Source organism: Trichosurus vulpecula, chromosome 4 (assembly GCF_011100635.1).
Source record: "Trichosurus vulpecula isolate mTriVul1 chromosome 4, mTriVul1.pri, whole genome shotgun sequence".
Classification (NCBI taxonomy): Eukaryota; Metazoa; Chordata; class Mammalia; order Diprotodontia; family Phalangeridae; genus Trichosurus; species Trichosurus vulpecula.
The window spans coordinates 258576955-258649043 of NC_050576.1; the positions used below are offsets into that span (position 1 = coordinate 258576955).

Sequence of the window (72089 nt, forward strand, 5' to 3'; positions counted from 1 at the left end):
CAGGGTGCTGTCTACAACTGCTCTCTTTGCTATGGACAATGATGCAAAGAGAAATGACATATGGATGATGAACGAACAGTAAATTCAATATTCGTAGAACAAATAATCCAGCCCCTGGAGGAATTTCATGTGAATGTGGTGGGTGAGTCCCTTCTGTTTAAGTAGCACCCATAGCTGGGCAACTGATCTGGCTTTTTAAAGCTTTAGTGAAGCAAGCCTGCTTCCCTGGAGACCAAGACCTCATCTGGAACACCTCTGCCTCAATCACGCTAAAGTATCTACCCGAAGAGGACAGAATTCAAACTAAATGAAGAAACCCAGATACACATTTCATACAGAATTTTTAATCTTCACAAATTCATTCTGAGAATAGGATTTAAGGGTAGAGGGTAAAAGATTCATTAAGGAGGAAAGAAAGAATCATTTATTAAAGCATAATTAGGATTAAAAAAGGGAGAAGCACTTATCACAGATAATAAGGTCCAAGGGCACATCCCAACCCACACTTCACACAAATGACCCATCACATCTGTTCCCACCTCTTCAAAGACTTTTATAAAGTCTGAAAAAAAAATGAATGAAACAAAATCCTTTGATCTCTGGGATTCAGAACTGGAATGGAACTAAGGGGTCACCTCAGATGGGGAGTGACATACCCAAGTTTGAGTCACCTGCCCAAAGTCACATGTATGAAGTGTAGAGCTATAATCTGAACCCAGGTCCTCTCATTCCAGGTCCAATATTCCCTCCTCTGTACAATGCTGTCTCCTTTCTGCTTAAGCAAAGTAAGTCATCTACTTTCTCTTACAAATAGCTAAAGATAACTTCTTGTATCCTACCCAAACCTTCTCCTTTCCAGGCTAAGCTTCCCCAGCTCTTTTAACTTCTCATCTAACAAGGTTTCTATGCCCTGATTATGCTGATTGTCCACCCATTGCTAGGATGGAGAAATGACTACAGCCTCAACTTGGAGGGAGGAAGATTGAGGTTCAAATCATCACTTAGCTGTGCGACCCTGGAGGAGCCATCTAACTTCTCTAAGCCTCAGTTTCCTCATCTGTAAAATGAAGATAATAACATTTATGTCACAGAGTTGTTGTAAAGCTCAAATAAAATAATGCATGTAAAATGCTTTATAATAATTAAAGCATTATGTAAATGCAAGCAATTTTTAGAACCAGTGTCTCTCTTAAAATATGGCACCCCAAATTTAACATGTACTAAACATCTCCAGGTGTTGGTATTAGTGTTGGTTTTTTTCCACAGGGTCTGGTGTCCACAAGTCCTTGACTTCTCGCCTTGATTAGACTGATGACACACGATGTCCCTTATAGAGAGGTGATGGAGTGAGGGTGAGGAGTGAGACATCTTCATTTTTTTGCATACAATGAAGGGATTTGTTTTGCTTTACTATGCATATTCGCTATAAGAAATCTGTTTCTCTCTCTTTTTTTAATGGAGTTGGTGGGGAGGAGGATAAAATATATTTCTACTTTTTTAAAAATAGGGAAGGTGCTCCAGATATGAAAAGTTCTATGCACTGTATTATTAATTTTATTAAACTTCGTTACTTTGCCACAAGAGACTTCTCAGGAAGTGTGACTAATCTATAACCGTCTGTAATATGGAAACAAAACATACGGATAAAACTTCTTTTAAAATTTTATTTTAAAACCTAAATGGTGGACTTCACATTTATTCCTTTGGTCCATATTTTCCTAGCATGAGACCATCATTAAAGTCTGTCAAGATTATTTTGAATTATTGGCATCCACTTAATTAGCCACCTATCTCTGCTTTGTCATCTATAAAATTTGATTAGTGTGTCTTTATCACAGAATATTTTTCACATGGAGAAAATTAGATCCAACAAAGTTAAAGTGACTTGCCCAAGGTCACACAGAGAGTGGCATTAATTCAACAAGTATCTATTAAGTGCCTACTACACGTCAGATGTTCTGCTAGGAGTTGGAGACACAAAGACCAAAGTCAAATATTCCATGTCCTCAAGAAGGTTACATACTAAGATACCAATATTTTATAAAAATGTTGAGCAAAAGCAGTTTTAATATAGTCCTTGTTATCACAGCTCACTGAGGATCAGATTTCTGCACTTAAGTTCACCCCCACCCCCACCGCCACCAAGAATTCATTAATAAGCACTTCCTGAGTATGGTTGTTGAAAGTCATGAACTGTTCAACCCATGTTCCCATCTTAACCCCAAAGATTTGGTGTAGTAGACAAGAGTATGAGAACATTGAATCTGGGGTTAAGAGAACTTGACTTCAAATCCTCTCCTCCTCCTCTTCTTCATTTCCCATTGTGTTGCTCTCCTGTGGACTTCTCCATCAAGCCCCAGAAATCTCTTCTTCCTGAAAGATCACTTTGGCCCTGGAACTCATGCTTCAGATGTATCCTCTGCCCCTGATCAGAGGGCAGAAGGATTCTCCCAGAACCTGTATTTAAGGAGTTCTAAGTCTATGATCTTTGACCCTGGACATTTCTGGTCCTAAATTCCCTCATCTGTAAAGTGAGGGGATGGAATTAGTCAGTCAATAAACATTTATTAAGCACCTACTATGTGCCAGGCACTGTGCTAAGTTCTGGGAATACAAAAAGAGGCACCAGATAGTCCTTACCCTCAAGGAGTTTACAATCTAGTAAGAGATACAACAAGAAAACAAATATATGCAAAAAAAGCCATATATAGGATAAATAGGATGCAATCAATAGGGGGAAGGCACTAGAATTAAGTGGGGTTGGAAAGAGCTTCTTGCAGAAAGTGGTATTTTAGTCGGGACTTAAAGGAAGCCAGGGAAGCTAGTAAGCAGAGATGAGGAGGGAAAATGTTCTAGGCATGTGGAGCAGCCAGAGAAAACGCCCAGAGCTGAGAGGTAGAACGTCTTGTTCATGGAAGAGCAAGTCAGTGTCCCTGGATCAAAGAGTACATGGAGGGAAGTAAAGTGTAAGACGACTGGAAAGGTAGGAGGCGGCTAGGCTATAAAAGGCTTTGAATGCCCAACAGAGGATTTTCTATAATAGGGAGCCACTGGAGTTTTTTGAGTAGGATAGTGATCTGCGCAGACCTGGGCTCTAGGAAAATCATTTTGGTGGCTGAATGGAGGCTGGATAGGAGTGGGGAGAGACTTGAGGCAGGCAGACCCCCCAGGTGTCTCCTGTAATCATCCAGGTGGGAGGGATAAGGATCTTCATTAGAGTAGGGGCAATGTCCCAGGAGAGAAGGGGGCATATTAGAGAGATGTGGCAAAGGTGAAATCTGCAGGTCTTGGCAACAGATTGGAGATGTATATGAGAAATAGTGAGACATTGAGGATGACACTAAGGTTGCAAGCTTGAGGGACTGGGAGCATGGTGTTGCCTTCTACAATAATAAAAAGGTAAGAGGGGGGAAGGGGGGAAAGATAATGAGTTTGGTTTGGGATGTGTTGATTTTAAATGTCTACTAGACATCTAATTTGAGATGTCCAAAAGGCAGTTGGAGATCAGTAGAGAGGTTAGGACAGGATAGGCATATCTGAGAATCTTCAGCATATAGATGGTAATTAAATCCATTGGAGTTGATGGGGTCATCGAATGAAGTAGTAAAGAGGGAGAAGAAAAGAAAGTCCAGGACAGAACTCTTTGGGGCAGCTATGGAAGACATGATCTGGATCAGGATCTGGCAGAGGCAGACTAAGAAGAAGCAATCTGAGAGGTAGGAGGACAACCAGGAGAGAGGGGTGTCCTGAAAATGTAGAGAGAAGAGAGCATCCAGGAGGAGAGGGTGAGTATCCAAGTCTGCAGAGAGGTGGAGGAGAATGAGGAACAAGGAAAGGTTGGTGGATTTGTCAACGAAGAGATCATTGATAAATTTGGAGAGAGTGGTTTTGGTGGAATGATGAAGCTGGAAGCCAGATTGTAAGGGGTAAGAAGAGAGTGAGAGGAGAGAAAGTGGAGGCATCTATTATCGATGGTCTTTTCAAAGAATTTAGCCATAAAGGGCTGAAGAGTTCTGGGATGATAGAGGATTTGGAAGGGTCAAGTAAGGGTTTTGGGGGTGTACAGAGACAAGGACATGTTTGTGGGCAATAGGGAAGCAGCCAGTAGAGAGAGATTGAAAATAAGTGATAAAATGGGGGGTACAGAAAGAGGAATCTGTTGAAGGATTAAATGAGATCACTTGGTAAAAAGTAAGTTTCACTGACTGTGCTCTGCAAGGTCTCAGCCTTGAATCATTCCCACCATTTGCCACCTTTACTCCTACACCTGTGTTGCTAAATCCAGGTGGAGAAAATGGCTCAACTACAAATTTATGTTATGCAACCACAAGTGGCCCTCCCGACAGCTAGGCAATCCCATCTCCCTCATCAACTCAGTCTTCCACTCTCCACAATGATTCTTCCAAACCTTTTCATACCTCCTCAGACCTCCTATGGCTCTATAGATCTATGATGCTATGATTTCATGAGAAACTTTGTGAAATGCTTTATTGAAATGTAGAAATAAAATTTCCCAGGTTAACTGGATATCACTCCTCCCTCTCCCCATCTCAAGGGTGGAGTTAGGATCTCATCATGGTGATGGCACATCCTAATAGAAAATACATTGTGATGTGGCTCTCACATGGAAACATTTCCATTTTTCATGTATCATAGACACGTGTGCTCACAGAGATGTTGAGAAAGATATATAATTTGTGGGTACAGCAGAACCACGTCACCCAAAATAAATTTGTTCTTTTGGTTTAGATACAGTAAAACAGGTTTAAACAAAAAGAATAAAAAGAGTTCCAGTGTTTCTACAGCTATTCAGTGAGTGGGGAAGCTAACCCTTGCTCCTTTGATAAGAGGGAAGTTGGTATTCATTATTCCTTTTCTCTCCAAACCCAGAGCAACTACTGTGTTAGCCTCAACTGGACTCGTGAATCCCCAACTTAGCTCTCAGGATGTGGTTGAGTGGGAGGAATCAGGTTCAAAAGAGCCTCAGAATCAAACAACCGCAGAAAACTCTAGACAAGATTGAAATGTTTCATACACAATCTCACTTGAAAGACTGTCTAGGACATGATTCCAGTCCAACTCAATCCCACTGCCCAGTGAGAGGAACCTGGAGCAATTCAATTCGACTGAATTTAAAAAGTATTTATTAAATGCCTGTTATGTACTAGGCTGTTGTTAGCTACATGGTGCGGTGCATAGACATAATTTGGACTGAGCCACGCTCCCTAGCTCGATTCAAGAAGTCTTTATTAATTTATTAACATCTCTGAAAACCAATGAAACAAACAGGTCATATAAACGACCAGATTCACCAGGGTCCCCAGCAAACTTTACTCTCTCCTTCTTTAATCCTTTGGTTCAGACAATTAGCTCTACAAATATTAGCTTCAATCAGGATCCAGCACATGTGGTAATTTCTCCTCCTAATAAATCAATTCATTCTTTCTTGTGGAGTAGAGGGGTTTTTTGTGTATTTTTTTAATCTCCTTTTGTCATTTGAGAATTAGAAAGCTATTTAAGGAATACCAGTGACTTCAATCAGTCAAGAAGCTTCAATCAAATCTGCCAGGAAGCTTTTCTTCAAAGAGGAGGACAATGAACGAGATACAAAAGAGGTCCCTCGTCTTAGGATGGGGAAATTGATCACCTCCCCTCCCAACTTCTTTCTCCCTTTTGATTCTTTCCAAGGGAAGTCTCAGAGTACAGGACTGAGTTGGGGTACAAGGCTATAAGCACAAGTGAGAAATCAGAAGAAACTCAGAAGAAATCATTGTGTGTTTAAAGCGTAGAAATTTTACTGAGTAAACTATCAAGTGGGTCTAGCCCTTTTAGTAGCCTGGAATAGATGACAAAAAAAACCAGATAACCAAAGAAAGGAATTATTTTGTAAGGGGTGGGGGGGGGCACACTTAGGTTATACATCAGTTGAGTACTGAATTCAGTATTTTTTCTTTTGTTTTTCTTTTTAAAGATCTGATTCCTTTTGGAGATGAACTTAATCGATCAAGAACCAGCTTAGTTACTGGAAAACTGGACGCCAGATGAGAATTTTTTTTGTTACAGCAATGTATGATAACCATTTTATAGATGAGGAAACTGAGAGACACAGAGACATAGCGGATAGGGCACTGGGCTTGGATTCAGGAAGGTCTGGGTTCAAATACTAGCTCTTACGGTTACTAGTTATGTGACCCTGGGCAAGTCATTTGTCTCTGTGACTCAATTTTCTTATCTGTAAAATACAGTTGGACTTGATAGACTCCAAAATCCCTTCTAACTCTAAATGATAGTATGATCTGAGGGGCCAAGCCATTGCAATCTATACTGGTAAACAGTGTAACCAAGTAACATTCCTTCGCTCTTCCTTTCCCTCTTCCCTCTTTCTTTCCCTCTTCCCTTCTCTTCCCATTCCCCTTCTTCCCCTTCCCCTCTCCTTCCCTTCCCATTCCTATTTCCCTTCCCTTCCCTCCCCTCCTCTCCCTTCCCTTCCTCTTTCCTCCATCCCCTCTCCTCCCCTCCGCTCCCTTCCCCTCCCCTCTCTTCCCCTTCCTTATATGATCCTTTTGGATTAGAATCTACTTTGTACCACAACATGACAAATGATCCCATAGAACCAAGCCACCATGTCACTTCTTGGCCATTTCCAAGCCATGCTGCTTGTACTCTAGCTGTTGTCCTCAACTTTCTCATTCACCTCCTATCAGAACTTTGGACTTTGTCCCCAGAGCCACCCCGGGCTCTGCTTGGTGAGCTTTGGATTTATCTTGCCCAGAACTAGGCCTCTATGTCATCTCTAAGCCATGCCTCCTCAAGTACACTCTGCTCTTTTCTAGTTCCCCTTTGTTTGCTATCTTCCCCCATTAGAATATAAACAACAAAGGGCTTGATTTCCTATGTTTGTATTTCCCAGAGTTTAGCACAGGGCCTGGCACACAGCAAGCACTCAATAAATGCTGTACCATTCATCATCACTTATGCAAAACCTGATTTTGAGTATTTCTCAGATCAAACTCTATCCAGGGACTTGTATTCCATAACTATATGCTTGCCCACTGTGTTCAGGTCCCCCAAAGAAGACAAAAGTGGATTCTTTACTTGACTCTATACCACTAACAGAAGTAAGCCCAGGCAAGTGTTAAGTAAATGAGCCTGTATCAAGAACTTCCCCAACTTTTTAACATTTGCTGTGAGAGTCAGGAAGACCCGAGTTCAAATTTGGCCTTAGGTACTTATTACCTGTGTGACCCTGGGTAAGTAACTTAACCTCTTTTTACCTCAGTTTCCTCATTTGTAAAATGGGGATAACAATAGAACCTATTTTCCAGGGTTGTAGTGAGGATAAAATAAGATAATAATTATAAAGCACTGAGCATAGTGCCTAGAACATACTAAGTGCTATATAAAAGTGATTATTATTATCTGTAAAGAGAAGATAATAACATTCTCAAGACTGCATCTCACAAAAATTGCAGTTAAAATGCTTCGTAAATTTGAAATCTCAAACCCTACTGTACCCAATGTCTGCCATTCCTTTTGCCCTTCTTTGATCAGCTTTCCATCTTACTCCCTATAGCATCTTCTTCTCTTCAGCCAACTTCATCATCCTGCTTCCCTCCCTCCCCAACAGAAGACCTTTTCTCATAAATTACTGAAAAAACTGAGGCTCTCTGTTATGAGCTCCCTCTTCTCTCCACTACTACACAACAAATCTATTCACCATCATCCCCCATTCTCTCCTCCTTTGCTTCAGTTTCAGAGAATAAAGTGACCCTTCTTCTGGTCAATGATGACTGTTCTCCTTGTTCCCTGATCCCCTGTCCTTCCAGTTCCTCTTCTGAGATCTTGCTCCTCCAATCATCCCTGCTTTCTCCCTAATTTTTACTCTCTCTTTAACATCTGGTTCCTTTCCTATGTATAGACATACCCAGACTCCCCTACCCTTAAAAAACCTTCACTTGATTCTACCCTTTCTTCCAACTAAAATGTTCCACACATCTCTCCATCCTTTCACAGCTGAAACCCTAAAAAGGTTTTCTACTCTTATTGCTTACATTTTCTCTCCTCTCTTTTTTTAACTCCCTGTTGACAGCATTCTGACCTCATACTCAACTGAAACTATTCTCTCCAGAGACGTAAAAGAATGCTTAACAATTAATTTTTATTATTATATTTTGTTTTCATATTGCCTACATTTCCTCCTGTATCCCTCTTCCTAAAGGAAAAGAGGCACAGGGTCATGTTTATTTTTTGTAATTTACAATAATTACTTTCAATTGTTTTGTGGTTGTTCCTTCCATTAACTTGTTGTAGTCCTTGTGTGTGTTGTGTTCTTGGTTCTGCTATTTTATTTTGCATCAGTTCATGTAAGTCTTTCCATGCTTTTCTATATTTATCATAACATTGCATTCATATGCTACAATATCTTTAGCCATTTCCCAATCAAAGGGCATCATTTACTTTGCTTTAAGTTTGTTTTTTTATTTACCACCACAAATTTGTTGCTATAAATATGTGAGGATATATGGGGGCTTTCTTTCCATTGCTGACCTTCTTGGTGGAATCTCTTGGTCAAAGGTAATAGAGATTTTAGTCACCTTATTTGCATAATTCTAAATTGCTTTCCAAAATGATTGTACTAATTTACACCTCTATCAACCATGCATGGAATGAGCCTGTCTTCCCACAGATTTTCCAACATTAATATCAGTCTTTTGTCATCTTTGCCAAATGAAATAAAAGCCAAGAAAACAGTATACCCAACGACTTTAGCAATAGAAAGAGTAACCACCACAAAATAATTAAAAATGGATGTTGCAAAATCTCTGCTAGGTATGAGAGAAAACCTCAGAGTTGTTTTGATTTGTATTTCCCTCATTATTAGAATCCTGGAGCATGATTGGTTCTTTTTTATTTTTTTTTTGGAGGGGGGAAGGCAGGGCAATTGGGGTTAAGTGACTTGCCCAAGGTCACACAGCTAGTGAGTATGTCAAGTGTCTGAGGCTGGATTTGAACGCAGGTACTCCTGATTCCAAGGCTGGTGCTCTACTCACCGCACCACCTATCTGCCCCACGATTGGTTCTTAATAGTTTGCAATTCTTCTTTTGAACAGTGTCCAATGAGCTCATAAATGCCCTTTCCCTGTCCTCCCACTGAATTTCTCTTCTTCAGTGTTCCAATTCTGTCTAAAAAGCATAAGATACAGATTGACCAGGAGGCTGGCATTACAACTAAGTAGAACAAGTCAGTTGTTGGAAAGATACAAGCAACCCCCCTCCCAGCATCATAAGGAATAAAAACAGGATAACAAACAGCTTGGAAGCCAACCGTTGCTAAAATACCATTTAACAGTTATAAGCCTTGTTATCTCTACTGATGACAGCGTTTGCTCGTTGTTAAGTTGAGTTTACATTCCAAGCTTTATCCACAGCATTTGACACTGTTGACCGACCCCTCCTCCTAAATACTTTTTCCTCCCTTGGTTTTCAAGGCATTGCTTTCTCCTGATTCTCCTCCTACATATCTGAATACTTCTCATTCTCCTTTGCAGGATCATCATTCATATCCCTTTGTATCAGTGTACTCCAGGTCTCTGCTGTGGGCCCTTTCCTCTTCTCTCTCAGGTTTTTTTCTCAATGATCTCATCTGCTTCCATGGGTTCCATTCTCATCTCTATGTAGATCCAGGTATGCATATCCAGCCCAGTTCTCTTTAACGAATTCCGAATCCATCTTATCGATTGCTTATTGGATATCTCCAACCAGATAAACCAGAGGCATCTCAGACTCTCAAAACAGAACTCAGTATCCTAACTTCCCTAATTCGGTTATTACCACTTAGCACAATGATTATGATATAGTGAGAAGATAATTAATGCTTATTGATTGACCGTTGAGGAAATCACCATCCTTCCTCTCATCCCGATTCACAGCCTTGGACTCATCCTTGATTCTACCCTCTCCCTCATCCCTCATAGACAATCAATTGCCATGTTCTGTCAATCCTGCCTTCAAAATACCTTTCCCATTTCCTCCCTTCTCTCTACTCATTCATTTGAGGTCCCTATCACCTCTTGCCTGGTCTATCTCGACAGCCTCCTAACTGGCCTCCCTGAATTCAATCTCTTTCCTCTCCTTTCCATCCTTCACACACACAGCCAAATTAAAATTCCTAAAACACAGGTCCTAAAGTACCTTATCACTCTCTTTCTCCCTAAGCTCCAGCAGCTCCCAGAGGCCACTAGGATAAAATAGGAATGCCTTTGTTTGGCATTTAAAACCCTTTACAATCTGGTTTTCCGAGGCTTGGTAAACCATTAATAATTACCTTTATGCACTTGACATTCTAGCAAACTGGACCATGTGGTGTTCCCTGTACTGAGCATTCTATTTCCCACCTCCGTGACTTTACATAGACATGCCTCATGCATGGCATGCTCTCCCTCCCCACCTCTGCCTTTTCAAATCTCTAGATTTCTTCAAGAAGGAGGGAAACAAACATTTATTAGGTTCCAACTATGTGCCAGGAACTGTGCTAGGTACTTTATAAATATAAATATTAACTCATTTGATCTTCACAATAACCTAGGAGGTAGATGCTGTTATTATCCCCGTTTTACAGTTAAGCAAACTGAGACAGGCTGTAGTTAGGTCTCTTTCCTAGGACAACACAAGTAAGTTCCTGGGAATTTATTTGAAGATAGCTCTTCCTGGCTCCAGGCTCGGAGTTCTACCCACTGAGCCACCTGCTTCCCTCAGTTACTATTGATGAACCTTCCCCCAGATACCCCATATTACTTTGTATTCATTTTTCTAGGACATATTCCTACTTCCACCCTTCGACCTTCAAAAGAATCTAAGCTCCTCAAGGACAAAGACTGTTTCCTTTTTTGCATTTGTCTAGTATAGTAGAAGGGTCGCTTAAGAAACAAATGCTTATTGAAGGCATCCTCAGTGTCCATATGGATGGTGTCCGCATGGAGTTCAGACAGAAGGAGGGATTCCCTGTCCTCCAGATGCTCTCCTTGGTGGATGACATGGTACTAATTATCAAATCCCACACTTCACTGATTCTCCTTAATGATCCAAACAGGGAAAAAGATAGGTGATGAATGACAAAGCAACGTGGTATGACAGAAAGAATGATAGATGCAGAATAACCCAATCTGGGTTTAAACCCAGTGGCACATCTGCCACTTGCCACTTGTGTGATTTGGGGGCAAATCACTTAACTTATCCAGGCATCAGTTGCTTCATCCGTAAAAGGAAGGAGATGGACTATGTGTCTTCTTAGATCCCACCCAACTCTAAATCTATGCACTTAGTCTATGCTACAAGATGCCCTTGATAGTCTGTTGAGTTGGTTCAGCCATAAATAGATCTCAGACAGACTCTGAAGGTGGACAGTAAAACAGGTCCAAAATCAGGCAAGAGAATGTCTGCAGACTGGATTGCCTTTAGAAATCCAAGTGCCATTTTTAATGATCCCAAGATTCTTCTGGAAATAAAAATTCAACTTTTTAAAACCATAATCATCCCAGCAGTAGAGTCAATATGGCATGGTGAAAAGAGCTGACCTCAAAACCAGGAAGGTTTCCACCATCCCTGGAAGATTATCATTTTGAAAAGATGAGTTTTCACCATAGTCGTATAGCGGCTGTCTAACTGGACAAGTCACATGATCCTCCTAGTCCTTGAGACAACTCTCTAAGAACATACATTGCAGAAAAGCTACCAACCTACATTTTCAGAGGAGGTAGATGCTATTATTATTTCCGTATTACAAATGAGGAAACTGAGGCAGACAGCTGCTATGAATTGTCCAAGGTCACACCGCTAATAAGTGTCTGAGGCCAAATTTGAATTTGGGACTTCCTGATGCCAAGTTCAATATTTTATCCATTGCGCCAACTAGTTGATTCATAAGCCTGAAGACGCCGTTCCCCTTCTTTTTGATCAGCCTACAACAGGAAAATCCTCCACGTAGCTGGCGATTCTTACTGGAAGTAGAGATCTGAAGCCTGAACTCTGCTCTCTCTGTTCAGCAGAACCTTTTCTTTCTGGCCTAGTCTTTTTTTGTCCACCTTGGTCATGTCCCCTCCTCATACCCAATACCCCCTTCCCTTCTGCCTGACTCTTCTCTGCCAACCTCCTACCCCACCCCCATCCTTGGAACATTCCAGACTAGAAAACCTCAGTAGCTCCATGCCTGTATCCTCAGAATCTGTTTTTTTAAGTTTTTAGTTTTCAACATTCACTTTTATAAGTTTTAAATTTTCTTCCCTTCCCTCCCTTCCCCCTCCCCAAGACTGCATACAATCCAATATAGGCTCTACATATACATTCCTATTAAACATATTTTCACATTAGTCATGTTGTATGGAAGAATTAGAATGAATGGGAGGAACCATGAGAAAGAAAAACATACAACAAAACAAAAAAAGAAAATAGTCTGCTTCAATCTGCATTCAGACTCCGTATTTCTTTCTCTGGATGTGGATAGCATTTTCCATCCTAAGTCCTTTGGAATTGTTTTAGGTCCTTGCATTGCTAAGAAGAGCTAAGTCTGTCAAAGACAGTCCTCGAACACTGTGGCTGTTACTGTGTACAATGTTCTCCTGGCTCTGCTCACTTCACTCAGCATTACTTCATATAAGTCTTTCCAGGTTTCCTTAGACTCTCTTGAGTAGGATTCTTCTCCTCCATACAAAAACAACTGTCTCTCATCCTGGACCAGTTATAACAGCTAGTTAGCTCAGTGGAGTGAGTGCTGGGCCTGGAGTCAGGAAGACTTGAGTTGAGATCCAGCCTCAGACATTTGTGTGAGGCTTTTTGATGGCGGACAAACCCCTTAACCTCTGTTTGCCTCAGTTTCCCCATCTGTAAAATGGGGATAATAATAGTATTTACCTCTCAGGGTTGTTGTAAGAATCAAATTAGATAATATTTGTATAGAGTCTAGCATGGTGCCTCACACATTGTAGGTGCTATGTATAAATGGTAGCCATGCTGTTGCTGCTGCTAATGGTGATAACGCACAAGAAGATCCAAAACTGTACTGACCTCAAAACTGTCCTTAAACATGGGCTGAGGAGTTCCAACCACCACAGACTCCTTCTTTGTATCATAACATGAGGATCATTATGCCCCAGGTTCACTGGTGATGTCTCTGGCTGTGCCATCTTTGTGTCCCTTCTTAGTTCTGCCTTGGAATTGCTAGTCTTCACTCCACTGTGGGGCCGCCCTTGTTTGGAGTTGTTATTCCCGGCCCCAGTATATGGAGGGGCTCCTCGGGCTGCCCTAGCACCTTCTCTTGTTCCTGATCCCCTTCCTCATCTTCCTTGAGTGACTGAAGTTAACCCTCATGATCTTGTCTTTAGGGAATCTTCCTTAAACAGCTCCAACAAAAGAGCCAGTTGCTTTCAGAATGGTCTAGCTTGTCTAATTTTCCCACAAAGCCCTATTAGATCCTGGAAAGAGATCCAGATGACTCCTGTAACTGTCAGGTTTCCCAATGATCCCCTGACTGGTAAGGTGTACTTCACTGGCCTCGCTGCCTCAGGGGATCTGGAACCCTGAAGGAGAAAAATCCCAGTGAAAGGGAATTCAGACATACTCTCATAGAGAAAACTTTGATTTTTGCCTCAAGTAATCATATAACACAGAGGAAAGTGTCTTGTGACAATCCATGGGAAGGAACTATATGCTATGAAAACCTGGTCACTGAACCAAGTGTCCTTTAGTTGTTTCCCTTGGAACTCTAGAAAAGGGAAATTACCAGATCTAGAGATTAGGTTGGGACTCAAAATAATGAATTTCAAACTGGAAGAGACCCTAGAGGTCATATAGTTCAAAGCCCTCCCTTTTATTTACAGAGACCCAGAGATTAAGTCACTTGACAAAGGTCACACAAACAGTAATCAATAAAGCCAGGAATCAATGCTCCATCCTCTAACCCAAATCCAGGCAGCTTTACTCTGCATGTTGCTGATTTTCATAATTATAATAGGTGCCTTAACACAGGTGGCATTTGATCTGCCCTAAAAATTGTGAGACAGGCCTTGCAAGTATTCTTGTCCCCCATTATATGGAGAGAGAAACTGAGGTTCAAATGAGTTGATGGACTCTGAGGCATAACCCTGGGAAGTAGCAGCCATGGTGTGCAAATTTCGTTCTTCCTTCAAGTCCAATTCTCTTGTCATCACTCTGAGCTGCCTCTTACAAATTAAGCTAGTTACCTGATTCATGGTTCCTGCTCTATGTCAACGAAAATCCTCGGGTAGTCTAAATGGGTAAGACTATATCTACAAATAGGAGAGAAAAATATGCGTGTGTTCTATAGCCCCCTTTGCTCTCACCTTTCCCTCAATTAAACCTGCTAAAGAAAAAAAAAACCGAACTTCTCAGGTTGCTGATAACTTAGAAGAGCCAACCCTATTTCTAGAGGTTTCCACTCATCCAATCAGTCAAAGGACTGATGAGAAAAGAGGAGGCATTCATCGAATTACACAGAGGGCTCCATCTGTTATCTTAAACCTTTGTTACCAAGTGACACGGAGGAGGAGGCGAGGAGAAAGAGACTCTTCAAAGTTGTATTTTACGGATGATCCCTCATCCAAAGTTCCCAAACTGAAGGGCAAGAAGAAATCAAGCAGAGGGGAAAAGTCTGAGATGAGCAATGTTCCGAATGCTGGCATTCGAGCAAACTAATCAGGAGAGGATTCCCGTGGACTGGAAAGCTCAGCGATCTGCTGTGCAGATTCAGTGATGGGAATCTGAGGAATTGCACGGTGCCCTTTCTCAAGCCATCTTTTTTCTGAAGCTTTCCCCGGCTCCCAGTCATGCCCAGCCAACAGAAGAAGGTCATCTTTTGCACTGCTGGTATCCTGAGCTTTGCGTGCTCTTTTGGAGTCATAACGGCCTTAGGAACCCAGCTGTGGGTCAAAGCCAAGATCCTCTGCAAAACCGGAGCCCTGCTTGTCAATGCTTCTGGACAAGAACTTGAGAAGTTTACTGGGGAGGTCCAGTATGGGCTTTTCCATGGGGAAGGGGTGAGACAATGTGGCTTGGGAGCGAGGCCTTTCCGGTTCTCATGTAAGTAACAATTATGCCTGAATTATTTAATACCTGTTCACGTGCCTTGGGGCCATTGAAAGACCCGATCTTCGGAGCCTATGTCATCCATGCCAGCCTTTATAAACTGGTGTGAAACGCTCTCAAAATACTGGGATTGCTTCCAGAGCATCCTTTCTCTTTGACAGGCCTTATTTAAACTATCAGGAATTAGAATTAAACTGCATCTTAGACATTAATATTTATTTCAGGCCACAGATCTTGTTAAAGAGAGGAAGTGGAAGGGATAAATATTATTTTTACAAGAACCTCTTCATTTTTGCAATTTCGCTTTGCTCTTTAAAAAAAAACCTCTTTAAATCGATGTAGTTGAATGACTAGTTCCTAGCTTTTATTTCTTCTTCTGAAAGAACATTTAGAAATTAAGACCAATTGCTAACTTGAAATGGGGTAGGAGAGAGGGTGGAATGCCTCTGAAATTCAAGAGTGTAGCAATTAAATGACTTTCAAAAAAATGCGCAAGATTCAGAAAGATGGATCACTTTGCCTCACATTCAGTCTCATAAGTGCTGGCTCAGATGTTTATAACCTATTTTGGCTTCAAAAAGAAGTTCCAAACAATTAGCAAATAAATGTGCAAGATAATAAGTGGAAATTTATAAGGAATATTTTGCTGTGTCTCTTGCAACTTGTCCTCGGAAATGATGATTTTTTTAAAAGAAAGAATGATTTGGGGCAATCTTATGAGAACTCTGCTAGTCCATTATTGGCATAAATCACTCTTCAGGAAAGAAGGCTGCTAATTGAGGCATTTTAAATGAGTTATTATCCTGTCTCTTCCCCCACATCGAAGAACAAAATTAATTGAATTTATTATTAACATTTGCTGTCTCTAATTAAATTTTAGCAATGGTCTATTTATATTTCCAACCCCCTGCTGCCCCCCCCACTTCATTGCTTTCCTGGCTGTCACTGAGTGGTAGCATTCAACTCACCTATGTTACCAGGTGATACAAGTTTTCAGAGTCTCACTCAATCCTCGAAAATTAGTCTTCTGCCCTTCAAGAGATTATTATAAAATACTGTGTGATGAAGTACATAGCAAGCCAAGGTTCTGAATGGATTTCATTCTGGGGCTCATTAAAGTAATGGAATTGGTAAAGGTGCTAAGCTCTCCTGGATCAAGGAACACAAAGCTTAGTAGCACATGATTTGTAACTATATTAAAAACAAAAAGATGAGGGACCTGATTTCACAGCATGTGTGAGTCACCAGCATTTCCAATGAAGTTTGGCAATGAAGTTGGCAGTTGAGTTACTGTGATCCCTGCATTTTGCTTGGATAAAATAGCCCTAGAAAACTTTCCTTCGAAGGATGTAACATGCTTCCAAGGCTACCTGGGCCTCTCCTATGGTAGCTGCCTGCCTAGTCTAGCCTTCAGCTGGTCTCCCTTCTGGTTAGCCAATCCTACTGTTTCTTCTTTTCTTCCTGTCTGTCAGGGTTATTAAGCTCCTGTGATAAGTACTAACTTTTTCTTCTTCCTAGACTAGTAAAGAGAATCTGAAATTTGTTAATTTACTCCTTGTAGAGAACTATCTGTACACACTTGGCTTATTTAATCTGTAACAGGCAAGAAGATGCTAGAGAAGATAAAATTGCCTAAGATTATATAGGTCATATATGCAACAAGTAGTTGAGTGGATATTGTGCTGGGGCTGAAGTCAGGAAGACTCATCTTATTGAGTTCAAATCCGGCCTCAAACACTTACTAGCTGTGTGACCCTGGGCAAGTCACTTAACCTTGTTTGCCTCAGTTTTCTTATCTGTAAAAGGAGTTAGAGAAGAAAATGGCAAACCACTCCAGTGTCTTTGCCAGGGAAACCCCATGACTGAAATGACTGAACAACAGCACACAATAGGCAAGATTTGAATCCAGGTTGTCTGACTCAAGTCTCTTCACTGTTCATTCTTGAGCACTGTTTGAGACCCTGGCCCATATATAATATGGGGCCCCCAGTGTCTCTTACGTTGAGCAGGGAAGAGCTGTTGTGTTTAAACTGAAAGGGCAAAACAGATTCAGAGGACTCTAGAGAGCATGATGTTCATTTAAGTAAATGCTTCCCATGGTTTATGGTCTCTAATCACTGTAGTATTACAGATTATCACCATTGCACCTGGAAGGTTTTCATTATTACCACAATAACATAAGGCTCTTATCTTCCCATTAAAAATGCCATTACTCAGATATTCAAACTCACCGATGGGGGGGGGGGTGGGGGTATTCCTTCCAAAGGCACAAATCTCCACCTAGCCATGCCTTCTCATGCTCTACTACTCTTGTCCATACCCTTCCACAAATTCTATACAAGAGCTCCACTTAGTGTGCTAGGGCCCTCCCTCCATTCTCCTGATGTCATGAGGATACCAATGGAACACATATGCTGCTGAGCGGTGAGCTCTGCTGCTCACCACATGATTATTAAGCCTACCTTCTTTGTCAATCATTTCTTTGAGAACATCTTTCCATCACTAGTCCAATCAAATTCTTTCTTAGTGATGGGCAGCCGCCTGTTCATACCCACTACTCCCCACCTGTCCATTGCCCTCAACTTCAATTCCTTGGCAACTGTGATGTGGTGACATGACATGACACCACACAACATCAATAAAAAATGAGTATGAATTAGAGAGGCCTTTGTTTCAGGGAGTAGTTAGGTGTTCATTAAGAGGACTTTGTAAAGCCATCCAACTCATTCTCCTGTTCAATGCTCAGCCCAACTCAATTTCCTCTTATAGTGTCTGTCAAAGACATATAGATGGATAATCAGATAGAGATAGATAGATATACAACATATGCATATGTACATGCACACATACATGCATATGTATATACATATATACATATATAAAGATATAAGCACATATGTATATATACATATACACACATGTAGAGGTACATACACACATAAAGATACACACATGTATATACACATACATACATATAAAGATATACACACATATGTATATGCAAATACACACATGCATATATACATTATACATACATATACACATACACATATATACACATACATACATACATACATACATACATACATACATACTGATGGATGAGCTTTTTATATTGCCCATTCATCTGGAAATCACAGCCTGGACCCTGGACAGTGGGTGCTCTTCATCCACTTGGTTTTAATCACTACTTGGTCAGTATACCTATCTGGAGCATTGGTGCTGTTGTGGTATCTTTGATGTAACCTAACCAGTATGTATCTGAGTGTATATATGCATATATGTGTCTAGATCTAAGCATGTATATAAATATACATATACATGTGTGCATGCATATGCATAATTTTTTTAACCTCTGTTCAAACCCTTCTGAACTTGGCAGAAATCGGCAGCTCTATGGTTCAGAGAAAAGAGTGCTGTATTTAGAATCATGAGCCCTGGGTTCAAATTTTGGCTCTGCCAATTACTCTCTGGGCAAATCTTCTAAATCTAAATCTGTGATCCTTTGAAAAGATCAGAGCTTGTTCTTTTGAGAACTCGGGGTCCCCTCCACGGTATGATGGGGGATCGAGGGGGGATTTTATGGAATTATTGTTGTTGTGGTGGTGGTATTGTTGTTGTCATTAATATGATAGCTGGAGGTGGAGGAAAGAACTCAGACTAATTAACCCAAATTGACCTTTTTACAGATGAACATTTTAATTTAGTCCAACAGACATTCATCAAGAGCCTACCATGTTCAAAGCAGCTTAGTGTGGGGGACAGAGAGCTGGCCTCAAAATCTGGGAGACCTAGGCTCATGTCCTATCTCTGACTCAGACTACTGGTATTATTTTAAGCAAGTCCTTCAATGTCTCAATGCCCCCAGGCAGCGCTCAAAGATTAAGAAATGTCATTCTGAATTGGAGGGGGTTGCAAACTCAGTTGAGAGGCGGAAGGTTCCCTCATTGAAAGATCATTATTCCAATGCTGAAGGCACTCTACTAAGTTTCAGGGAGATCAAGACCAAAATGATACAATTCCTACCCTCAAGGAGCTCACATTCTGCATACATATAAGTAATTTGTGGGCTGGAGAACAAAATTAGAAACCTCCAGGAACCCTACCTCCTGGCTTCCCTGACTTCCTTCAAGACTCAACTCAAATCCCACCTTCAGCAGAAGGCTTTTCCCAGCCCCCCCTCCTCCTTTAGAGTCTACCACCCAAGATTAGCTTCCATGGAGGAGGGAGTAAATATATATTATAGCATGTAGCTATACCCTTAATAAAAAAATTTGTTCTGTGAAGTTTGGATTCAGTCAAAGGCCTGCACTGAGGACCTAGAGGGCCACATGTGGCCTCGAAGCCACAGGTTCCCTACCCCTGACCTAGTATATGCCAGGCACTGTGCTAAGCATTTCACAAATATTATCTCATCTGATCCATTGTTGGAGCAATATTAATCTGGATGGGAACACAGCTCATTTCCCAGGAAGTCCTTTTTAAATTTGCCCTTTAAAAAATTACAAGGAAAAACTTGTAACATTTTGGTTTTGCAGAAAGTCTCTGCAGGAACACAGAAAAGTTAAATCTTCACCTCCCTCCCTTTGCTCTCCTCCCCCAGCTCCTCTAATTGATCCTTCTCAAGTCAGTTTTCATTATTTGTTGGTAGCAACTATAATGCTATTCCTATTTCCTAAAAAAATTACATTTCAATATAGTTAGATAATCAACTACACCAAGTTTCTACCCAAACTCTTCTTCAGGCAGGAGACATTTCATGAAGAGATAAGACATTGACTTCTGTCCATATCCAAAACCAGATCTGTATTGGTTGCTGCCCTTGCAAATGTTCGAGAATCTTGCACATGTGTGATAGATGTGGCTTGGGTCACACCGTCCAGCAGTGCGGCATAATGTGCCAGTGAAGAAGGGCCGAAGAGATCTGGCCAAAGATTTTGCCTGTTTGTTCCCTTTCCTGTTTTCCACTGACCACGATGTCTCTTTTAATTATAAAAGGAATTTGCATCACCAGCAAACCCTGATGGGCTGGGACAGCCTCCTTTGAGCCATCTTTCTGCCTCGTTTGATCTGGCTGATTCTCATCAGTTTCTGGGTCAGCCTTTCCTTTTCAAAAGGTCACCAGCATTCATACTTAGCACCCAAATCCATTCATTATGATAAAGGAATGTTTCATTTTTTCCAGGCCCAACAACCAACTGTTCCTCCTTAGTTTCTTCACATGTCACCAGAAAACAGCAACAACACAACACAAAACAAAACCAAAACTTGGACATTATATTTAGGTTTTAAATGGAGCCATACAGATCTTTCCGAAGTGTGTGTGTGTGTGTGTGTGTGTGTGTGTGTGTGTGTGTGTGTGTGAAGGAAATGAGGCAGGGGTTGTGTTTTTAATGGATTTTTTAATATGCTATAGAAAATGGTAAAAATGTGATATTCACAAGCACAAGGTTGACTTCTCCTAAACAAACCATAGGGAGCAAGTGGTTTGAAAATCAAGATTGTTTTGCTATATCCCTGAGTTCCCAGGGCCTTTTACATTCTCTGAGGGGGTCCAGATGTGTAATTTAATCTGTGTATAGAGACTGTCTCCACTGATGCACATCAATCAATGCCTTGTCCGCAACTGATAGTCTTAATTGCCAGGGCACGGAGAGTTTAAATGACTTGACTGCCCGTGGTCGCATTTAGTCCAAGTCAGAGACAGGCCTGCACCCCAGGTCTTCCTGCGTAGGAGGCCAGGGCATAGCTTCCCCTTGCACATGGTAGCTGTACTGGAAATGCTTGACTGAATTGACTATTTGTTTTCAGCCAAGCTATTTCAACATTTCAGAAAAAAAACCATATGAATATTTCTGAGTTGGATAAAATAGGTTTTAAATGATCACACTTCAGCTCACAACTTCAGCTATACAGTCAGGTTTGGGGTTTTTTTGGGGGGATGGGAAGCTGTACCTATGAGTTCATCAGGATGGGAAAATTGTATTGTAAAAGTTCTTTGCACCAGTGGGAGAGCAATTTCTCTGCATCCGATAGTCTTACAGAGTCTGGAGTTAGATTGAGTGACTAGCCATGATCACAGTTAGTATAGGTCAAAGGCAGACCTCAAACTCAGGTTTTTCTAACTCCAAAGTGAGTTCTTCATCTACCTCACTGCTCTGCTTCTCAAGCCGAACAGCAAAAATCTCAGGAATTTAAACCTCAGTAATTGAAAGTTTGTGGAAATTTGGCTAAGGAGTTAGGTTGAAATTTACTTTAGTAATGGAAAAAAATTTTGTTGAGTTATTAAATAATAGGGGAAAGCTCATAAAGGAGTATTATAAACATTTCAGGAGAACAAATGCAATCACTTTAGAAATCCCCATTTAAATAGGTCTTGCTCCTTTCATCTCTCACCAATCCACTTTGAGAGTAATTTTCCTAATGTTTCATTCCAATCATGTCACCCGCCTGTTCAGAAATCTTTCATGGTTTTTCATTGGCCCAATTAAGTACCAGCTACTTAGACTGATATTCAAGGCTCTTCATGCTCTAGTTTTATTCAACCTTTCCCATATTATCTCTCATTATTCCACTAAAATTGGACACCTTGATGTTCTTGAAACACTCCCTGGAGTTTCCCACACACTGGGTCACCCAACTGGAAGGCCTGCTCCTTATCCTTGACATTTCGAATCCTGCCCCTCTCAAATACTATCTCCTTCATGATGCTTTCTTATAAAATGAGGTCTCTCCCATTACCAATCCTCAAAGAACTTTATGGAGCTCACACCACTCTATCTTGTTTTTGTATGTGAGCTGTCCTCTACACCTCGCTATGTCTGAAGCAGGATTGAACTTAGATCTTTTTGATTCCTGGCCCAGCATTGTTTAATATCACAGAGTTAGTGTGTATCAAAGGGAGACTTGAACCCAGGGGCTTCTTGACTCTGAGATTAGCTCTTTCTACCTCCAGAACTTCTGCCATGATGCTCCTGAAAAATGATATTCTTTGTTTCTTTAAGCACTTTTTTTGGTCAGCAAGCATTGTGTCTTCTCTGTGTCCAGCTCTGAAGATAATAATTTTTTAAATTAGGTTGAGAATAGGTATGCTATTGACTACATTAGGCATGATGGCTGTACACACTTCATTTATAAATCTGCAAATGTGTCTTTTCTCCCCATGAACATTAACTCGAATTTTGTCTTTGGTCATAACACATATGAAAGGTGTGTTCAGATGTGGTTGATATGACTGGCACGTGACCAGAAGTCTTGTCTACCCTGGAGTCTTTGCCCTTTGTTTACAAATATACCCTTTCCATGTAAAGCCTAAGACTAGTTTTCCTCTGTCTCTTTGCCTCCTGACTGGCTACCTGACACATTGGCCAAAAATGAAAATAAAAAATCAGCCCATGTCTTTGGTACAGACAGAGCCACTGCTCTGCTTTCCCAGAACTCCCAGAACCAAGGAGGTGCCACAAGATTGGAGAAAGACAAATGCCCCATTTATTTAACAAAAGGACAAGAATGGAGTCTAAAGATGAAAAGCCAGGGACATTTGAGAATGTATTAAAGAGGATGTTAGTGAACATCTGGAACAGAATCAGTGATTACCAATAATCAGCCTAGCTTCTTTAATACTGGTTACACCAAACTCACCTCCTTTTCTTTTTCGATCTTTCTCAGACTAGAAGATAAAGGGAATGTTGTAAATATAATTTACATAGATTTCTTTTCGAAAGTATTTAAGTAAGTCTCTCATGTTATTTTTCGGGAATGGATGGAGAGCTCTGGGCTTGATAATAGCCCAAAATTATAGAGATTCAGAACTGATGGAATGCCTGAACCCAAAGAATCATCATTAGTGGTCTGATGTCAGCTTAGAAGGAGGTTTCCAGGGGACTGGCTTGGGAATCTGGCCTTAAGTCTGTGCTGCTTAACAACTTTATCGGTGACTTTGGTTAAAGGCACAGATGGAAAGCTTATCAGATTTACAGATGACACTGTACCTCAACACCCTCTCCCCCATCCCAGATCTTTTTCTCTATTCAGAGATAAAAATAAATAAGTAATTCAAGGGAAGCAGTAGGTTGAGGTGGGAGAAGGGGAAGTTGAAGTAGCTCTCGGCATTTCCTTAGAGGGAGAGAGAGATTTGGTGGAGACAGGACAAGTAAGGTCAGATGACAGCAGAAGTTTGACCTGTCCTAACAAGTACAGAGGCACTCATCTTGTCCTTTCCCTCTCTCACTTTTCTCCTCAGTTGCTGAAGGCATCAGTGTGAGGTGGTGATGTTGGTCTGATGGAAGTACCAAAGGGTTACTGACTAACAGGCTTAGCACCTCTCAGGAGATACATGAAGTCTGGAGAATATTCTAGGCATGAAGGACATGGAGACAGGAGATGGAACATAGCATAGAGAGAGCAGCAAATAAGCCAGTTTGAATAGAACCTAGGAGGAAGAGGGGTTTGTAATTGACCTGGAAACATACATTTGAACAAAATTATGAAGGGCTTTCAATGCCGTATAGAGGAATTTGTATTTTATCCTTGAGGTAAAGGGGAACCACTGAAGCTTCTGGAGTATGGGAGGAACATGACCAGACCAGAGCTTTAGGGATATAAATCTGGCAGCTTTGTGGAGGACAGGCTGGAGAGGAAGGAGGCTTGACACAGGGAGATCAATTAGGAGTCTGTTATTGCACTGGCCTCTGGGAGAAGTGTTGAGGGCCCAGATTAGGGAGGTTGTAGTATGAGACAAGTGGAGAGAGCAGGTGCAAGAGATATTATAGAAACAGAACCAACAGGATTTGGCAATTTATTGGGGATTGTAGGTGAGTGAGAGAAAAATTTTAATGATAACTCAGGCTGTGAATGAGGGCAATGGGAAAAATGGCGGTAACCTTGAAGTTAGCAGCAGGAGAAGAGTTTATGGGGAGAGACGAGGACTATTTTCCAAAACATGTCCCATGTTGACTTTGAGATTCTTAGGGAACAATGGAGGTGGCGATCCCAACAGGCAGCTGGAAATGCAAGGCTAGGGCTCAGGAGAGTGACAACGGCCAAACGTATGGATTGGGGGTCATCTGTATGGAGATGATAGCTGAGCCCATGAGAACTGAGGAGACTGCCACTTCACTAATTAACAAGCATTTACTGAGTGGCAGTGATGAACATGAAGCCTACTGGTCCAGTATAATGGAGGCTAGGAGGGATGGCATGTCTGGAAAAAGCACCACTGTCTCCTGGGATAAGCCAGGTTTTCATGAATGCCAGAAGATGGAATGAGAATGAAAGATTACTTGTTAACAATAGAATAAGGGCTTCATAAGGCACACAATAGAAGAGAAAGGCAGAGAGAGAAAAGGGACAGAGGAGGGATAGCATTGACATGGATGGCAACGGAATTGTGAATGATGGGGGATGGGGGTGAAAATTTTCAGTGAAAATTTCAAAAGACCATGGACTGCGAAGGTATATGTAGAAGCTGTGTCAGATCACATGCCGCCTTGGGGCGAACGGGGGAGGAGAGAGAGGGGGAGAAAATTTGGGACTCAAAAACTTGTGGAACTGAGGGATATAAACTAAAAATAAAAAATAAATTTAGAAAAAGACTATAGACTGTCCCTCCATTCCCAGTAGTAATGAGCTCTAGGCCTATAATAGTAGTAGTAGTAATAATAATAATAACTAAAATTTATATAGTACTTTCTATGTATGAGGCACAATGCTGAGCGCTTGACAATTATTATATCATTTGGCCCTCACGATAACCCTGGGAGGTTATTATTATTATCTCCATTAGTATAATTGTTATTAATTAAATATTGTTAATAATTAAATTATTAATATTGTTACATCCCCATTTTACAGATGAGGAAACTGAATCAAACAGAGGTTAAGTGACGTGCCCAGGGTCACACAGCTAATAAGTTTCTGAGGCTAAATTTGAACTCAGGTCTTCCTGACTCCAGGCCTTCAGCTCTATCCACTGCGCCACCTAGCTGCCTTCATTTCAGAGTTGATTTGATTTTATAAAGCATGGAAGAAGATTGTAGAGATCCCTTTATCCCTTGAATCGCCCACACGAACCTTCTTTCTTTCCCTTCTCCTCAGCCCTGCTGTTTTTTCAGCTTTTACTAATAGTAAGTTCCTTAAGGGTAGGCAGTTGTTTTATTTTTGTCTTTGTATTCTATCACAGCATCTGCGGCACGTAGTAGGCATTTAATCAAGCCTTGTTGGTTGATTTATCACTAGGAAGGGGATGCGTGAGCCAGGGGGTTTCCATCACTGCTGTAAATGCCCAAAGGTCCCCACTGGGATGCTCAGGATCATGCTTCTCCTCCCCTGCAGCCGAGGGGGGCCCTAAGATCTGGCGCTCTGACTTTCAGCTGCCAGTCCTCCTCCTAGGGTCACTCCCTCCTCCTCCCCGCTTCACTGAGGAGGCTGCAGGTGCCGTGAGAGCTGCCAGCTTTTCCCACGGCTGTTGCCTATGGCAACTGATGCTGTTCTCCCTTCAGTCTCCCCTGCTTAGTCTTCTCTCTCCCTGAGCGCGCCTCTTGGGAAGGCGCAGGTGAGGAACAGCTAAAGCAGCTATTATACGGTCACATGGTTTAGAGCCAGGATCTTGAAGAAGCTCCAGACCGATGCCCTCCTGTTACAAATGAGGGGACCGACGCTCAGAGAGGTCATGGCGACTGGTCCCAGACCACACAGGGAGAAACAGAGATGGAATTTGCACCCGGGACTTCTGGTTCCAAATCCAGAGATCTCTTCACTATTCCATGCTGCTTTCTCCAAAGTGTGATACAGTCTCAGGAAGCCTCCCGGGGCTTCTCCAGAGCTGAGGTTCTGCCCGTTCTATCCAGGGCAGCCCTTCTTATTTGCCCCTCCCCCCACCTCTGCCTTGTTTTCCAGACACACATTTTCCTCCTGCCTCCTAAAAACCTATGACAAATATTCTTCCTAGGCTGGAGGGAGTTTGTAAAAGGTGGGAACCTTCTCTCTACTCTGGGTTTTTCCCCTTAAGTCTCTCTCCCCAGGGGGCCAACCTTCACTATTCCAGGAACATCCCTCCCTCCCCAGATGCCCCATTCTTTTCAATTCACAGCCGTCACTAGATAAGATGGTTTAAATTACCCTTGTCTTCTAAGCCCCCGAGCTCAGGCACCTCCTTACCCCCTAGCACAACAGATGAGTGTTCCAAGGGTCTTTGTTCTAAGTCCGAGGACATAAGCTGAGCATGCCAGGGAGGCTATCTATATAGAGCTGGCTGTGTAGTTTGAGGCAGGTTTCAGATTCCCTCTGGGGTCCCTCTGAAGGAGCTGACTTTTCCTTGATCCAACTCTATTGGGCTAGACTTTTCCTTGATCCAACTCTATTGGGCTAGGCAGCCAATGGAAGAAGGCACAGAAAAACAGGATCAAGCCTGTTTCATGCTTAGCAAGAAAAAGAGGCAGCCTGTAGTGGTGGATGGATGGTCAGCCTTGGTGTCCTAAAAGCCTGTGTTCAAGTCCTTCTCTCATGGAGATTAACTACCTTTATGATCTCTTGTTACACTATTTGGTTACTTAACAAATACTTATTTTCATAGCATGTTTACCTCTGTATCCATCCCAGCCCCTGTCTGAATTTCAACAAATTTATAATGATTGAGTTCTAAATTTAAGTCAAGAAGTGTTTATTAATCACTTACTATGTGCCAGGCACTGTGCTACATCACAGAGATATGAAGACAAGGGCACAGTTCCTGCTCTCAAGAAGCTCACAGTCTAATGGGGGAGACATTATGCCAATAAATTGTAGGCAGATGCAAGATATGTACAGAGGGGAAAGCAATAGCAGCTGGAAATGAGGGGGGACCAGGAAATACCTTCTGCTGAGGTATAAGTGAGGCCTGGGAGATAGCCTGTGCTAAGACACCAAACATGGAGATGAAGTGTTAATGAGTTCTTATCTCACAACTAGAGGGGCATTGTGGGGCAGATGACCTGGATTCAAGTCCTGACACAAATTAACTGTGTGACTGTGAGCAAGTTGGTCACTGAATTGTCACAGGCAACTTGAAGGCAACTTGCCAAACTTCATCCATGAGGGGAGTTCTCACACTGGGAGGTCACCAAACCAATGAAAGTAGCATTGGTCCACTTGGTTTTCCATTTCTGTAATCCTTTCCCCCACCCAAATCTCTGCCTCCTGATTGGCCTAAGTATACTGGTATCTCTGAAGACAAATGACCACTCCAGCATAGTCTACAATTTGCATTAAAAAAATAATAATAAATCTTGCCTGTAGTGGGTGCTCAATAAATATTTGCCAAATCAATGAAGGAGTGAAAATTAAAGGCTTAAGATAAAGCTTTCCATCATACCATCAGATTACTTTGATAACTACTGTTGAAGGACAGAGACATTTCCTGATGTTACAGCTGCATCTAGATAGTATTATACTTTGGGCAACTGGCACAAAGCAGACCCTCAAGGGGGATGGGGGGAATCCAAATGTGGGGCAAGTTTACTTCTGGGGATTACCCCTAGAATGACCCCCAGCTTTCTATCTACTAGTTTCTTATTTCAGCTAATTATTCTAGCTAGCTAGGTTCTGAGCTCTGTCATTTCTATGGCACTGAAGGATGGTGAGAGCTCTGGGCACCCTCTAAATTTCAGCGCCTTGAGGCAAAGGCCTATTGTCCTTACCCTAGATACAGCCCTCTCTTACAACTATAGCAGCTTGGCCCGGTGTCTTTGCTAACAAAAACCTCCAGGGTAGATATTGCCAAAATAGAACTAAGATCACTTACACAGTCACCAAGGCAATTATCAAAACGATCGTCTCTTTCAATATGACCGGTCCTCCAGACATAGGCAACAGACAGAGAATAGCCTCCTACAGTCAACTCCGTGCCACAAGCTTTTATTCAGTGTTCGCTCTGTGAACTCAGCCCTGTGCTAGGACAGGATTGGAGAGTTTAAAAGATCATTTTTAATACACTCATTTGGGTACTTAATTGCATTCCGCGGGATACATTAAAAACATTACAGGCAGATTTTACAAGGGGATATATCAGTCCAACAAAAATATAAATAATTGGCCTTTCATTGGGTCATAGATAATGCACTAATTTGCTGTCAAATAGCATGCCTTTATTGCATGACCAATAGAGCTGACTGCTGGTAAACATTTTACAGGGTGGATTAATTTATGCATTGCTCATATTTAGCTCTCCCAGTGTGCTATAACTGTGGCAAAGACGTTCTAGGGAGTTATTACCCCAATGTAATCATACCCCTGCAGATTAGAAGCAGTCAAGTGTGTTCTATTATCAGAGACACATATTTACCAAAGCATCTGTTGTCCCTAGACCGCCACAGGTGATTAAGACTCACTCACTTATGCTGAATCGACTTTACCGTAGATATACGTTCAGGTAGATAGAGACACATCAGCTCCCATTTTGGCTGGGCGGTTTCAGAAAAGATAACTGTCACAGCTCAATATGAAACTGTTCTGCCAAGCCAATGCTGGGTCCCCTGCTTCAGTGGATTCCAAATTCCCTTTCCCCTGACCATGCAGAACTCAATAACTGGATGGGATATCAGAAAAGATATACAGAAAAAGATAAATACAATAAGCGTGTGTCAGAGAATGTCTTTTACTGGATTTTCATAATGACTAACTACAGATGGTCTGTGCTGAAGGTCAGATGAAGAGCGCTTCCTCTAAGAAGAAAGGATACTGGCCTCATTCTCTTGAAAAGAAAGTGAATGTGGAGTCGCCAGGGACCAAATACGATCTTTTGTTACACACATCTGCACACCCACAAGCCTTTTTATGTGGAGAATGAAAAGTGGAGAAGAGAAAAAAGGGCCCAGAATCTTCCATCCCTGACTTTAATTGAGAGAAAAGATGCTTTATAGCAGTCAGTGTTATTTCCCTAGCCTTGAGTTCTGAAGGCTTACACAAGCTCACCTGCATCTTGCACCTGGAGAGATTTGGGCAAGGAGGGATCACAGGGTCAAAGCAGCGGGCCAGTGTGCTATGGGTCTGAAAAACAACCAAGATGTTTGCCCTGGTAGGGCAGCCTCATGTATCAGGAGGGCAGAGTTTATAATCTCAAAGAGGATCATAAACATGTCTGAAAGGTTCGGAACCGCCGGATATAAGAAACTCTCAAAGTAGAAGGCAGAAGAATCAAAACATTTATTTAGGCTCCACAGTAACCAACCCATGAACCAGAAGCCCCATTTTGATATGTTGGTCATAATCTTCCAGGCCCAATAGGTACGCCTTGAAAGAGTAACCAGGAGGCTACAGAGAAACATGATTGCGTAAAGCAAAATCATGTTTCCCCCTTGATGGTAATAAGATTACCCACTGGACTGAAGTCTTTGTTCAGCTTCCTCCCGTAGATCAGCTCTGCTGCTGGCAGCTCCTGCCTCAGCTGTGTCTGTTTCTGAAACTGAAGCTGCAACTGAAACTGACGATGTAACGGTCGTAACTGCCTCTGTAACGGTCGTTGTAACTGCCTCTGGCTCCAACCGGAAAAGGAAAGAGAGGAAGAATCTTCAAGCTGTCCTCTCCCCTCTTATAGGGTTTCTGACATCATCAAGCTCCGCCCAAATGACCAGGGCCGATTGGTTCCTGAGTTGGCTCCTCCCCCTAGGGTAGACCAGGTTCTGGAGCTAACACCTCCCCTCAGCCAGCCCCATGACTCCCCACACAGGAAGCCGTCTGCCTCCCGGCATGCTCCCCGGGCCTCCTGCCCCGGAAGAGCAAGCCACAGTGTCCAGAGGCTCAATGAGGCAAGCTGAGCCATTCAAAGAAAACAAAAGCCATTATGGCTACATTCCACCCCTTGTTATAGGATACATAATCTAATCAGCCATGTATCCTAGAACATACATTGTGATTCAATTACAAAGGAAACTAAAACATATCATTCATTATAAAGCAAAACATATCATTTGGTGACATTCCTAAACATTGGTTTAACGATTCAAATGCGATCCACCCCTAGATCCCAGCAAAACAATCTCTTCAATCAATCATCCCCAAAACAATTATCAACAATTCAAATGTCCACCCCTAAATCCTTGTATCCATTACATAGGATCAATAATATCATAACAATAAAACAACACAGCAAGGATAACACAAAATAAGTAAACAGAACACTATCATCATTTCCACCCCCCTTGAACGATTGGGGCTCAAAATCTTGGGGTGAGGGGTGAAGGTCTCATTTTCCATAGCTTCTTCATGCTGAAATTGGATGTAGAGATGGCCCTGCCCCCAAAAAGTCCCATTCCAGAGGTCATTTCTTTAACAAGCTGGCAGGAATTCCAAGAATGCTACATGCTTAGGCAGTCACCGGAAAGTGCAGGGTGCTTAAGCCTGAAGGAAACAAAACTAGCAACAAGGTTAGCCAAAACAAAGGACAAAAAGAATAGACAAGTATGGACTATAATTCTTCAAATAAAATCATCTCAAGTTTGGTTGAGATTTCAGTTATGCAAAGATCCAACATCAGAGCCAAACTCAGGTGGGAAATGTTTCTTTTCAAAAGGAACATAATGAGGAAGCCAAGAGGATCCCACCCTAGATATAGACTAAGATTGTCCTCCCAGCCTTTCCCCAAATGTACAAGTTTTCATCCGTTGATCACACAAGGTCACCTTCACTCTGAGTGGCTTGTGGGCTTGCAGGAGCAGTTCTTATTTCCCTATTTCTCGTGTTATCAAGTCCTCTATACATTCTGTATAATTCATTGGTTGGAATTCCATCTATCATTTCAAAACCTACTCCTGCTCTCAATAAAGCAGTAAACATTTCTTTCCTTGTTACTCTCCTTTGGCGCCAAGTTTGCTGGTTATTCACCCTTCTCTCTCGAGGAGATCTATCCCCTCCCCAGTCACCTAAGTCATGTAACTGTAAAATCTTATTTATCACTGTTGTAAGACGGCTCCCTACTTCTCCAAGTAATAAATTCAAAATTAGTTGTTTATAAGCAGGGGGAGCTGTCCTAATTATTAAATTCCTATGAGGCAGTTCCATTGAATCATTGTAATATTTGTCTGCAGTTCCTGTCATAATGGCAGTCTTCATTACCTCCTCCTTTAGTCTCATGATACAATCTCTAAGTGAATACCAGGGTCTGTGCTCAGTGGGCCACATAGAATCAGTAGCATATCTCTTATTGCATCCCACAGCGGCTAATGCCAACAGAGTAGTCCTGCTATCACCATCTCCTTGCTGATGATGTTCCCTAAAAGCTTGTTGAACTAGAGGATCATGGCTGATACCTATGAATCTCATGCAGTCTGTCCCATCTACTGATATTCCACCGGCCCCTTGATCACTGAGTCTTACCATCCAAGATATCAATGGTTCTCCTATTCTTTGGCTGAATCTACTCAAAATATCTGTGACCTCTTGCGGTGAGAAATCTTCCTGAATTTCCCTTGTAACTGAATCTTCACCTCGGGTTTCTGTCTTCCTCCTTTGTATGGGTCGAGCCCTTGTCTGATCATTTAACCATCTCCTATTCTCTGTGTGAGGCACATCCTGAACCCCAGTAGTGTTTTGTGCCTCAGCCGGCTCTTTCTGGGCTGGGTTGAAATGCACTCTGGGCTTTTTTGGTCTCCTGTTGCTCTTAGCCACATTAATAGAAAAGTTCTCATTTGAGTCAGTTTGGTCTTCTGCTATCTGAGATTTCCCTTCTTCCTGTGGGGTAGGAGTGCCCCCATGTCTTTCACTTAATCTCAATCTTTCGTATACTAGCCGGTAGGCTGATAACACTATCCAGCTTTGCCTAGATAGTGATGCCCCTGACTGAATCCCAACTTCTCGTAAACACTTTTCTAAATCCCTAGGATCTCCTCTCCGTAGCCTTGGTTCCCAGTTTTCACAGGGTCCAGCTTTTTTAGCCAATTCTTTTGCTAGGGAGGAATAAAATGGATCCTCCCATCCTGGGATATTTATCTCCTCCTCTGGAATTGTTCTGCTTCTAAATAGAGATCTTATACCTAGCGATCCTGTTCGTGACGCCAAATGTATCAGGAGGGCAGAGTTTATAATCTCAAAGAGGATCATAAACATGTCTGAAAGGTTCGGAACCGCCGGATATAAGAAACTCTCAAAGTAGAAGGCAGAAGAATCAAAACATTTATTTAGGCTCCACAGTAACCAACCCATGAACCAGAAGCCCCATTTTGATATGTTGGTCATAATCTTCCAGGCCCAATAGGTACGCCTTGAAAGAGTAACCAGGAGGCTACAGAGAAACATGATTGCGTAAAGCAAAATCATGTTTCCCCCTTGATGGTAATAAGATTACCCACTGGACTGAAGTCTTTGTTCAGCTTCCTCCCGTAGATCAGCTCTGCTGCTGGCAGCTCCTGCCTCAGCTGTGTCTGTTTCTGAAACTGAAGCTGCAACTGAAACTGACGATGTAACGGTCGTAACTGCCTCTGTAACGGTCGTTGTAACTGCCTCTGGCTCCAACCGGAAAAGGAAAGAGAGGAAGAATCTTCAAGCTGTCCTCTCCCCTCTTATAGGGTTTCTGACATCATCAAGCTCCGCCCAAATGACCAGGGCCGATTGGTTCCTGAGTTGGCTCCTCCCCCTAGGGTAGACCAGGTTCTGGAGCTAACACCTCCCCTCAGCCAGCCCCATGACTCCCCACACAGGAAGCCGTCTGCCTCCCGGCATGCTCCCCGGGCCTCCTGCCCCGGAAGAGCAAGCCACAGTGTCCAGAGGCTCAATGAGGCAAGCTGAGCCATTCAAAGAAAACAAAAGCCATTATGGCTACACCTCAATGGAGGCCAAGGGGAGAGTTTTTGTTGAAAAGGGCAGCCGGGCAGTGGCCAATCTTCAGGAAGGCGCTTCTACCCCCTAGCATGGCTCTGAATGGTGGCCACGCTGGAAGGGAATTCTCCAGGAACATTCAGGTGAAACAACTGAGCAATGCTTCAGTCTTGAGGTCCTTGTCTAATTGCATGGAGCCATACATTCCAGGGAATGATGGGAAGTTGCCTTTGACACTAGGGAGTACTCACCTGCCGGGACTCCACTTTCTGCTATCAGTCTTTCTGCTAAGGGCATGGATAGAGGCTTCCAGAACCCAAATTCGTCCTTTTTTGCATCTTAGGCAAGTATCATAATATGGGCCTGCCTTTGATGGAGGGCAGGAGGGAAAGATGAATGGATATGTGGCAGCACATATCCCACGGGGCCAAGAAGTTTACAGCTTAGTGAGGGGATCATATACCTAGCAATAGGGTCTCTAGGTCAGAGGGGCATGGGTGAGCTTTTTCCATGTAATTCCCAATTGTTTTCCAGAAAGTTGGACTAGAGACGGAACTATGGGGAGAGGCAGGTGAGGACTGAGCAAAGAAAAAACTCTCTTGGGAGGAGATGGGACACCATCTGATAGCTTCCTATTTTAACCAATTATTCTTGCTAACTAGATTCTAAACTCAGTTGTTTCTGTGATGCTGAAAGGCTTGAGCACTGTCAGCACCTTGTAAACTTTGGTACTCTGAGACAAAGTCCCAATTGCCTCTTGCTTAGGTATGACCCGGATGCTACAGCTCCAAGTTAACAGAGCAGAACAGATGGTGCAGCAAGATGCCTTCCCACGTGGGGTCACCCAGAAGTCTGAGCACTCATGTAATGGATTTCCAGAGGCCAGCCATATCCTAATCATTTATCTGTGCTCCTTTTGAAGGGACTAACAGGGGTGCTTCCTAGAGGCATGCCATCAGTCCAGGTCTGTGAACAGATTATTTCAGACAAGTCATTAGTGAGAATGACCAAGAAATTACAGGAGGGAGATTGAAAAGGGAATGGGGATAATATATCAGGCACCAAGCAAGGTCTGTGACAGGTATCACATAAGAAATTAATATATGTACAAGTACCCAAAGATGCAGGGATGCAGGTGACAATCACCGCCTGCTTAGAATTCTATAAAAGAATCTTAGAATTGGAGAGTTTAAAAATAATGGGAAAATAGGCTGCTTTCCTTAAGAAAGAGTCTTCATGTAGCCCTCTGACCAGTTAGTGCTTAGAATAATAGAATGTTAGAACCAGGAAGACCTTCGAGGTCAACTTAGCCCATCTGCTCATTTATAGTCATCAGCCAAGGTTCTTTGCCTCCCACATCTGATCTCAATGAAAAATTAGAGGTCTGGACCCCTACAACCCTTAAATTTCCAAAAGAAGCATTTGTGACTGAGAACACAATTCTTCTGTCAAAGGAGCATTAGGCTTTTGTGGACTGTTCAGGTATGAAGCCCCAGATTCTGCAGAGTGTTTCCTTTTATTTGAATGAAATGTTATATTGAAAGAACATTAGACTGTCAGGAGACCTGGGTTCTAGCTCAAATCTACCACTAGCTTGATGTGTGACTTTGGTGAATCCTTTTATTTATTCATTCTCAATCACTGACCCTGATCTAGCCCAGCCCCTGCAGACATCAGCCAGGTAATTGGTTCCTGTGGATGATCAGCCGGGCACCCACTTCTACAGGGCTGTAGCACCAGCTTCCTGAGCAGCTAGGGGACCCAGTGGGCAAAATTCTGATGACCCACAAGGCACAGTTCTTGCCACCAAAGTCCTTGGCATCGTCAAATGATTCAATATCACAAACAAATGGCATTCTCTCAGTGGCAATTATGTTTTAAATAATGCATCACTATCTGTTTGGCTGCTGCCCTCTGAGGACCATGGGGCCAGTCCATCTGACTTGTGGTTGAGACTTCCTATTTGTTAGAATGCGCACTCTTTGAGAGTTTGTATGTCCAGCATCTGGCCAATCCATCATACATAATAAGCACTTAATAAATATTTTTTATTGTCCATCATTCATTCATTCCTACGTTCAAGGCATTGTGCTAAGAATACAAAGGCTAAATGACAAATCATCCCTCCCTCCCCTCAAGGAGAGTATATTCTTGGGGGGAAAGGGTAGAACATTGACAAAGATGACTAAGTGGGCAGCTGGGTGGTACAGCGACTAGAGTGCCAGAGTTGGAATTAGGAAGACTCATCTTCCTGAGTTTGAATCTGGCCTCAGATACTTCCCAGCTGGGTGACCCTGGGCAAGTCACTTAACCCTGTTTGCTTCAGTTCATCATCTGTAAAATGAACTGAGAAGGAAATGGCAAACCACTCCAGGGTCTTTGCCAAGAAAACCCCAAATAGGGTCATGAAGAGTCAGATATGACTGAACAACAGCAACACGACTAAATGTAACCTGCCTTTGGGTCTTGTATAATAGTGCAAGATAATTAATAATAATTAATAATTATAATACTGCAAGAGAGGAAATACTGCTGGCAACTGGGGCAGATGTTCTTAACCTTTTGTATGCCAGGGACCCTTTTGGCAGTTTGAAGAAACCTATGACACCTTCTTAGAATGATGTTTGAAAATGCATCAGATTTGAAGAGAAATTTGAAACTCAAAATAAAATATTAATTTTTAAAAAGAAAATACATAAAAAATTACAAAGTTATAAAAATATATTTTTAAATGTTCCTGGATCCCAAGTGAAGAGCCCCTGACTTAGTCAGGACCATATAAAGATTCTCATGGGAGGTAGTGCCTGAATGTCTGTCCCATGTCTGAGCTTCATTTTCCCATTCTGCTAAATGAAGGGGGTGGATGAATCATTCAATTTCCCCTCAGCTCTGATATTCTGATTCTGTTGTGACCCCAAACTCTAATGCCTTTGACTTGGATATAGCATTATACCATCCTCAACTAACTGGATTATCCTCTTTATGAGATTGAACCACTCCCTTTTCCCACCAAAGTCATAGTTGTCACCCAAATGATAGCCAAGTATACTATGGAGGGAATGGGGGAGGTCAGAGGGATTTGAAAACATTAGTACAAGCTTTGCTAAAAAGTTGCAAAAGGGACAGCAGCATCCGAGGGTGCAAGGTCAGAGGAAGGTAAGATTTAGAACCAGAAGGAATATAATGCTGGCATTGATTTTAGTAACTGAAAAGTTAGGTATCTGCCCCCCTTCAGATTCATTTAACCTTTCATGGTATAATTCAATCATTTCTCAGAAAAGTCAATAAATAATTCATTCTTGTAATTTTTATTCATTAAACAATTCAGTTCTAGAAACATTTATTAAGCACCTAGGAGGCAGCCTGGAATAGCGCAAAGAGTGTTAGACCGATTATCAATAATGCCGGGTTCAAACCCTGCCTTTGACACTTACTAGATTTGTGACATGAACAACACATGGGTCATAGAATGAGAATTGGAAGGGACCTGAGAGGCCATCTGTTCCAACAGAGAGAATTTTGATGACTTGCCACTTTGTAAGCCTCTTATTCTGCATTGGCAAAATGAGGATGGTAACAGCACCAACCTCACAGGATTGTTGTGAGGATCAAATCAATCAATGAATCAGTCCACAAGCATTTATTAAGTATGTACTATATGCCATAGAAAATAGTGACATTACATTAAGGACTTTGCAAACCTGAAAGTGCTATAGAAGTAAAAGCTGTTATTTTTTGCTATTGAACAATCAAAGTAAGGAGCTCTGATGAGGACCTTCCTTTGCTTATCTGTATCATACCTTCTTGGCAATATAAGAGTCTTAGAGAGCTTCCTGAAACTCCCAGGGGCTAAGTGACTTGCCCACAGTCACGTAGCTGGTTTGTGTGAAGGCATAGCATGGACCCTCTATCCATTAGGACATCCTGCCTGTCATGCCAATCATGATGCTAAGGGTTGGAGATACAAAGACCGAAAAATGGACACACAATCCCTAAGCCAAGAGGTGTAATGAAAGGTGTGGAGTATAGTGAGGGAGAAGGGGAGACCCAGACAAGGTCCTCTAGGAAGAAGTAAGGAGAAAGAGGAGCCTTTCATCTGAGGTGATCAGGGAAGGCTTCATGGAAGAGGTGGTACTGAGGCTGAGCCACATTTACAAGAAATAAGGTTTCTGTAGAAATTCCTACTGAGGTTGTAATCCCCAGAAACCTCTGAAGATTTTCAGATGAGTGGTTGTCTAACCAGCCCTCGCCCATCTTTTATTTCTGAAGTCCATTTCTTGTGACCAAGTGGAAAGCATTACATGGATTCCTATTACATTCTTCTCATTCAGTCTAGTGTTCTATCCCTTTGTGACCTTTGGGTTCTTGATTTTGCCACCTAGTATCATCTCCAGGTTTGATAAGCATGCCATTGATGCCTTTATGTCATTGGCACAGATGTTAAACAGCACTTGGCTGTAACATAGATCCCTGAAGCAGTCACTGGAGATGTTATTCCAAATTGACATAGAACCATCAGTTCTGAATCCAGTTAATTGTCCTGCTGTCTAATGCACATTTCACCATCTTTTTCACAAGGATGACATGAAACATTTGATCGCATGCTTTGCTAAAATCTAAATAAACTTTATCCGCAGCATAGTCCTAATCTTCCAGCTTAGGAATCTTGTCAAAAATAGACATAAAGTGAGTCTGGCAGGACTGTTCTATATGAAGCCAGGTTGGTTCTTTGTGATTGCTGCTCCCTTTTCTAGATGTTCATTAGCCATCCCTTTAATAATACATTCTAGAATTTTGCCAGAAACCGAAGTCAGGCTCAGTGAATTGTAGTTTGCCGATAATTCCATTCCTTTTCTTGAAAATCAAGATAACTTTGGACCTCACTCATTGTCTGTGATCTTCCCATTGACTGTGTCTCAGCAGTCATATCCTCTGGTTCTTTGAGTACCCCAAAATGGAGTTCATCAAACCCAGGGGATTTGATTTCATCAAGACCCTCTCCTACTATTTAATTAATTATATTGGGTAACAATTCCCAATTAGTTATTTTTGTTCTGATCTTTCCAGTGCAAAGGTCATTCTCCTTGGCTAAGAAGACAGAAGCAAAATGAAGGAAGCAAAGGACTGGGAGTGTCACAGAAGCCCCAGGGAGCATGGAGTAGGTGTTTGGTATTGTTGTATACTACAGGAAAGTCAGGAAGGATGAGTAGTAAGAGAAAGCCATAAGTCGATGATTACCTTTTAGAAGACAGTTTCAGCAAAGTCTTGGGACCAGAGGCCAATAAGGGGTTGAAGAGTGAATAAGTAGCATGGTTTTGGAGACAATGAGCATGTTAGTATAAAGGAAAGCGTTTCCCCCCATTTTTTAAACGGAAGGGGATATTTGAACATGTTTACAGGTAGCAAAAAAAAAAGAACAGTAACTATGAAGAGTTTGGAGTTGGAGGGAGAGAGTTATCAATAGGGCAAGATCCTAAAGAGTGTGGGAGGAGAAGAGATGGAGGGAATATGTAGCTGAATTGGAACATCCAGCTCACCTTCTGGGAGGAGAGATAAAAAGAGAAAGAAGTTTTGGAGGCATAGAGAGGGCGAGCTCATGGTGAACAGCCTTAATCTTCAGTTAAGTAGGAGGCAAGGTCATTTCCTGAGGCTGTATGGTGTGGGTAGAGTTGGAGGCCTGAAGGGTTTTCAGACAGATGCTGTGAAGATTGTGATTCTCAATCAAAGATAGATGAGAAGAATGCTATGGAGCCTTGAGGTCAAGTTGTGTTAAATGATAGGAATTTGTTGCATGGTTTCTTGACTTCCTCCAGCATGTTTAGCAGCCAGGAAATAGGAGTAGAAAAGGCAGATGGTGGGAGTGATCCAGGACTCAGAATTGGTAGGAGGTGAACAGCATAAAGACAAAGTGGCAGGAGAGACTGGAGGGCAGGAGATGGTGCCATGTTGAGCTGACTAATTACAGGCTTGAGACCATGAAGGGGCAAATGTGAGGGTGCCACAGGGATGATACAGGGCACCACTGGGAGAACAGGAGGATACCAAGGGACCAAAAGTCAAAAGGAAGACAAGTGCATTTAATCACTGCAGCTGCTGCCCCTCTTTCTAAACTGGACCCACCAAGAGCCTGCTTCGGAGGCGTTAAGTTCTACACTGCCTGAAACAGTGCATCCTGCCTTGGCCGTTTTCTCCACTTGATACCACAGCAAACCCTGCCTTTAAGTGCTTTCTCAAAGAATTATAATCAAATCATTGCCCGTGGAAAGAGTGGTTATGGACTGCTCTGTTATTCTAGTCATAATCTTTGTGACTTCCCAATCCATCACTCCTTTCCCAGGCAAACAGGCTTCCAAATATATTGTCTCCTCCTTTAGAATGGAAGCTCTTTGAGGGCGAGGACTCTTTGACTTTTGTATTTGCATCATGAGTACTTAGCACAATCATTTGTTCATTCATTCATGCACACATGCATGTATGCATTCATTTGTAAGATCATTGTATCAAAGAAAAAATATTAATACTGTCAGGAATTAGTCTGCCACCAGTTTGCCAGAAACAATTTTATTTAATTTTAGATTAACCTAATTCCAGGTCATTTCTGACTTAGAGGGAGAACTGTCTAGTATGGTGGAGTTTTCCCTTGCCCTCTGACATGTCTCTGCCCCAAGACAATTTTAAGTAATATTTATAGGAATCAAAGAAAGAAAATCAAGATGCGTAACAATATAATTCTCAGTGAACATATCATAAAAACCATCTCTCTCTCTCTCTCTCTCTCTCTCTCTCTCTCTCTCTCTCTCTCTCTCTCTCTCTCTCTCTCTCCCTTCATTTTGGAACCCTCTCATTGAAGAGTCAATGGGGTTTCTTCCTCAGATGTACATTGAGACTCTAAATTGAATAGGAAGTCAATGATGAAACTACTTTTCTACCTTTTTCCTCATCATTTCCTTCATTCCAGAGTCAGAGAAAGGAGTTTGTTCTCAGATGGGTCCATGTCCTGAGCTCATAGAGGGGTGGGAAAAGACAATGATTTTATTTAGACAAGAGGTACTCTGTTAAAATTCTGCTTACCACCCTTAATCTAGTCACCTAATTAAATTATATAATATTTGTAAAGTCTTTGGACAACCCTGGCACATAGTTGGCACTTAATAAATTTGTGTTTCCTTCTCCCCTTCCCTAATGAAAGGCATTTTTTCTCCTTTCATTAAGACCTATCCCACCTCCAAACTGGGAAATTAAGGAAAGAGCTTTTTATTAGGCTAAAGAAACTATTATCTTAAATTATTTTTAGTATTGCAAATTATGGGTTTTTTATTTGCTTCGCCACAATAGAACCACAGATTTAGAACTGAAAGAAAACTTAGAAGGTCATTGAGTGCAACACCCTTATTTTTATAGATGAGGAAAATGAGGTATACAGAGGTTAAGTGTCTTGTCCAGAATTATCCCACTAGCAACTGTCCAAGGAAGGCTTTGGACCCAGACCACTCTGAAAACAAATCTTGTACCCTTTCCACTACAATTTAGGTGAAATAAGATGGTAGGAGAGCTGAAAAAAAGATTGGAATCTCTGATCAGAAAGGAAAATTTCAGAGTTCAGGATGAGTTTGGGGCCAATGATAGATTCTTAGCTCCTACCTCCCTAATTGGTGGCTGAGGTAGAGGAGTCACCAAGGTCATTGGGGTTGAGGTTGAATTGTGTAGCCATAATGCTAAAACTGTAATCACTGGAAATATTGAAGTTACCAATAATAAAGGCCATAGTTGAGAGGAGAGGAAGACTATGAAACAGCTACTGAACTCATTGAGGAAGGAAGGAGAGTATGGTAGATAATAGCAACAAGGATCCACACACCAGATAGAAGGAAAATGGTACGAAAATCAAAAGAGGACAAGTTGCTGATCATGACTGAGGAGGGAAGATCTTAAAATGGCAGGGATGAACAAGGAGTATGGTGGTTCTTCCTCTTGGCCTTGGGTGGGGAGGTTCAGGGATGGGAAACCTTGAGAGACAGAATGGCCAGTACTGAAGATTCAGTGTCTTTAGAAGAAGAAAGCCAGTGTCAGCAGCTGGAAGGCCTATAAGAAGGAAAGGTCAAAGGGAAGCTGGACCATAGACTGAGAGCTCCAGAAGGCACAGTGAAACCCATAGCAGAACAAGGACTGGGGTCAGGCTGAGATGATCTGGAGAGGGACTGAGGTTTGCTGGAGGGATAACAGATGAAAAGAATTTTCTTCTCCAGAGAGGAAAACTGATTGCCGATTGGAAGAGCCAGAGGGAAGAATCCTCCAGCCATAGGGGAGAGAGAATTACCAGTCCTTAGAAGCTTGCAGAGTAAATCATCCCTGAGGTTCTAATTAGGCTGTTGGTGTGAAAAAGCCTGGGCCAGCAGCATTTCCCAGGTGGATTCTTTTCAGCTAATTGCATCAGGACAGGAAAGGCCAGAGAGAGAATAGGAAGAGAGAGGAGCTGAGGTTTCTGTCCTGAAGTCTGTGGTATAATGCCTTGTCCACTCTGCCTTTTGTGCACCTTTCACATGGATCCCTTCCTCCCTACTCACAGGGACATCAGACTAGTCTGAACCCTTCTCATCTTGATCTCTCTGCCTCTAATCTCTGTCCTCTCCAAACCACACTCCTCCACGTAACTGCCCAAGTGATATCGCAAGTTGGACCGGCACGGTCCATCCCATACTCAAAGTTCTAGGTTCTCCCTGTTACCTAGAGGGTCAAGTCCAAATTCCTCTGGCATTTTAAACCCTTCTCATCCCTGGCCCCAACCTACCTTCCCAGCCTCATATTCTCCTCCCCACTTTATGCACACTACTGCCAAGCCAAACTGGCTTCCTCCCCCTTCTTTTTGCATTTCTTCTCTGGTCTCTGGGCTTTAGGGATATACATGCTAAAATCCCTTAAAATCCCTAGTTTCCTTCAAAGCCCAGCCCATGGGATGCTTTCTCCATAAGGCCCCTCCAGATTTATTTCCTCAGATGCTAGGGCCTCCCCTCCAAGATTTCCTTGTCTTTATTTGCATATATATTTAATTATATAAATGCTGTCCCTACCCTGCCCTCCACGCTAATAGAAGAGAAGCACTTTGAGAGCAATGTCTGGTTTGCTTTCGTCTGTAGCTAAGTCCCGAATCAGGCAGCTAGGTAGCATAGTGGATAGAGTGCTGGGCCTGGAGTCAGGAAGACTCGTCAAATCTGGCCTCAGACACCCACTAGTTGTGTGACCTTGGGCATGTCACTTATCCCTGTTGCCTCAATTTCCTGGAGAAGGAAGTGGCAAACCACTCAAGTGACTTTGCCAAGAAAACCCCAAAAGGGGTCACAGGAGTTGGACAGTACTGACCAACAAAGTCCCCAGCACTTAGTACAGGATCTAGCTCATAGTATTTACTTAATTGACTGACTGATTGTGAATGGTGAAGGATGTCTCTGCTGATGGGCCCTCCCAGACAAATCCCTTCAATTAAGGGTCAATCTAGATATTTATCAATTCACTGTGACATGCAAGGCAAGATGGGGGTCTACAAGAGTGATCCTGACCTCATGGATAGATAACACTTATTCAAATACTGTTATAGGACATTCCAGCTTGGGTCCCTATTAGTGTGAATAATGAAATAAATGCATTATTTTATTTCACATTGCTTATTTCCATGGAGTTTGAACCAATAACTTGTTTTTATAAGTAACTTTGAATAGTGTGAGTTTGAATACTTGGGACCACCTCATTAGATTCCTTATTCACGCTAATGGGGATCTAGGTGTATGTGAGAAGTATCATAAGATAGAGCAGGATGCACTATTGATATTCACACTAATGGGGACTTAGCTGATTTGACTTTCAGTTGTACTGTATAGAAATGGCTTCATGGAGCAGGTAGTATCAGCCTTGGGCCTTGATAGATGAATACTTAATCATGAAGGCAGACACGATTCAATGAGGTAGCAAGATGCCACTCTCAATAAGACAAGGGACCTTAATCTGTTTTGTGTCATGGAGCCTTTTGGCAACCTAATGAAGCCTGTGGATCCTTTCTCAGATTAGTGTCTTTTAAAAAAATTAATAGTCAAATAAATGCTATATTTCAGTTAGAGGTAAGTGAAAATAAAGATATATCTATATTGATATTGATAGTAACATAGATATAAATATTTCCCATCCAGGTTCATGGACCCACTACAAGTGTGTCTACAAGTCAAAGGAAGTTATTTATTATTTTAAAAGGGTGAATAATGTTACCACTGCCATACTGTATTTCTCTATGTGGTATTTTTTCCCCTTCTGCCTACCAGTGTGCTTGTCTCCCCAAACCTACTACTCCCTTGCAAAATTTCTATCTACCCAAAGACCTCTTGGGGTCCCTGAACTCAGGTTAAGGACCCCTGTTGTAATAATGAATTTCTCCTGGAGGCTGATTAAAGGTCATACCATAAAAGCAGTAGCTAAGCAGGATATCTGCTTATCATCAAGGAGACCGGACCTTCTCATAGGAATCAACTGGCACAAGAGGTATTTCCCATTTTGATAGTTTTATATCAAATAGATTTAAAAGCTATTCAAATCCTTGGCCCTTTAGGGGGAAGCTCCCTTTTACTCCTTATAAGTCTAAGCATGTTTTTCTGTACCCTTCCTTCAGTAGGAGTTACTTTTATCATTCTAGGATCTGGGCCAATGATCCTAGACTCTGATTAGATTATCCTGTGAATATATTCTTAGGGAGAGGAAACATTTCTGGTCATGGCTCCATAGCAGCAGCAGCATTATATGGTTGTAAGGTTTACAAAGTATTTTACAAGTATTATATAGTTTGTTAATAATAAGTATATTATTATACCACATAATTGTAAGGTTTACAAAGTACTTTACAAGTATTATATAATTATGCACATAATTATATAATTAATTATAATTAAAAATAAGTATATTATTATACCACATAATTTTGAGGTTTACAAAGTACTTTACAAGTATTATATAATTATAATTATGTATATATAATTAATTATAATTGATAATTTTAAGGTTTACAAAATACTTTACAAGTATTATATAATTATAATTATGTATATATAATTAATTATAATTGATAATAAGTATATTATCATACCACATAATTTTAAGGTTTACAAAGTACTTTACAAGTATTATATAATTATAATTATGTATATATAATTAATTATAATTAATAAGTATATTATCACACCTGATAATTTTAAGGTTTACAAAGTACTTTACAAGTATCATATCATTTTGTTCTCACAACAAACCTTTGATGAAGATGCTATTAGTCTCTCCATTTTATAGATGAGAAAACTCAGGCACAGAAAGGTTAAGTGACTTTCCTGGGGTCACACAGCTAATAAGGGTCTGAGGCTCCGTTTAAACGAATTCTTCCCGACTTCAAATCCAACCCTCTATCTAGTGAGCCACTTGACTGTCACTGTTTGCTTCCAGGCAAGGGAGAGAGACCTCAGGGACCATCTTGAGCTAGCCCAGGTCCCCTGAGGCAGAGGAAAAGAGGAAACAGACCATAGACTCTACTAGTAAGCAAGTGATAGATATGTTTCTGGGGCTTTCCTGCCCCTCCATTCCTTCATTAGAGACTAGTACCCAAGGAAGAAACCATTCCCTCAGATATAATTCAAGGGAGGAGAAGGGTCAAGGTCAATATTTGTTTTTAGAAAGAGAGATGAGCACATTGGTGGGCAGAGGGGAAAAATATGCCAGGTAGAGAAATACAATATGGTGGTAGGGATATCGTTCACCCTTTTAAAAGAAGGAATACCTTCCTTTGACTTGTAGATAGCTGACCAGATAATTAGAACAGCAGACCTCATAGGGATGATCAGGCTAATACAAGATTCAAAAACACATGGGGAAAGACCCAAGTCCCCTGCCCATTTTGCATGCTGGGGCTAAAAAAATAAAAAGAAAAAGCCACCCAACTCTTGTTTCTAAAATATCTAATAAAACCCCAGACCAAGCTTGCTCAAATGACTTCTCCCTGGGCTTCTCTGGATGTTCCTCATTTAGCCTCAGGCAAAGAGAGGCATGTCAGGGAAAAGACAAATTAGTTTTAATATATCTAGATAGTCATTAGATATCCAGGTATTTTTCATCAGATGAAGTAGCAGCCTGATAAGTAAGCATAACATGAAGCAATTAGTCTCCTGGTGTACAACTTTTTGACGATGAAATTTTCATGGGGATTAAGTATAAAAATGTACATATATTTTAAGCACCTCTATTAACTTCCCAGATGATGAGAGGTCATATGTCATCCTAAGTTGCTCCAGTTTAGTAACACACCCTCAACTTTTGTACAGTTTTAAGTGAGAAATATGGCATAGGATGGCACCCTATGGCATGGGATGTCTACCAGTGGACAAATGGAGGTAGCTTGACTCATCATCACAGGTAGAGGTATAGGGAGAATTAATAGCTGGCCCAGGAAGAGAATTCCACATTAAACCACTGGCATTGTTTCAGAAAATGTACACTCCTGGAGACCAGGAATGGGGCTATTGGGAACAATTAAGCCAGTGGTTTGCCTTTGGATAGAGAGTTGGTATGGGTCAATGGACTCAGGAATGAGGAGCATCCCTGCAGCTGAGCTAGCATACCACTCCTCCTCCTAGATGGCAGTGAAGGCCTCAGTTTAGCCATTTCTCTGAAAAGGGGTTAAAAGATTTAAGACCTCAGAAAACACATATAAGAAGATGATGCTATTTGTACCAAATCAATAGAATCACAGAATCTCAGGGTCAGAAGGGACGTAAGTCAAGGCCAGTGAGGAGTGACCTGCTTGACTTAACCCTCTAGTGATTTTCCCATGAGCCAAAGCAACTCATCCGGAAATTAAGGGAATGACTCATCCGTTGGCTATGTCACATCCTAAAAGGGAACTGGTAGTCACTGCTTTAAGTGTGAATCCACCCTCTTCAGGGACTGAAATGGTAGACCAGAATTTGCCACAGTGTTTTTTGTTTGTTAATTTGTTTTTTGGAGGTGGAATCTTTTTGTAGTTCTGTCTTTGCTATACTTAGTAAATATCCTTTTATAGATGCTAATTTGTATTAGCTGGTTATTAATGATATTGGGAAAATATTAACTAGCAGTGTCACTGGGGAAAATATTCTGGATGGGGGCTCATGAGCAAATATACTAGAGGAACCCAGACAATCCCTTAAAGTTGTTCCAGAACCTTGAAGGGAGAAACAGTAGCCAAACTCGGGACCCAACCTGCCAGTGCAAGGAGAGTTGAGACTTTCCAACCCTCCTTGTACTGGCAGGACTCACACTCAAAGAGAGTGGACTCACCCTTCAAGAAGTAACCACCAATCACTCCCTTGTTTGCGGGACAGGTTGCCTCAGGTTCTGGGTTGGTTCAGTGATGGGCCAAGACATTCAAGTGGCTCCTCACTGGCCTTGGCTGCTGTAGATATGAGCAAGATTCTGGTTATTGGACTTTAGGTGGTTCTTTGAGCCTTTTGAAACTCACATTCTGTCTCTGATACTCATTTTCTGAATATTGGGAAAGAATAAACTCGACAGAGACAAAAAGGAATATGACAGGAAAACATGCCAGGCTATATGGTGACCATGTAGGAGACCAAGCACCTCACAGTATCCCCTCCTCCTTACTCAACAGCTGCCAGGGAGGAGAGAGATTTCATCTGTTCATGCTTTTTGTATGCAACTCAGTTCCAGCTAGGCAGTTGATTAAAAAGCTTTTTGCCACCATGGAGTAAGCTGCCAGGAAACAGACAGAGAATACTTGCACATGCTCTGAATCATTCCTTCTCTGCATACTTCCCAAAGCAGGCTCACCAATCCTTCCAATGGGCTGATACAAGAAAAAGCCTACCACACATGATCCACTGGTCCTCATGCTGCATTTACAACTATCCCTATTAAATTTCATTTTATTCAACCTGGTCTTCTGTTCTATTCTGAGCTGGTCATCCAGCATGTTAGTTAGCCATAGCTCCCAGGCTTGTGTCATCTGCAAATCTGCCAAAGATGCCACCTTTATCTAGGCCTAATAAAAAACATTAAACAGCACAGGGCTAAGCATATCTCTCCTTCCAAGTGTCATCAAATCACTAATGGTTCTTCTCGGGGGTCTTCACCATCAAACCAGTTACAAATCCACCTAATTGTATTATCCCCTTGGTCACATTTCCCTCTTTTCCATAAGAATTCAAGACTTCCCAGCAGTGGGGTTGGATTTTCACTACTGTATCCATATCTCCTTACCTAGTTTCCCTTATAATCAATGATATGTATTTGGGAAATGGATGGCCATGGTCAGATATACACCATGTGGTCATGGAACAAAGTAATGGCAACTGGTTCATACAGAAATCAAGACCATAAAACTTTAGTCTCATTAATAACATGGACTCACCAAGAAAGTCAATCAGACAGAAATAGATAAATCAAGAAATTAGTCCATATGAATGAATAATGCCAATATCTCTAATACTCATTGGTGATGAGGATCTATGTTTCAGGGTTTTTTTTTCCATCTCAATACTTACACAATAAGTACATACCCAACATTCTATGAATAGTCTTAGCAACTTTCAAAAATGTCGCATGCATTTTTGTCAGGTTGCAGGACTGATTTTTGGTTGGTCATTCATCACCTGATATCTGCTAACAATTAATATTTTCCATGAATATCAATATTAATATTGCCATGAATATAGAAATTAAGAATTAATTTGTTATTTCTTCTAGGCAGAAAAAAATCAAATTATTCTTGTCTCAATCATAGCAATTCATTTTCCATAGATCCATGCTACATAAAAAATATTGACAGTTGCTAAAGACTCCTTGCACTTTAAATGTGGTCAAGAAATATGTTTCTGTCAGGCTAAGGGCAAGATCAAAGCCTTCTTTAGTGTTTGAATAGCAATACACTGGAAATGACATTAATAGCTTAAGTCAGAATTTTAATTTTAGAAAATGAAGTGAACTACTGAGAAATGCCATTAAAAATTTCATCATCATGCATAGTGACTGAGATGGGAAAGGGAGCAATTATTTACTGACACAAGGTATGTTCAAGGTCACAGCAGTTTTTCTCTCAAAACTCTTCTTCTAATGGCACTCTTTGTCAGTTTTCAGGGCTGAATTCTTCAAATTATTTGTCCTTAAATATTCTTGTAAATCTGCTTGTAATTACAATTAAAAGAGCATCTCATGTATTTGAAGTCAAGTTAAGTCAATAAGAATTTATTGTTCATCTTCTATGTGCCAAGCATGGAGGGAAGGGGAGGGGAGGGGCAGGGGGGAGAGGGAGGGTGGGGGGAGAACCAGCCAGGAGGCAAAGGAGAAGAAGGAGAGAGTTGCAGGAATGGGACCATATACCAAATTGAGAAGATGGAGTGCCTTGTACAAGCTCAAAAGGGCTTAACGGAGGGGAGGGGAATGGAGGGAAGGGAAATGGAAGGGAGGGGAACAGAGGGAGGGGAAATGAGGGGAGGGGAGAGGAGGGGAAGAAGAAGAAAGGAAAAGAGAAGGAAGAGAAACAGAAGTCACATTTATGTGTCTATGCTACTGTCCTACTATGTTCCACAAACTGTGTTAAACACTTTATAGATATTATCTCATTAATGGGGAAGATAACATACAAATGACTATGTGCAAACAAGATTCATACAGAATAAATTCGAGATAATCTCAGACTGAAATCTTCACCACCTCTCCCAAATACAGACTCCAAGGCACTAGTCCTGTATTTCCTTTCTTCCCTTAATCACTAAGGAATACTGGGAAAGGCTTTTGCAGAAGGTGGGACCTTAGCTGAGACTTGAAAGAAGAAGCCAGCCAGGAGGCAAAGGAGAAGAGAGAGAGAGTTGCAGGAATGGGGAACATACACAAAATTGAGAGATGAAGTACCTTATACAAGCTCAAAAGAACATAAATGGTCCCCAAGGGGAAGAAGGAAAAAAAAAGATTTTACAATGAATTCTGTTTTTAATCCATTGAAAAAAAGACTTCTTCTAATCCTCAGTGTTTTCCTCAATCTTTAGTTTTTCCAGATTTGGTCAAAGCCATCCCAGTGAGCATCCATGTAAATATCATCCTTTTCTCAACAATTCTTATTGTGTTGACAATGGTGGGGACAGCCTTTTTCATGTACAACGCTTTTGGCAAACCCTACGAAACTCTTCTTGGCCCGCTCGGATTGTATCTCTGGAGCTTCGTATCATGTAAGTATTCCATTCTAGGTTCATAGACAAATCTACCTTCCTGTTTTCCATTAAAATGCAAGGTTAATTTTAAGATGCAATATTGCATTCAAGACCATAGCTACTTCAGATAAGTTTACACTAGATGTATCTTGGTAATCCTAAACTGGGGATCTGGGAATTCGTTTTTATCAATCAACCATCAGTGGTCTTTCTTGACTACCTACTATGTGTCCAACACGGAGCCAGGCACTATGATTTAGGAAGATCAGTGAATGCGGAGTCAGGAGACCTGGGTTCAGACCTTGGCTTTCTACTAGTTGGATGACATTGAGTAGGTCATAGGATCATAGAATCACAAAACACAGAACCAGTGATCTAGAGGTGGAAGCAACCTTAGAAATCATCTTGTCCGACGCCCTAATTTTATAAATGAGGAAACTAAGCCCAGAGAGATTAAGTGATGCGGTTTGAACCCAACACCTTTGACTTGTTTTTTTCCCAGTTGTTTCTCTTTCTTGGACACCTCTTCAATACAGCCCCTTCTCTCCAATAACATAGCCATCACCCTAGTTCAACATTTCATTTCAGTCATTTTCAGTTGTATTTCCCTCTTCATGACTCAATTTGGGGTTTTCTTGGCAAAGATATTAGAGTAGTTTGCCACTTTCTTCTCCAGCTCATTTGACAGATGGGGAAACTGAGGCAGACAGGGTCAAGTGACTTGCCCAAGGTCTCACAGCTAGTCAGTGTCTGAGGCCAGATTTTGACTCAGGACAAAGAGTCTGTCTGGCTCCAGGCCTGGCACTTTATCCACTGTACCACCTAGCTGCCCTATGGATGCTTTCATCACCTCTCACCTAGATGACTGCAGTGAGTTATCTACTTATCTAAAACATCACCCCCCCCAACCTTCTCCCCAATCCATCTTCCACATCTCAACCACAAAAGTGGTTTTTCTCAAGCACGGGTCCGATTACCCTCCTCATTCGATAAACCCTGGTGGTTCTCAATTATCCTTAGAAGCAAATACGAACTCTACCATCTGGCTTTTAAAACCCTCCCCTACTTGGGTCCTCACTTCCCTTCCAGTCTTCTTACCTATTTGTTACTCCCTCCACACATGCTTTGATCTCACCATATTTGCATATTCACAGTTCCACTCAGACATCCACAAAGTTCCATCTCCCATGTGAACATGTCCCCTTATGCCTAGAAAGGGCTCCCTCCTCACCTCTGCTTCTTGGATTCCTTGGCACCCTTCAACGCTCAGAGAAAATGCTATTTGATGCAGGAAGTTTAGGCAGCTAGGTGACACAGTAGACAGAGGTCTAGACATGGAGGAAGGCTTGAACTGAAATCCTGTCTCAGTCACTTACTAGCTGTGGATAACCCTGGGCAAGTCGCTTAAACACAATCAGGCTTAGTTCCCACATCTGTATAATGTGGGGATAATACTAGCATCTATCTTGCTACAGTGTTGTGAGGTTCAAACGATACGACATATGTAAAGTGTCTGCAAACCTGAAAGGGATATATAAAGTCTAGCTAGCATTACTGTCCTTATCAAATTCTAGCTATCATGAAGCCTGTCCTGATTCCCCCAGGGGCTAGTGAGCTCCTTCTGCAAACTGCTTTAGATTCGGTTTGTATATATTCCATATAGATTTATTCAAGAGTGTCACCTGAAGGCCAGGACCTAATCACAGAAAAGAGATCAAGAAAGGAGGTGTCGAACCAACTGTAAAAGATGTAGTCAGGCCAAGTGATCCCTATCTGAGGTGTGAATTAATCCCTGGAGTGAATCAGAAAGGAAGAAATTCCATAGCATGAAGAATTATAGGTCATGCCTCAAAGTGACTTTTCAAAGTCAGTTCACTGATTTCAAGAAACAGACTTGAAGAGGAAGAGAACTGCAGGGAAATGGAGAAATATTTGTAAAAATGCTTAACACAGTGGCCGGCATGTAACAGGTGCATAATAAATGCTTGATTCATTCCTTCCCTCCTTCCTTCCCTCGCTCCTTCCTTTCTTCCCTCCTTCCCTTCCTTTCTGTCTTCCCTCCCTCCCTTCCTTCTCTCTCCTTCCTTCCCTTCCTTTCTCCTTACCTTCCTGCTTTATTCCCTTCCTTTTGTCCTTCTGTCCCTTCCCTCTCCATTCCTTCCTTCCTTCCTGCCTGCCTGCCCACCCGCCTGCCTTCCTGATTATATTCAGAGCCATGCATGCCTGACAGCTGAGGTCAGCTACACCTAGGCTTATGGGTTAACCTCTAGACTAAGGTTAGAAACAGACTCGGTGGTGTATAATAATCTTATATGACATTTAAATGGCCCTTAAGGTCTTCAAAGTGCTTTGTGCAGCGGGAGTCGCTCGGCTGGTCTTTCTGATGAGAGATACACCCCAAGCCCCCACTCAGAGCCATTCTAATTTGATATAAGAGTTATCAAAGCTTTCACTGACTAGCAAAAAGAAATTATCACTTTCACCTTCACACCACAATTAACAACAGAATAGGACTTTAGTGGAAGCTGACATATCCAAATTGTTTAAGATGTTAGCAACAGTACTTGGTTGGGGTGGGGTAGGGATAGTGTTTTCTAGACCTGTGATGTCATTCGTGCGATCAGCTCCACACATATCAACAACTCATTTGTAATTTATAATGAAATATTGCAGGAGGGTGGGGGGGGAGGGGACAGGAGCTCTCCTGAAAGGTTAGTCATTTGCCCACAGGTAAAACAGAGACAAAATTTGAACCTAGGTCTTCCTGATTGTAGTATTGATCCTCTATCCACCATGCCACACTTTGTTCCCAGTATTGCAAGTGTATGATGTTAAAATGATAAGTTTAGGGGTCAGGAGGCAACAGTATTTGGGATACCCTATGGCTGATATATAAATATCAATGTGGCCGTCGAAGACCTGGGTTCAGATCCTGACTCTGACATAATGGTTATATTATTGGGATGATGGTGGTGGTGGTGGTGGTGGTGGTGGTGGTAATAGCAGCAGCTAGCATTTGTATAGCGCTTTAAGATTCATAAAGCACTTTACAAATATCTTATTTGATCCTCATTAAAACCCTGGGAAGTAAGAACTATTATTATCCCCGTGTTACACATAAGGAAAAAGAGACAGACAGAAGTTGAGTTACTTGTCTAGGATAACCCAGTTAGTAAATGTCTACAGCTCAATTTGAACACAGGTCTTTCTGACTCCATGTCCAGCCTTCTATCTGCTGCACTACCTAACTGCCTCCTAACTTTAATTCTCAGAATCTCAGCCAAATGTCTACCATTCACAGCAGCACAGCAGGCGCTGATCTACTGTTCCCCAAAAGGAATTCCTAAACCAATGAAATCACAGGGGTGGTGTTCCCCAGCTCTCCCAAATAAACACAAAATATCGTGCATTTGTATGTGTACGTATGTATATGTAAGTGTATATGGATATATATCCATATATAACATAGATGTATGTATGCATTTGTATATGTGTATATAGATATTTATCTATATCTGTAGCTAGCTGTATCTATCTATCCATCCATTCACTTATCTATCTACCAATCTACCTATCCACCCCTATACATATTTATACAAACATACACATGCCTATCTGGTGTCTATGGCAGCTCCTCAAACTTACTGTTTCCAGGGCTGGCCATCTATCCATTCCACCACACAGAATTCCCCAGAGTATCTCACAGACTGTAACAGTACATCCCACTGATGTGGGGCTTTCCTCACAACCACCCAGTGAGGCAGGCAGTACAAATATCATTATCCCCTTTTAGAAAAGTAGAAGAGTCTCAGAGAGGTTACTTGACTTGGCCAGGGTAACATAGCTAGGAAGTGGAAGGGCTGAGATTTGAACTGAGGTCTCCTGACTCCCCATCCAGGGTCTTTCCTATCATACCACACTGCTTATACATATAGGACAGGCGAGTCTCTGGGGAGGAGGGAAGACTAGAAGTATCTATAATGAACTATACAAAGTGAATTAAACGAACTCTTCCCTATCATCCTTTAAAAATGGATGCTGTTGACATTTGTATAATTAATTTTGAATATGCCACAAAATATAATTAAGCGACAAAAAGACAAGAAGATAAGGCACTTTAAAAGAAAGCTTACCTTTTGTCAGTGAAGCTGTCTGTAATAACTGGGCCTCAGTGGCATGAGGCTGCGTTTCTAGACAGCTATTTTAGTGTTCTGAGGGGTGAAGATTTGCATCTTACTTTCCTCTTGGGCCTTCCTGGGAAGCCTCGTATGCTTGGCGGACAAAGAAGGGCAGCATCTGGTGATCAGGAAACAGTGTGAGAAAAGATAGATTAAAAGTGGGCAAAATCACAAACAAAATACAGCCCTGAGAGAAAGCATTTAGCAGAAGAGATGGGAAGCCCTTTAGCCTGAAGTGGGGCTGTGAAGGTGAGGAGAAGGGATTTCATGCTTAGATATGAGGCCCAATTGCAGGGTGAGAGACTGACAGTTCCAGGTTATGGATGCTGGACTTCAGGATAGGGCACTCAAATCATTTCCTTCCAGCCATCCATTAAATGGATGGGATTAGATGATCCCCAGGGTCCTCTTTCCAGCTTGAAAAGTTGGTGATTCTGTGAACCATCCTTGTATGTTTAGCTAACTTTTTACAGGGCTCAATGGGAGACCAGTCACAATTAAAGCCTCCCACTAAGTCTTTCCAATCTTGTGTCACATGACTCCCCTTCATACACTCCTTTTAGCCAAACTGGACCAGTGGATCTTTCCTGGACTCAACATGCCATGTCCCATGCCCAATGGGCACTCCCTCCTCATCTATGCTGGTCAATCCTTCTCTTTCTTCAAGGCTCACCTCAAGTACTGCCTCCTCAATGAAATCTTCCCTGACAGCTAAAACTAAAAGTATTATTTTCCTACTCAAAGTTTCCTTGACCACTGTGTAGCTCTCCTTTCTTCTGGGAGAAATTAATATTACAATATTATATTAACTAATTATTAATTTGTGATCCGTCCTTTTCCTCCCATTTTTGTTAAGACTCCAATCCTGAAAAGGTCAGTCAATCTCAGAAGGTGTAAATGAGTAAGGTAATCTCCATTTGCCACAATACCTATTGAACCCATCCTTGTATGACACACTTGACTCACAGTGGATATTTGTACACTTGTTTAAAAGCCTGTAAAGCCCTTTACATACATTATTCCTTTTGAGCCTCTAACTATCCCCTTGAGGCTAAAGTTATCCTCATTTTACAGATGACAAAACCTCAAGTTAAAGAAGTTAATAATACTAAGAGCTAGAATTTATATAGCAATTTGAGGTTTGCAAAGCACTTTACATGTATCAACTCATTTGATCCACACAACAACCTTGAGAGGTAGGTAACTATCATTATCTCCACTTTTACAGATGAAGAAACTGAGGTTGAAAGTCATGTCCAACTCTTTGTAACCCTCCTTTGGGGTTCCTTCTCCAGCTCATTTTACAGTTGAGGAAACTGAGGTTGAAAGTCATGTCTGACTCTTTGTGACCCCCCTTTGGGATTCCTTCTGCAGCTCATTTTACAGATGAGGAAACTGAGGTAAAACGGGGTCAAGTGGCTTGCTCAGGGTCATACAGCAAAATTTGAACTTAGGTCTTTCTAAGTCCAAATCCCATCCTTTGTCCACTGTATCACCAAGTTGCCCAGTCTCCATGCTCACACAACTCATAACATATCAGATAAAGAATTTGAACTCAGATCTTCCTAAATCCAGTTCTAGCACTCTAATTTTTATATCATATTTGCTCTAATGTTGCATCCCCTAAGTAGAATGTAAGCTCTATGAGGACTTAGAGACTGCCATTTTTCATTTTTGTATCCCTGGCGCCTGTTACGTGGCCATTTACATCATAGGGATTTAAGAAATTTTTTTTAAATTGAATTAAATTATGTATACATTTCTCATTATGGCCCCATATTGTTTTCTATCATAATTATAGAAAGCTAGCCCTTCCCCATGCCATAGTGGCAGTGTTAATTTTCCTCCCCTGTATACTATTTTGTATGACTGTATATTTTCTGACAAATTCAGACCCTATTTTTTCTAACAATCTCATCAACTTAGAAAAATTGCTTTTATAATCTGACCCTCTTCTACATGGAGCTATTCTCTCTTTCTGATGCCAAGTGGTAACTGCTGCTTTGATTCAAATACATCTGCCTGAGCTCTTCATTTCTTAAACAGAGGTAAGACTCAAACTCACTGTCCTTACTCCCTGACCACAGCCTTCCTGGGAACCCACAGCAAAGGCACCTGCCATTCTCTACCTGTTTTTGCAGAGTTCAGAGAAATGAACCTCCTTTCTCTTTTTTTTTCCCCATTGCTCATTGTCTGCATGTATAGATATGGCAGCCATCAATCATTTGAAATGAAGCCCCAGGAGAAGATAACATCTTCCATTTTTGGAATTCTCCGTTGACTACATAATCTTCAGTGACTGATTTTTCAAGAGATTTTTGCATAATTTTACAGAAAATCAGAGCTCACCACAGGCAGATATTCCTTTCTCCAGCCAAGGCATTTATCATGGCAGGGAGGAAAGTTGAATGGCAAGAGGCTGGATTGGAGTCAGGAAAGGCCTGGGATTGAACCTTGCCTCTGATCCTGACCGAACAATGATGGTCAAAATGGTCCTTGGTTTGGCGTTTCAGAAATAAACTGAGCAGGATTGATGGCATGTACACAGTGTTTAATAAGAGAGCTCCCTTTTCCAGGCCCACAGCAATGGAGACCCACCTGACTCCCAATTTCCTCCACATCCAGGGATCTGAGGGTAGGACCACCCACAGGATTCTTAACTATTTCCCCAGACAGTTGAGAAAAGCTGAAATGCTGTAGGTGGCAACTAAATCAGTTGCCACCAACTCAAGCCTGAGGTTTTTTTCAGACACCAGAGCAGTGGTTTCCAATTCTAGATGTTTGAGCAATTGCCAGATGAGCAGAACGTATGCGTTGCTCCTGCTGATAGGCAAGAGGGCTCAGTGAGCACCTGCTGAGTGCCTTCCTTCATTGCAAAAGCAGCAAACTATGGCGCATGGAATGTTCCACATTCTGTGAGCTGTGCTCAATGTGTTTGTTTATTGTTTTTACTGAACTGCCTGTCTTTCTCTTTCTTTTCAAATTTTTGTTATAAGAGAAAGGCTCCTTGGGCAGGGGCGTGTGGAAGGATATACTTAGAAATAAATGTGTGGTTAAAAACAAGAAGCATCAATAAAATAGAATAAAAGGAAATACAAAAATGGGTATGGATATTGTTACAGCTGGGTGCTGCCATGTATAGAGTGCTCGATCTTGAATCAGGAGGACCTGAGTTCAAATCTAGCCTCAGACACTTAAGAGCTGTGTGATTCTAAGGAGTCATTTCATGTACTGCCTCAGTTCCTTCATCTGTAAAACGGGGTTAGTAATAGCGCCTACCTCCCAAGGCACTTAGGAGGAGCAGATGAGATCATCCTTATAAGTGTGCTTTACAAACCTTCAAGTGCCATAGAAACACTAGTCATGATAAGAATGATGACGATGATGTGAACTGAAGGAAGCGTGGCAACATTCCAGAGTCAAATCTAAGGGACTCCATACTAATGACAAGATTCTGGGATGACTCCCCATCCAGATGTGACCTAGGGCACTGCTTGGGTTCCTAAAAACTCATAAACATTGATCCGAGGATGCTGGATATCACCGACTGGCAACCCCACAATTCAGCAATCCCTGGCAGCTTCTTATGATGGAAAGAACCCTGGATTTGTAGTCAGATCATGGCTTCAGATCCCAGCTTCCCCACCCAGTCTGTGTGACCTTGAGCAAGTTCCTCAAAGCCTCTTAAAGTAAAATGAGGGAGTCTGACCAGGTGATCCCCGAGAGGCCTTGTAGCTCTGCCACTATAATTCAGGCTTCAAAGCCTGGCAGGTCCAAGAAAAATGGAGCAAAAGATCTCTGCTAGGGAATGGGCCTTCGATCTAGGAAGTCGAGAGCTTATGCCTCTGTTTACCCTGAATTTTATTGAGAGAAGGAACCAGAAGCCTTTTGGAAGTGGTGACCCAGGGTTTAGGGAAAAGAGATGGGGGTGTTCTTGTCCTTCACCACTACATTAGTGCATGGATACTTCTCTGCCCGAGAATGGCCACTATAAATGGGTTTGCATGCCACCTTTGGCACCTTTGCCCTTGATCTAAACCCCGCTAAGCAACATTGGCAGAGCAAGGAAAAAAGCCAGACCTCAGCCATATATATTTTCCTTTCATTTCCCTGATTTCCAGGACAATTGTCTAATCTTATCTAAATTTAGTCTCTTTTCCCTAGTAATGCACTGGGGTTCACTATTCTATACCAAGTAAGACCTTACTGAATGTATTTAATTTTATATTATATATGTTATATATGTACCTATATACATATACATGCATGTATACGTATACATATATGTCTGTGTCCACACACACACTTGACTCCTCCATTAGAATCTTCTAAGCTCACTGCAAATTCTGATTACTTCTTTCTTTGCACTTGTATCCTCAGTACCTAGGACAGTGCTTGGAACATGCTTGGTATTTAATGACTACTTTGTGATTTATTGACTGATAAATGCTTGCTGAGGTGAGACTCAATAGAGATTTGGGGACAAATAGGGCATAGAACCCCTATTTCCCCCCAGACCATTGGAATCCAAACCATTCTATTTTTCATACATTTCCCCCCAAGGCCCTGAATGAGTCAATGGCCAGGTTCAGAGAATCACCAAATTTTGGAGTTGGAAGAAACTTCTGTGGCCCTCCAATCCAACTCATACATGAAAAAGAATTCCTTTGTTTGACATCATATCTGACAAATGTTCATCTAGCCTTTGCTCACACACTCCAGTGAATGGGAACCCTCCATTTCCCATAGCAGCCCAATCCACTTTGCCATGGCTCTCATAGATAGGAAGTTTCTCCTGACATTGAGTCTAAATTAGCCTCCCCACACCTATGGCTCCCAGTTCTACTCTCTAGGGCCAATCACAATTAGCTTAATTCCTCTTCCATGTGACAAGCCTTCAAATGTTTGAGGACATCTCTTCATATTACCCACACACACACATGCACCTCAGGCTTCTCCAGGCTTAACATTCCCAGTTCTTTTAACAGAAACTCCTACAGCATGAATCTGAGGCCTTTCATCATTGTGGTTGACTCCTCTGGATGCTCTCCAGCTGATTGCTGGGATAGAAACAGAAAGGGGGAACACTATCTCTTGTACTCAGAGGCTCTATCCACCCATCATGTCTGAGGAGGATGCAGCCAAATGAATTTGGAAAAGCTTTGATTCTCAAGACTTCAAAAACAATTCTTGTTTTAGTTCAAAGCATGGTCTCAATGTAGAGACATTTCCCTTAATAAAGCTGCATTTTTGAAATAGTTAACAACTTGAAAAGGAAACCAAGCTTGAATTTTCTTTATAGTGCTAAAGAAACACCAGGATTTCACATCCTTATAAAAATGTGCCTTCACTGCATGGCCCAGAGAACACATTTCTAGAAAGAAAGAAGTGATATTTTTTTCTGCAACTTTCAAAGGAAAGAAGAAGAGAAAGCATCCTATTGTTATTATTAGTTGTAATTTTAATGCAGAGAGAACTGGTTTTCAGAATGAAACACAAAATGTTTAAACCATTTTTACAAGGAGTTACACAACTATGCTCAGAAGAGGTGGGAAGTAAATTTTCAAGGGGGAATTGCGTTGCTTAGAGAGGTGGTGGTGTTCCCTACTACCACCATCACCACCTTGCTGGCCAAATGCAAGGGATGCAGGAACTCCTTTTTGGTATGGGTTGGACTAAATGGCCACTGAGGGTTCCAACCTCCAAGATTTTGTGGGTCTATGATTCAAAGAAATTTTTTATCTGATTATTTTATTTTTTAAACTTGTGATTGAGTAAATACGATTAATAGTAAAGTAACAGATTTGTTTTGGCAGTTTTCCTTCTCCAGGCCCTCCTGCTAGCCTGTATTTTCAGACCTCCTGTAACCAATTCCCCCTACCTAAAACTGTTTGTAAGAAAGAGAAGGAAGGAAGGAAGGAAGGAAGGAAGGAAGGAAGGAAGGAAGGAAGGAAGGAAGGAAGGAAGGAAGGAAGGACGGAAAGAAGGAAGGAGGGAAGGAAGGAAGGAAGGAAGGAAGAAAAAAGAAACAATGAAAAAGAGAAATAAAGAAAAAAAGAAATAAGAGAGAGAGAGAGAGAGAGAGAGAGGGAGAGAGAGAACTCTCATAGTAGATATGCATAGTCAAAAGAAGCTAATGCCTTCATTAATGAACAAATCTATGTGTCCAGCACTGTGAGTCCATCATGTCTTTTTCAGGAGATGGGTAACAGACTTCATCTCTGGTCCTCTGGGATTGTTTGTCACTCACTGGTCATAGTTCTGTGGTCTTTCTAAGCCTTTTTCTGTGTAATGTTGTTTTCTTTGTACAAATTGTTCTCCTTGTTCTGCTCACTTCGCTCTGCATCAGTTCATAGATGTCTTCCCGATTTCCTCTAAAAAGGTTCATTTTGTCATTTCTTATGGCAAAATAACATTCCATTCCATTCATATGCTATAATTTGTTTAGCCATTTCCCAACAAATGGGCACTCTTTAATGTCCAGGTTTTTTGTTCCTTTGAAAAGAGGTGCTATAAATATTCTTCTACATATGGGTCCTTTTCCTTTTCTTTGCTCTTTTTAGGGTAAAGGCTTAGTAGTGGTTCTGCTGGGTCAAAGGGCTTGCAAGGTTTAGTGACTTTTTGAGCATCATTTCAAAAAAAACAAATATTTCCCCAATTTTTACTCTCCCTCCCCATTCCTCTTGGCCCCAGCCTGCCACCAGGATTGAGAAGTGTTTGCTCATCTCCTCATTTTGTTTTGCTTTCTTTTCCTCTTTGTTTTAGGCTCCTGTGGTTGTCTTGTTATGATACTGTTTGCCTCTGAAGTGAAGATGCACCATCTCTCGGAGAAAATTGCAAATTATAAGGAAGGGACGTTCATATACAAAACTCACAGTGAAAAATACGCCACCTCCTTCTGGATCATTTTCATGTGCTTCTCTGTGCACATTCTCAATGGGCTTTTAATCCGGCTTGCTGGGTTTCAGTTCCCTTTTGCAAAATCTAAAGACTTTGAGACTACTAGTGCAGCAGCAGATCTAATGTACTAAAAGATGGATTTTTTTCTCATCATCCACATAAGGAATGAGGCATCCTCGGCTCCTGGCAGTTCCGTCCCCAAATTAGATCTAAATAGATTTAAAGTAAGAAAATACATATTGACTGGGGACTTTGGGGGTAAATGGCTATTTTCTACACTAGCAAGGGAAGAAAATAAAGGTGGCGGAAGAAAGAACACGGTATGTGGAGAAGGGATTCTTTAAACAGCAGGAAGCCATTTTTCCCAGGTATTCAAAGGGAATCACGAACAGGAATAGTGAAAAGGATTCTCTTTGCATAAATCAAAGGCTGTGAAAAATCTCTTTTGCTGTGAGGGAGTCAGAAGATGTCTGCTTTGGGGAGACACATGCCCATCAGAAACTTGATTTCTGATCAAGGCAATCTTTATGGAAGATGCATGTATCAGCAATCAGGGCAGGGAGTGAAAACCTTTCTCAAAAGACAGCCATGCAGTAAATAAGCACCTTCTGTGTTGGGGGCAAAATATATCAACACATTTCACAAAAATTGTCTTGATTGCTGCTAATTCGGTTACCTTGCTTTCTGGTTTGGAGCCTTTGCACCCTGAAAAAAACCAGAAGGAAGAAACCAAGGTTCCCATTCCCACCTTGAGGCCAAGACACAAAAAAAGGGATTGCATAAATTAAAGCTGATGAAAACTGTCTTTTTAACCTGATGGACAGTCTATGGGACTCCTGATTTATCCTCCCAAAATGCTTAGAGTTAGAATCAGAGAGTCTCAGAGGTGAAACGAGGCCATCCCATCCAAACGATGCCAGAACAACAAAGCCCCTCTGCCACCTCCAGGACAAACGGCCAGCTACTTTCTACTTGAAGACCTCCCAAGAGGAGAAGCCGAGGGGATTCTGAGGTGGCCCATTACACTTTTGGATTTCTCTATTGGGAAGTGTTCTTGCTTATTTTTCCCAGACCGCAAAGCTGAATCTAAATTGCAATTTCCACCCACTACTTCTCACTCAGCCCCCTGGGGCCAAGCAGATCAAGTCTATTATTCTGTATTCTACCACATGCTAGCCCTGAAATGGACTTTAGAAATCATTTATCTAAGCTCCTAATTTTTCAGATGAAACGAAGTGACTGAAAATCCTAGTAAGGTCTAGATGTGGAAGAGACTTCAGAGACCGTCTAAACTAGTTCCTTTAGTTTTACAAATCGGGAAACTGAGGGGCCAAATCAGTTGCCTGAGCATCAGAGGCAGGATTTGAACCCAGGTCTGCTGGCTACAAAGCCAGGACATTTTCCACGATGCCTTAGTGAGAATGACTTGTTAGGGACCATTTCAAACAAAGTACTGAATCCTATCCCCTGCTGTAGATATCTCTGGATGTCAAATGATAATTATGCTAAATTCTGATACAATACTTCCACTGTGTTTTGTGGACTTCTTTTTTCATCTGAGAATCTTATAAACAAAGATGTTGTCTCAGTTTTTAAATGGCTTTGATCTATTTGTGACAAATGAGTCAAAAAATGAGTGTGAAACTGACCCTATCTATGTATTCCATGTTTCACATCATACCACCTCTTGTAAACAGCAGCACCCCACAAAGGGCATACCAGAGAATAACTGACCACATGCTCCAGGTCACTAACAACAGTCCCCTATCCCCCCTAAGGTCAAATTTTTTGAAAATGTTGGTTTTAAAAATTAATCTTGTTTTTCTTCTCTAAATAGTTTACAAAGAACAAATGGCTTATAATCTGTATGTCATGAAGGGATTGATTCCATTTGGTGGGTTTTCCCACTTCTCTTGCTTGGCTCATAGTCCCCACCCAGGAAATCAGAGCTAATGAACGACTGGCATCATCACCACAAGTGCTGAAAGCAATTCTCCACTGGTGACCCAACTTCTCCATTAGACGTTACTCCAAGTGAGAATGTCATTTGTTTCTTCAGTTACTGATAGGGAGAAGAGGAAAAGAAAATTATCCCAGTGCCCTCTTATACATCTGTAGGAACTTTGCACCTTGTCTATGGTTTCAGATAGCTGTTCATCAGGTGACAAACAGTGAGCCTCTTGCATGGTATCTTCATAAACTACAAAAACTTAATCTACAGGTTTCCATTCCATTTTAGAATGGGAAATATGTGGGCTGGTTTGCAAATATTCTATACAATGGAATGTGTTGAGATTATCCAGGTATGAAATGTTTGTCTCTAGAATGCTGTGACACTGTATTCAGCTCCAGAGGCCATTATATTACTTCATTGGCACCTGGAAGGGATCTTGAAGATCGTCCGGTCTAAACCCCTCATTTTATGAGGATGCTGTAGACACCTCTGGGTGTTAAATGATAATTATGTTAAATAATAATTATGTTAAATTCCACTTTGTGTTGTAGACTTCTTTTTCATCCGAGAATCTTATACTATAAACAAACTAAGATGTTGTCTCAGTTTATAAATGGGTTTGATCTATTAGTGACGAATGAGTCAACCAAATGAGGAAACAGACCCAGAAAGGTGAGATGATGCGCCTAAAATATGGCCTTGTAGCAGAAGCAAGAGCTGAACCCAAGTACTCTCCATTCCAAATTCAGTTCAACTTCCAATATGTGTATTATGGTCTCACATGGAACTAGCTGAACCCCAATAATATTTGTTGGTCAAAAAGATGCCAGCACAATGCAGTAAGGTTTCACTTCATAAGATCTGGGGCTAATAATAATAGCTAGCATTTACATAGTGCCCACTCTGTGCCAAGCACTGTGCTTTATAAATACTATTTCATCTGATCTTCACAACAGTCCTATGAGGTAATAGTTATAACTGTAGCTAGCATTTATGTCATGCTTACCATGTGCCATGGGGTAGCTAGGTGGTTGTGTTTAGAGTGCTGGAGACAGGAAGACTTGAGTTCAAGTCCAACCTCAGATACTTTCTAGCTATGTGACCCTGGGCAAGTCACTTAACCCTATTTGCCTTAGTTTCCTCATCTGTAAAATAAGCTAGAGAAGGAAATGGCAAACCACTCCAGTATCTCTGCCAAGAAACCCCTAAAGAGGGTCAGGAAGAGTCAGACATAACCGAAACAACTGAACAACAATAATCATATTATGTATTAGGCATTAAGCTTTTTAAAATTATTATCTCATTTGATCCTCAAAGCAACCCTGGGAAGTAGGGAAGTATCTCCATTTGACAGTTGGAGAAACTGAGACAGGCAAAGGTTAAATGACTTGCCTAGTGCCTCTGTCCAAATTTGAACTGACTCTAGGACCAGTGCTCGATCCACTCTGCCACTTCGCTGCCCCTGATAATATCCAAGAAACAACAACCACTGCGATAGCAACCATAATTAGGATTTTCATTTTTCAGCTGCTTTTTCTTTTTATTCATTTTTTTTTCTAATTCCCACCAGTAAGAATCTTCCCCTGGCATCTTCCTCTGACACTACCTCACAAAATGGAGGGGCAGGGGACAGCAAGTTCTTGTCATCCCAAACCAGGTCATGGGGTCGTAGATGTAGAGTTGGGAGCCAACCTTGGAGGTTATCGGTTCCAACCGACTTGTTTTACAGATGAGGAAGCTGACGCACAGAGAGGGAAGGCCACTTATCCTGAGGCCAATAAGATGAAGGCTGACTGTGTGTGGAAAAGGCAATGGGTTAGATGCCTCTCCTTTGAGGACTAGCTAGCCTTGCCATGTTGGGAGAGGGTGGCCACAGGGCAGTGACTTCTTCATTCATAGAAAATCTCAGAAATCATCTCTTAGGAAAGGTGCTGAACCTCTCAGGCTGGTAGTTCTCTTGCCTGTAAAAGGAAGAGGTTTGTCTCAATGACTCTTAAGGCCATTTCCATCGTTAAATCTAGGATCCTCTGATGAACTACGTCACATCAGGGTTGTAACCTGAGTCTATGGCTGGAGGGAATACCCCATACTACTGAAATCACACATCCTTAAATTGCTGTTGTTATTTTTATGGGATGTATGTATGTATGTATTTATGTATGTATGTATGTATGTATAATGCTTTAAAGTTTTCATAGTCCCGTTCAATATCTCATTTTCTGTGTGGTAGATATTAACCCCATTTCATAGAGTAGGAGACTGAGGCTCACAAAGGCAAAGGGATTTGCACATGGCCAAAGAGCTAGGAATCATATGAGGCAAGATTTGAACTCAGATTTTCTTGATTCCACAGTCTAGCATGCTATGCACTAAGCCATATGCCTCTGCTATGCAAAGAGTTTGGGGGTGGGAACCCTCAGAGGCAGGATTTGAACCCAGGACTTCTTGTCTCCAAGGTCCAGCACCTATAGCACTAAGCTATGGGCCTCTAATAAGCATGGAACTTAGGGGTGTGGTGGGGGGGTTCATTTAGGGCTGGCTGGGGTGAGCATTTCTTCAGTGCAGAAATGGTTCTGGGCAGAAGCAATCATAATTCAAAAGGGGAATAAAGAAATGGCATCATCCATTTGGCTTTGGATAATTGGTTTGGGGTCACAGAACTGTTAAGTGTACCAGGGCTCTCTGACCTCCCTTGCTCTTCCAAGGGGTTTGAAAAATTCCACGGGCTTTCTCCACTCGAAAACAAGTATTTGGTTGTTCTTTTTAATTCTTTATCTAAGAAAGGGAGAGAGAGAAAAAGAAAACTCAGTAGATGCAGCTAAAACCTAATGAGTGGCCCCCTCAGGAAATGAACAACATTTGCCCAAATGCAGCCGTTAGGAGGGGCACTGAGGGTACAGCCAGGAGTCCAACAGAAAGGCTGAAATCAGGGCACTCCTGAGAGCTGCACTTCAGCTGTCTCTCTCTCTTCTGAAGGATGAAACACAGCCCTCTCAAGTGGCCCAGCCACTTATCTCTGGGAAAAGGGTTTCTGGGCTGCATTTTCGCCTGCCTCCTTCAGTGTGGCCATCAAAAGCATTGCTGGATCTCTGCAATCATTATTCTAGGTGAGCCAAGTGTCAATGGCCTCGCTCCTCACCCCATGTGGCTGTCTGCTCTTCTCCTATGGATAGAGGTCCCCCTGCTGGCTTTTGGAGAGCCAACACTGGAGGAAGGTGGGGAGATCCATTCATGGTAATTATCACAAATGCCATTCACCAAGTCACTGCAGGGGCCAAGTGTGTAGACTGGAGGTGAAAAAGTGGCAAAAAAAAATACCCAGGACATCAGACCCCATAAACAATAGTATTTTGGGCTCGGTAAGATAAAGCCCATATAATAATAGCTAGCATTTATATAGTGCCTTATGGTTTGGCGATAAATACTGTCTCGTTGGATCCTCCCACCAACCCTGAGAGGTAGATGCTATTTATTATTACTTCCAGTTTACAGATGAGGAAACTGAGGAAGACAGAGTTGAAGTGATTTCCTCAGGGTCACGCAACTAGCAAGTGTCTGAGGCCATATTTGAACTTAGGTCTTCCTGAATCCAGTTCCAAAACTCTAACCAGTGAGCCACCTAATAAATATGATATATGATGATTATATAATATGACATGAAATGTTATGATGTGACATGATATGATACATAATATGATATGTAGTAATGTGGTGTGATATGAGGTGGTACGGTATGGTATGTTGTAATATGATATAGTACGGTATGGCGTGGTGTGGTGTGGTATGGTGTGATATGATATGGTGTGATGCGATGTGATGTGATGTGATGATCTGACGTAATATGGTGTGTTGTGATATGAAATGGTATGATATGACATGGTATGATTTGATATAGTATAACATGGCACAATATGATACGACATATATGATCATGAAATGATGCCATGATATGATATGATATCTGCATGACGTTAATCCTAGAGAAAGGCAAGGATTCGAATCAACACATGTTAAGTATTGATTTGTGCTTTCTATGTCTAAGACAATGGGGATACAAAGGGAACAGTCCCTGCCCTCAAGGAGCTTATATTCTGCTAGGCTCTGGGGACAGAAAGAGAGCCCACAATCAGCGCTTCTTTTAGGATCATTGATCTGGACCTGAAGGGGATTTTCAAATCAACAAGTCCAGGGATTTTTCACCTTGTGGGGAGTCATGGGCCCCTTTCACGGGCTGATGAAGTTTACGGGTCCCTTTTCAGAATAGTGTTTTTAAATGCGTAAAATACATAGCATTGCAAAACCAATTATATTGAAGCACAATCATCCAAGTATTTTTAAAACAAGTTCATAGCCCCATGTTAAGAACAACTGGGTCATGCAGTGGAAAGAGTGCCAGGCCTGGAGGCAGGAAGATTCATCATCCTGCCTCAGACACTTACTAGCTGGGTGATCCTGGGCAAGTCATGTAACCCCTGTTTTGCCTCAACTTCCTCATCTGTAAAATGGAGATGAGAACAGATCCTACCTCCCAGAGATTTCATGAAAATGATATAAAATTTGATAAGCAAAGAGCTTTGTGTATGAAATATTAAAGTACTCTGTCCTCGCTTATTATTGTTAAGAACTCTTGTCCGACTCCCTCTTTTTACAAATGAGGAAACTAAGGCCCCAGGTATACAAATGAAACCTGAGGAAGGAGAGAGAGCACAAGACTCTTCAGATATCAGAGGAGGCTTCACAAAGAAGATGGCTCATGAGCTAAGGGAGAGAGACAGGGATTCTCAAAAGCAGAGCCAAGAAAGCGGGATATTTCAGGCGTGGAAGGGATACTTTGCCACAAATCGAGAAGCTCTGTGACAATTTCAGGAGATAGCTTATGGTCAGTCTCTTTTGTTTGTAATGGAGAATTCAAGAAGGAGGGAAGTATGAAACAAGGCTGGAAAGGTAAGTGGAAGCCAAAGAAGAGTCTTGAAGGTCTTGAAGGTCCAACCAAGGTGCTTATATTTCATCCTGTAACCCAGGGCTCAGCAAATATGGCCATTGGCTGAATCAGGCCCTCTGGCTGGTTTTTAATTTTTAAATAAAGTTATTGTATTTTGTAGTGTCTAATTTCCAAGCTGTAAATGCTCACATTCAAAATTTAACAATCAGCCTTCTAAAGCTGGCTCTAGAACATTACTTCCAGAGGCTACCTAGTTCAAATACATATGAGGTTATTGTCCTAATTGCTATGTTAAAGATACTAGGGCTCCTGGGTACCAGTTTTACCTACTCCCCTCTGGCTTCTGGCATAGCTTATATGTCAGACATTTTCCAGCCAGTTTGAGCTTAATTTCTTCCCTTTCCAATAACAAAATACAAAATTGTTCTCTCTCAAACAAGAAACCATCCCACGATGCGGGCTAGTTTTAGTTTTTGGATTCCAAGCAGCCTTGCCTACATTTGCCTGCTTCCCCCCAAACAAACAAACACACAAACAAACCTGTTCCCAGAGCAACAGAACATCTGTGAAGAAGAGGACAGATGTTCTCATAATTAGGATCAACAATGGCAGATTTGAACAGATTCCCTCCACCACCCCCAGGTCCTAAGGGATGCTGGCAAAGGCAAGGAAGCCCTCCCTCTCTCTAGGTTCTCCAGCCAGAGCTGGGGCACCCAGGAACTTATAAAGCTGTGTTTCCTCTTGCCTTTGCCCACCTGTTAGAATTGGGCCTACTAGCAACAGGAAGCAAGAACAGAGTGTCTCATAAGGGTAGGAACGGCCCTCACTATTTCTCTATGTTAAAGCTGTTCCTTACCAGAATGTAATATTCGCCTCAACTACTCAGCCTATTTGATTAATCCTCCTTTGGGCTAAAATGCGCCCCCTGCCCTCACCCCAAACTCCTAAAAGTACTACAGGGAATAGTTTGCCTTATGTTTTACTTTCAATTAAAATGAATATAAATTAATTTTGATTTCTGTGTTTTACAAGCTCCCTTAAGATGATTAAAGAGCCTCCTGCTGATATAAAATTCCTCTAGACACTTCTTGGTCCTGGATCTGCTCCCTAGCTTCCATACACACACATCCTTCTTCCCTGAGTCTTAAGCATCCATTAAAATCTTGCCATTCGCCCTGCTGCTGCACCCATTCTTCCTCTCACCTAGGAAAGTATACTCTGGATCAGGTCTCCAAAGACTGTTTTCCACCCTGATTCTGTGAGGAAATTAATTCCCTCACCCTCAGGACTTCATCTTGGGGCATAGACGTCCCATCTCCCTGAGCGAGTACAGATGCAACGAGTCTACTGCATTTGGATCAGAATGTGTTTCGTCGTTCCACTCACCCAATGAAATCAATACTACCATTGCTTTGGAAAGCCATAACAATAGACAACCCCCCATTCACCACCCCCATAACTCCCCATCCATCCAAAAGGGAAGCAATATGATACCTATTATACATGTCAACATTTCTTTTTTTAAAAATTATTTGTCCTCTTCAGATGGCCAGAAAGCCATTCCCCGTAGCAAAGAATAAAGAAGAGGGGTGAAAGTTGGCGAGGGGGGGGGGGTGAGAGGGGTGGGAGTAGTTCACTAAAACTAATAAGAACAGCAACAGAATTCTGGCATATCCAAGACCATAATCCCTCATCTCTGCGAAGAAAAGAGAAAATTAAATTCTCATATCTCTCTATTGGGTTCAAGTTTGGTCATTATGGGGCAGGGGGGAAGAGAAGGGAAGAACTATTTATTAAGAGCCTACTATGTGCTATAATAATAATAATAATTAACATTTACATAGCACTTACTATGTGCCAAGTGCCGGGCTAAGCGTTTTACAAACATTAACTCATTTGATCCTCACAAACACTAAGTGCCTACTATGTGTCAGGCAGTCCACCAAGTGCTTTAATAATAATAATAGCTAACATTTATATACTATGTGATAGGCACCGTGCTAACTGCTTTATAAATATGACCTAATTTGATCTTCATAACCACTCTGGGAGGTAAGGGCTATTATTATTATTCCCATTTTGCAGACAAGGAAAGTGAGAGAGAGGTTAAGTGATTTGTCCAAGGTCACATAGCTAATAAGTGTCTAAGGCCAGATTTGAATTCAGGTCTTCCTGATTCCGGGCTATATCCACTGAGCCATCCAGCAGCCTCTTGTGATTACACAGCCCTCAGTTTCTAATTTTTGCTGTCGTTTCTGTTCTTTCTATTTACCTTCCATTTAGCTCTCTATAAATAGTCAATGTAGGATATTTTGTTGTTCAGTCCTCCAGCTCTCCGTGACCCCGTGGGCCATACCATGTCAATACTATCCATGGGGTTTTCTTGGCACAGATACTGGAGCGGTTTGCCATTTCCTTCTCCAGCGAATATTTAGATACAATGAAATATAAAACTAAGAACAAGACTGAATCATAGAATGCCCATGCCGCCTTTCCAGACCACACAAAACCATGTGTACTCTTATGGTAGAAGTCATCTAAAGATGAAAAGGCCAAAGGTTCAAGGTGTTCTGCTTTGTTTTGTTTCCTTGTCTGGAATTTGGCCAGAGGCATTTAAACCCATCCCAAATCAAGTGCCCAGAGGGAGGACAGACGTGCTCCCTTCCTCACTTCTGGAACATCATCCAATTAGCGCTTCACAGGGCTGGAAGAATATACTCATCACCTTGTCACTTGGGAATCTGATCTGGAAGTGATAAGCGGAATCAGAACTGCACTAACGGGCCCATTCTTTTCTCCAGGCAGCTTTGTTCAGAGGGTAGAGCGAAGCAAGATGCTGATACCCCTGAGGACTTCCAGGCTCTGGGGGCAGAGCAACAGGACTACGGCAGCATTTTTGTATGCTGTAGGAGGGCTTTTAAAATAGTACCCCCGGAATATTACAGACCTCCAGAATTGAGCCTTCGCTCTAAGAACCACATAAGACAGCCTAGGATAAAATAAATAGAGGGTGAAATTATCTGGCACTAAATAAGTTCCATTTATAGAAAGTAATATGAAATCATGCCCTTTGTTAAACCATGCCTTGCCCCCAACAGAATCACCAATTGTTGTTGGGCTCTAGAGACTGCCTACCTTGCCTGTCCCTAGATCCGGCTCAGCACCAAGAATAATGCCATTTCTGAGCTCACCGGCAGGCAGGAATGCGCAATCTGAGCAATCCTTAACCGTCACTGCAGCCGTCTCACGTTACGGGTTTTCATGTACTTTCCCTGTGGAAAGAGCTGCTCTAATTCGGAGATGTCTGTCCTGGCTGTGCCAGTCAACTGCCTTATGCCCAAACTGCCCGTCCTGTATTTAGTAACATCTACTAAAATGCTCGGCTATAAAAGGAGAGGGAGGTGGGCAGCCAGCCGCATAGACCAATTCCCCCAGCCCCTCAAGGGGAAGTGTGTCCATTTGTGCAGACCAGACACACACACACACACACACACACACACACACACACACACACACACGCCAGAGGAGTTGTTGCCACCTGTTCAACCCTTGTTTCCAAACATGCTCTGCCCTGCCCGCCCAATTGGACATCTCTCCCAGGCCAAATTCCAACAACTTCCTGTCCCTCTTCTCTAGGAAATCTCCTCTGTCCTGTATTACCCAACACCCTGTCCTCGAATACCCAAGCTACTCCAGACTTGAGAGGAGAAAGGATCACTGTTGGGATAAGGGAAAGAAAAAGCATTGCTGGAGTCCTGCCCATGCAGCATGAGATTAGAGTTCTGTGAATTTGGGTGGTCTGATTCACCAACTGATAAATTATCAAAGGATATGAACAAGCAGTTTTCTCCTGAAGAAATCTAAGCCACCAATAGCCATATGGAGAAAAAAAAAATGCTTTGAATCACTAATGATCTGAGAAATGTAAACTGAAGGAACTCTGAGACTACTTCATCCCTATCAGATTGGCAAAGGCAATAGAAAAGACAAATAACAAATGTTGGTGGACTTTCAGGAAAGCAGGCATATTAATGCACCATTGGCAGACCTGTTAATTGGTCCAGACATTCTGGAAAGTAATTTGGATGGATTCCCCAAAAGTCACTAAACTATGCATTCCTTTGACCCAGAAATGTCTCTATCTGTCCTATACCCAAAAGACATCAAGCAAAGAGAAAAAGGGTCCATATTTACAAAACATAGTTGCTCTTTTTTGTAGGAGCAAAGAACACATGAAGGGGATGGTTTCACTGCAGCCTGGTAAGACTTATATGAACAGATGCAAAGTGAAGTGAGCAGAGCCAAGAAAACAAATTACATATTGATAACATTATAATGACCAAAAATGACCAAAAAAGCCCAACTTCGAAAGACTTATGATATCTGATCGACTCCATGATTCCAAAGGACCAGCACTTATTTAGCATGGTGCCTGGAACATAGCAAGCACATAACAAAGGCTTATGGATTGAATGACCAATGATTCCCCAACAGAGAAGTTATGGTTTGAGGGTACAGAATAAGACATACATTTTTGGATGTGTCCAATGTGAGAATTTTTGTCTGACTATTCATATTCACCACAAAGGTTTGTTTTTCTTTTATTTTTTTTAAAGGAGGAAGGGAGAAAGTAAGGAGGAGGAGAGAAAAACCAGATTTTAATTAATTAAAACATTTTAATTTAATTTTTAAAAGATGAGTTAATTGGGAGATCCAAACAGCGTAGATCTGCAGAAACACATTTCTTTGATGGCCTCTGAGAATTTGGATAAAACTAGGGACTAAATATGATTTAATTGGTATGAGAAACTCCTACCAATTCAGGTCTGTACCTTCTCTGAAACTCAGAGTCTTAGAAAACTGAGCCAGTATTTGTCAGCCTGAGTCATTTTTCTATCCAATGAGTCATGCTGCTTGTCTTAGGGGAAGTAGAATTATACTAAAAATTCACTCAATTATATATACATACCATTTGACTCAATGATACCGTTACTAGGCACTCCAAGGAGGTAAAA

The 72089-nt window shown here is 41.7% G+C and overlaps 1 protein-coding gene across 1 annotated transcript; it reads left to right on the forward strand.

The window, feature by feature from the left end:
• Positions 1 to 14837: 14837 nt before the first annotated feature.
• CLRN1 (clarin 1) lies at positions 14838 to 60309 on the forward strand. Its single transcript, XM_036753207.1, has 3 exons — positions 14838 to 15090; positions 48939 to 49118; positions 60044 to 60309. The coding sequence occupies exons 1-3, from the start codon at positions 14838 to 14840 to the stop codon at positions 60307 to 60309; spliced, it is 699 nt and encodes a 232-aa protein (XP_036609102.1).
• The last annotated feature ends 11780 nt before the right edge of the window (positions 60310 to 72089 follow it).

What these genes read in the sequence shown, in the direction of transcription:
- CLRN1 (XM_036753207.1), top strand. Translation starts at nt 14,838, where the DNA reads ATGCCCAGCCAACAGAAGAAGGTCATCTTTTGCACTGCTGGTATCCTG. An exon ending in GAGGCCTTTCCGGTTCTCAT is followed by an intron (nt 15,091 to 48,938) that starts GTAAGTAACAAT and finishes CTCAATCTTTAG; the next exon opens with TTTTTCCAGATTTGGTCAAA. An exon ending in TCTCTGGAGCTTCGTATCAT is followed by an intron (nt 49,119 to 60,043) that starts GTAAGTATTCCA and finishes TCTTTGTTTTAG; the next exon opens with GCTCCTGTGGTTGTCTTGTT.